Below are 72,089 nucleotides of genomic sequence, written 5' to 3' on the forward strand. Positions count from 1 at the left end.
ACCCTCCACCAGTGCTCCTCATCTCACCCTAGCTCCCCCTCCACACCATGACCTCTTCCTCGGATTCCCTCACTGTCACCCAGGGCACAAGTCCTAAAAAAAGAAGTATGGGGACGCTGACGTCACAACAGGAAGTAATGTCACGAAAGTGGCTTGCACCATCAGACTCATTGCCTCCCCTCGCTCACCCCTTAGATGCCATTGCATCAGAGAAGCCAGCGCGTGAGCAGCGTTCTGAATGAGCTCCAATCTCGCCCCAGAGAGGCCAAAGAGTAAATGTGTGGCTCCATTTGCTCCAGTAATCGAGCTCCCGTTAAAATAAGTGAGGGGACACCGTCCACCCGCCTGGTACCCCGACTCGAGCCCTGCAGTCACCCTCCACCAGTGCCCCTCATCGCTCCACAGCCCCTCCAACTACCTCCTCCTCAGATTCCCTCACTGCCACCCTCCACCAGTGCCCCTCATCGCTCCGTAGCCCCTCTCTCATATGCATTTGTTGTTTAGCGCTACTCATATCAGTGTAGTGTAGTGTGTCAGCACTTTACACCACAAACACATTATACAGAGACAATCAATCATACAAGTATGTAAATCAGTCTACAGGGAATGTCACATAAGCCAATGAGGATTACAAGGTGTAGGAATCACATGTCATCCATACTGGTGGGCAGTATATTTTGAGAGGATTTGGTCTGGGGAAACACAACCTTAGGATTTAAAAGAGTATTCCATGGGGATCAGCTTTACTGATAAAAATGTATCTCTGCTCAAACATACTCATTTTAGCAACATTAGAATGATGAAAGACTGAGGAAGCTCTAACTATATCACAAAACAAAAAAAACGATACCATTCATGTTTGTATGCAGCTCTTTGATGACAGTTCATTGGTCACTGTCCTATGTTAGGATTGTAACTTCTGAACTGCAAGTAACACAAGGATCTCTGTGACAAAGGCAGTAACCCACTGAGCTATCCACATAAAATACAGTTCATCTGCACTTAAAAACTACCAACAGACAAACGATTGCTCTCCAGCAGGATCATTAATCACTAGCGTTATCTGGGCATTCTGAATTGCGTTGTCATATTGTGTCCTGCATCGGCCATGAGAAGGATAAAAACTGTTTAAATGACGTGCACAGAAGTATGTGTCCTGCTGGGCCTGCACATATTTTTAAAAGAAAAAAAATAGTAACACATTCTCTTACCTACTAGTCGAACTCTGTGTCACAGCCTGATGCGATAAGCAGCTGCAGGGGTCAGGAAAGGGGAATAGGAATAAACAAACTTATTTTCTCCGACAGTCCGACTCCGACCTGTGCAGCACAGAATTGGGTCCTCACGAGTGCGTAGTGGTGAAGCGCGTGACGCGTCACCACTACGTAACGTTCTCATCGCGAGGCCCTGGAGCAGGCTGGGTGACCAATACGAAGTCCTGGCTCTAGTCTTGCCGAACCGGAACCGACCGACGTCATAATGGCAAGGCAGCACTGCAGCAGGCGCTGACGCACTGGCGCACCACAAACAAGTAGGTCTGCTGGTCAGGTGCGTGCAGTGCGCAGCGCGCTCACCGCGCTGCTTGAAGACAAGTTTAACTTTTTAACTGGGCCGCCGGCCGCGCGCGCCGTTGCGGCCGCGGCGGACTTTATAATTTATTTAGTGACAGTCAAATCTGTCCCTAAATAAATTATAAAGGCCGCCGCAGCCGCAACGGGCCACCAGTGCTGAGCGGCCGCCCTAAAAATAGTGCCGCCTGGGGCGGTCCGCCCCCACCGCCCCCCCCTAGCTACGCGCCTGATTCCTCATCAGTGATAGCACCCAAGTCTGCCTCCCAACTAGCACGCAATTTCAGCATAGGATCGGGCTGGTTGTTGATAAGTTTCTTGTACGTTAGGGAGACAGCCTTGCTGTCCATTGGGTCCAGCAACAACCTGTCCTCCAGAGGAGAGGATTCTGGGAGGGAGGTGTCTGTAGGAAGGGCGCAGTCTATGGCTTGGCTAATCTGAAGATACCGGAAGTGCTCTGACGGTTCTAGCTGATATTTGAGTTGGAGTTCTGCAAATGAGGCCTTCTTGCTCTTAATCCACATACCCCTCACCGTGGAAATAGGTATCATGTCCCACTTATTGAAACCTGCACATGCACTGAGGCGTCCCAAGATGTCGGGCTCCCACAGGGGGGTAGCCTTTGTCTGGCGCCCACGCCATCCCATCCGCCGCTGGACCCCATGCCACATTTCAACTGTACGGGCCATTGGGCCGGTCAAACCTAGCTTCTTGGGGTTTGAATATAGCGCTCTTTTGTAGCCTCCCTTCCCCATTAACCGCAGATCAGTGCGGAAGCTGGGGTCTGCATGGTATCCAAACGCCCATTTGTTAATGGCTACTAATTGAGACGCCTGGTAATACAGGCACATGTCCGGCAACCCTATGCCTCCATCGTACCACCCCATAGTGAGTTTGTGTATTATCCCATAATAGATTTCTAACTGCTGCATCAATCTGCGAAAAGTAAGAATCGGGAACCTGGAAGGGGGCCTCCTTTCTTTCTTAGTCCCTCCCTTTCACCTGTCTTTTTATACCTCCCCTACTTCACTTTTATTCTTTCTACTGCCTCTTCTCTGCTCCCTAACTTCCATCACCCTCACTTTCTCAATTCTTCCCAAACTCCTTCCCTTTCTCTCTTCCACCTTCTGTCCCTTTCCTTGACTTTGTCTTTGCGTTGAGTGTTTAGCCTCCTATAACAAGGATCTATGGTTCCAGAGACATATTTCTTTTATAAATGTATGAAGCCTTTGTTTAACTTGCCAAATAAATATTGGGTATGACCTTATTAATGGGTGCAATGAATGCTTGGTTTTCCATCCACCTTCTATTCTCCCCATAGCTGCACCAATTTCAAGCCTACATATCAGGTACATGTATTTTTATCATAGTACTTTCCCATTTACCTAATCTCCCCACTCAATAATAAAATCAGTAACAGCACCATATATTTGCCTTTCGAACAAAAACATTTTTAAAGGCAAAACACTTCAGGAGCCTTTCCATAGCTTATATTACACAACTATTCACCAAACTACAACTGTTATGTTATGTTATGTTAAAGTGCATTTTTATAGCGCTCGGCTACTCTAAAAGAGTGTCCCGGCGCTTTCCACAGGCAGCTACAGAGTATAACAACATAACAAGAAGAACAGAACCCAAAAGAGAAAGAAAGAAGCCCACCTAAACAGAATGATTAAAAAGCCAAGTCTTCAAATTCTTCCTGAATTGAAGCAAGTTGGGAGTGCTGCGGAGTGCCAGTGGAAGCGAATTCCACAGCTGGGAGGCCTTGAGGCTGAAAGAACGTCCCCCAATGCGGGCCTTCCTCACGCGTGGGACCACAGCAGTGAAAAGGGATTCCGAACGCAGTGAGCGCGCAGGACGATAAAAAGCCAATCTTTTCTGCAGATATTACTACTGCAACTTACAACAGGAAACAAATTCTTATTAATCACATAGGCGAAACCTAATTAATTTACCAATGCTTGTTTCCTAAGTTCTCACTCATGGTGCCGTGCAGCACCCTAACCTCCCAAAATAAAAAAAAATAAAAAACAGGGCACAGATATAGGACATAAGGGAAGAGGCAGTCTGCACATTTAATTGGCACAGTCTGTGCTCATTTGTGCATGCCTGGGCATGTTAGCACATTAAAGTCAGATTTATTGGCTTTATTAACATCTGTGTTTTGTTTTAATTGTGTGGATTTCAAATGTTACTGAAAATGCATGCTGGGATGCTGTTCAGGTAGTGTAGCTTTCCCTTCCTGTTTTCATGTGGTAAACATACCTGATGTAAGCACATTACCTGGCAGCATCTAAATCTGTATAAGTCCCCAGGCGGAGTACTTGGAACCTGGCCTGGTGCCATACAGGTCACTGTTTACACCACCGAGCAGTGAGAGGTTGGCATAGTGGTCCTCATCAGCAGGGGAAGAGTTAATGCCATGGCAGAGAGAGAGAAAGGGAGAGAGAGAGCGAGAGAGAGCAAGCGAGAGAGAGTCTGTCTCTCTGCTCCGAAGCTGTGCTCAACCAGTGCGCCTGGACTCCTCTCAGAGGTGTGTGTGCTCGCCGGGGGAAGAGAGGTGTCTGCTGTGCAACGCACCATCATGGCAGGTGAGGCTTGGGGCTTCAAGGAGGAGTGAGAGGGGCACTTCTGGGCGCTGTATCGGACAGATCCGCGCCAAGGACTAAATGGGGGATTACCGTTGTATTGGTTTATAGTTTTACAGCCTTCAACGCGCCACGTGCCGACCCAGGGCGCTAGAACCCTAACAGATTGGTCGGCCACTATAGAACACGCAGAGGGTTACCGAAATGCAGCCAAGGAGAGAAAAACATCCTTATTTCTCTCTGAAATTGTCAATTTAAAAGTTCGCAATTAGAAGCACAAGTATTTATGTCCGTGTAGTGCTTAAACGTGTAGCTCTTGGAGCGGTTGGACTTTTCTTGTTTTCTATGCTAAATGTTTCGTTAAATTTGAGAGGTATGCGTCGGTCGAATTGTGATTAATTTATGGTTTACCTTGGGCCTCCCTTTCGCATTTTGTGCCACAAATGTCATTGCAGACATTCACAATAAGTCTGGCAACTTAACTGCGCCTTGCCTGACAGAGTTGTTTCTAGTGTCATCGACTGTGACATGATAGCCGATGAGTCTCTTGGAATACAGCGCTCTGGGGCATACATGTTTACAGATCATTTTTGAATGACATTGTGTTGGGGTTTGTGTGAGGGGCGAGCGGAGGGGATTGGCGCAAATTCATGATATAGTGTATTTTGTGATTTTCTTTGCCACAGCAACATAAACCTGTGCAGGTCTCCTCATTTCACATGCTAAAACGGCCCGCTCAGATGTTTATATTTTTGAGGCTAGTAAAATGAAGACCATTCAGGAGCGTAGCTATCAATGGTGCGGCAGGTGCAGTGTCACCGGGGCCCAGTGACTGGAAGGGCCCATGAAACCCTGACAGCCAGGTCTGGTGGCTTAGTGGACTAACGTGTCCACTGTAGGGACCTGTATTTGACCTGGTGGTCACAGGATCCCGGTGGGTTCACGCAGCCTTTCATCTTCCTGAGGTCGATAAAATGAGTACTATTGAGTTGGGTCACAATAAGCATCTGTTATTCAGTGCCAAGATGCCCACGGGTGTACGTGCGCTTTGCAAATACAAGTTATGTTATTTTATTGTTTCTACTTTTTGCACCTAACCCACAGTCCTGTGACCCATTTTCCCTGCTTGCCCTGGGGCCTGCGGCATCCTTCCAATGCTACTGGCACCATTGAGGTGCTGCTGTGGACAGGGTTGACATTTGTCTACCCTTCACAGAAAATGTCCAATTCTTTGGAAGCATGCCTTTCTTACCGACACAAGGTGGGCATCTGCTTTAGCACACAGACAGCACATTAGGATGAAAGAAAGGCGTCTCTCGGGTCTGGAACATTGGTTACCAAACAAAAGAGCAGCGCATGGTTTGTCCCGGTGTCTACTGCTCATGGAAATTGGGAACTGGATCATTTTCGCACAGTAAGAAACGGAGGTAGACCTTCCATTGCGCTGCGCTCTATCACTCACTGTAGAAACTCATGGGCAAAGCAGTTTAACAAAGGTATTACCATGCAGGAGGCTTCAGAGGGCGGACTTGGTTAACCCAGCCGAGTGCCTGGGTGCCCAAGAGTATCACACTGAAGTATGCAAAACAGTGATGGATGGAATGCTTGAATTAACCTTAGACACTGGTATTTGTTGAGGATGCACCCCAGCCAACCTATATTTTGCACACTATGCCACCTCCATTTTGATACAGCTATACGGAAATCAGTCTCAACCCTGCTCCAGTGGGTACAGTCCAGATCAGGCTGCCAGGCCCTCTATGAATCCGAACACAAGCATCCCAGGACCAGTTTCGCTCTCATTAGAGTTCATCAGCCAGATATAGCTTATACCCGTCTCACTTTGGGGGGACACACTCAAGTTTATACAAAAAAGTGATGAATTGAGTGCTTGAATTAATCTCCATCGCTGGTAATTTCTCGGAGTCGCAACTGGGGACAGGGATGCCACCTTAGTTTGTATCCAGCGATATGCAAACCAGTGTTGACCCTTCTCCAATAGAAACAGTTCAGCCCAAACTGCTAGGTCAGGTCCTGCATGAACCGCTAGACTGGCAACCAGTTTCACCCTGATTGGAACTTGTCAGTCTAGTGCAGTTTGGTTCCAATGGCATAGTGAGCACGGGACCCACATCTGGGCATACCCATTGTTGAATACTAGGGTACACAATGGTAGCGCACCAGGGTGTGCATCAGAAGAACAATGGACAGGAGCTACAACAACAAAGGGGTGGGGCGTGGATGTCATCAATCGAAAGTGAAGGCGGAGAGCACCTCAAAGCCTACCAATGGAGTAGTGGTTAAGGAAGCTTGTAAAGTGCTGTGATTCCAAGCCATTTTCCTCAGGAGGAAATACTTTTTCATACCCTGAGAAACCCCTACCAATGAAAAGCAATTAAAGGTCAGAAGAAATTGAGGGAGAACACTATTCAGTGATTTCTAAATTATTGTCAAGAAAATGTATTTGTAAAGAGATGCTGTATCTATATATCTATGAACCAGTGAAAGACTGTAATGTATACTAAAGGCAACTAGTAAAATGACTCCTTACTCTGAATATCAATATCTTTGAGATTCGGGGAATCAAATTATTTATTCACGACTGAGTCGTAGGCTCGATCTCCAGTCTTAAAGAAAAAGAACCCTCTTAACCACAACCTGGTTAGAGAGGCTGGTCTGCGTTAAAGGAGGGGGCGCTTGCTTTCCTCTCCCCTGGATCACTCGGTCCTGGTGCTGATTTCACAGCCCGATCTCAGTCCGCAGGCAGCACTGTCATTGGTAGCTGAGTGCTACCAATGAGAGCCTCCTCACCGGTGTTCCACCTCAGAGTTAGACGAATCATGGTCCAACCTGCCCCATCCCAACCCCCAGCATAATGCGCACTGCACAGCCACAGGCTCAAATCGCACATCAGACGGAGGACTTTCAGAGACCTGCAGCCTCTGTTGTGCGCTGCAGCAGCAGCAGCCCGAAGTTAAGGGGCCTTTCACTTACTGTCTCGCCTCCTCGCTCATAGCGCTTTATGGCCCCCAACCGACCTGCGTTAAAATCCTGGCAGCTGTGTAGCCTGTATGTCATAGTTTGCAGCCTCTGGCATTTATTGGGCAGTTCTGTGCAGTGCTGTAAAAAACAAAAAGCAGTGAAAATGAGGGTAACAATTAAAGCAAGCACTCAGGAAAACAGGAGAAAGAAAAATAGCAAAAGAAACGAGGCAAAATCATAAGAAAGCATTAAGAAAAATGGGGGAGAGGAAGGAGAAAACTGTAAAAAGCGGGGCAAAAACAAAAGAAAGAACTCAGAAAAAAGGGCGGAGTAGAAGGAGAGAGCAGAAAAGAAACGAGGGAAAAGCATAAAAAAGCTCTCTGCAAAATGGGGAAGAGGAAGGAAAAAGCAGTAAAAAAACAAGGCAAAAGCAGGAGAAAGCATTTAGAAAAATGGGGCATAGGAAGGGGAAAGTAGTAAAACTTATTGAGGCAAAAGAAGGAGAAAGCAGTGTGTTTATATTTTGTGCCACCATAGGGAGTTATATGATTATCTGGTGTGGTGGGGTTATACCTGGTAATGTGGGATTATACCTGGTGAATGATGTCGATGCCATCCAGTGCCTTATTCAATAAATAGTGCATTGGAGGTGAGTTATTTGACCTTCACAAATCTCATCTTCCCAATATAACTATGCATTATGCAAGGAAAGCTTGGTTCTTTCAGTAGACATTTAAAGGGATTTTTCAACTCCCTGCACCTCATCTACAACTCACGGTTTATTCAGTACAGCCCGGTGACGAGCAGAGTATTTAATGATCCCCATTTCTTTTTACAAATGGACATCCGCAAATTTTTTTCAAAACTAAAATTGAATGATTTAGAATCTGATATTAAGGAAGCAAGAAAGGAATCTAGACATTGTGAACAGGAGGCGGAAGAACCAAGCACAAGCAGGTCAGCAGGTCCAGTTTCAGTTCCAACAGAATCTAGCCATGATGTTGATGCTCCTGTAAATGACATTGGATTGTATTTTAATTCATCAAAAAACTAACAGATGATTTTAAATACAATCTACTAATAAATACGTATACCCCACCAGAAAAGTATGACTTAAAGAAGGATTCAGGTGGACCACACTCTTTCGGTTATGTGTGGATTAATCAATATTCACAGTGGCTTAGCTACTCTCCACAACTGAAAGGTGCAGTTTTCACATATTGCACAGTTTTCTACAGCCACTTCATCATGGAACACAAGGAGCATTCATAACTACGCCTTTCACTAAATATAAAGATTTCCATGAAAGTGCACGCAACCATGTTTTATCGTCTTGGCATAACAACGGACAAGTGGATTTAACTCACATTTGGCGATCAGAATGAAACCAGAAACAAGTATTGTCTGCCAAATAGACAGCGCTGTGAAAAGGCAAGTTGAAGAAAATAAAAAAAAAGGAATTTATAATTTTATCCACTATCTTATTTTGTGGCCACGTGACATTGCTTTGCGTGGAGAAAAAAGTACAACTAGAAACGTGCAAAGACTCTACCAATTTCGCATTGAAGCAGTATTTGTAATCCTAAAGAACCATCTGGAAGATGCAGCAGGTTGAACATGAATTTATTACATTATATGAAGAAACATTAAGAGAGAGTCTAGTATCCTTAGTTAATATGTCAAATGGATTTTCAATCAATGGTGATGAAAGTGCTGACATGTCCGAAAAGAACAGATGTCACTTGGAGTACGTTTTGTAGACACAAGTAGCACCATAGCGGTCATCAGAGAAGAATTTATTGGAATGCTATCTCAATTGCAAATATGATTATGGATACATGTTCAAGATTTGGATTAAACTTGGAGAAACTCCATGGGCAAGGATAGGATGGATGCTCTACAATGGCTGGAAAGGAAAGTGGCGTTCAACCCATAATAAAGAGAAAATAGCATAAAGCTGCTCTTGCTCACTGTGCTGCATATAAACTTAATTTGGTTGTTAATGCCTTGAATGCTGTTCATGATATACGGAATTCTATTGGCACAGTGAAAGCCATCATCAAGTTTTTTTGTGAGAGTACAAAAAGAAGATCTCTTGTTCCCAATGTGGCATTGCTGAGTGAAACACAATGGAAATAATAATAATAATATTTCTAATCATTTCTGTTTGTAATAATAATAATTGGACAGCAAAATACAAGAGCATTAGAATTTTTAGTTCAAACTTTGAAGAGATTTTTAAGCAATTAAACTTACTTCAGCATCAGGGAAAACACATCAGGATGCACATCAATTGCAATGTTCCTCAAGCACAGTGAGCTATCTCTTTTGCTTGACCATAATTTTAGATAACTCATCAAGATTGGAGTCTGTAAACCAGGCTCTCCAAGCTGTTTAGCTTCATATCCTCAAGGTGTGTAATCACGTGCAAGACCTTCTGACTGTGTTCCGTGATCACAGACAAAAAGCAGAAGAGCAATTTAAGGAAATGTTTTCAAATGTTCAAACAATGGCAGAAAAATTGAACATCGAACTTTGTGTTCCCAGACGGTGTGGCTGGCAAGTATTTAGTTCTAATTTTAGTTCCTCTTCTAAGTAAGAATACTATTGCCAGTCTATCTATGTGCCATACTTGGATTCTATCATCACATCATTAGAAAGACGGTTTGGCAATAAAAACAAGACAAATTTGAATCTGTTCACACTTTACTCAAAACACATGGCAAATATGACACTTGAGCAATACAAATGCCATATTGCAAACATCAAAGAAATTTACGACATGGAAAACCTGGAAGCCGCAGCAGTCACATGGTTTGAGATCTGGTCAATGAAGGATGAGCAGTTTGACAATGGATTTCTGGATTTGCCAACCCACGCAGATTTATTTCCATCAGTCCAGCAAGCAATTCTCATTGCTCTCACATTACCAGTGACCACTTGCACAGTGGAAAGGTCTCTCAGCACATTCAGAAGGGTGAAAATCTGGTTGAGGCCGACACTGGCAGATGATCGCTTATCAGGTTTGTGCATGATGAGCATACATCGAACAACAGCTGATTGAAAAAATAATTGATAGATGTGCACAAGACTACAGCTGCTTACAGTTCCTTTTTGTAGATCATTACTAACCAGTGAACAAAAACTGTAAAACTACTCATTGAAAAATGTGATTGTTGAATTTGAGCAAGAGTGTAGATGTTTGCAGTTCCTAACCTGGTTGCAACCGTTATCCAGTGTAAGTTTATATGTTTTATTTTCCAATTTGAATGAGAACAGCTATTTTAAGTTAATATATTGAATTTTATTTATTTTAATATATTTAAGTTAATACATTTCCAAAATAAATACATGTGTCATATTTTTTAATTGCAATTCGTTTGTGTATGTTAACATCAAATGCAGATTCTAATTTTCTTTTTATAATTTAGTATAGTGCCTTGATCATGTGTGTATGAATGTGATGCATTCAATAGTGATGACATAAAAACAAATTAGAAATTGGTAATCAGACAATGACAGCTTGATCCTTCTATTAAGCTTTTGCACCAGGTTTCTCAACCCTTTGCATGTCTGCGCTTTTTCACCTTTGGCGCAGGAGCCGCTCCTGCCTGCACTTCTGCTTTTTTCTTTGCCAATTGTTAAAAGGTGTGACATCTACCACAGGCCACAAAAGAAAGAAATGACTGTGGCACAACAAACCTATGTTGTAAGAAAACATCTGTGGCCTGCCCCCTGCGCCAGATGGCTCCTCTTGCGCCCCAGTGTTCCTTGTGCCCCACCTGGCACACATCATGTCGACATTAAAAATGTTCACCCCTGAAAAAAATTCTGCAGACGTCCATGTTCAGAGATATAAAAATAAGACATGAAACAGAGGATTCTGGGAAGGAGTAGGAAGGTGAAAGTGATTCTAGGGACCTGACCTGCAGGTCTAGATACCTCTTCCAGGAAGAGTCTTCAGGTGCGGTTCTTTTTCTCTTGGCCACACAGGGCTTGCCTCCTTTTGCCACTGTGAGGTTCCTTCTCAACAATACAAAATGAATACAGGCACAATGAGCTAAATAAAATCTTAAATAGCAACAAAAAAAATTAAAGAGGCAGTTAGTAGTGCATGAAGAATACTCCAGTACTACTGATAGTTGTACACAACGTCCTCAAATATACCCTGATGGAGGTCTGAGGACCACGAGGGTTCTGCAGGACACTCTTTTGGAAACTCTGGTATATAGTGTGGCTGAGACTTTTCCGAAAAAAACGATTGGCACAAGAAAAATAGGAAAAAGAGGAACTTTTTATTAAATACAAGTGCTAAAATGTATTTGTGGACTGGAGTGGAGATGCCTGAAAAAGCATCCACAAAAAATAAAATTGTAAGGGAAACGCTTAGGCCAGATTTAGCTGTGGACAGTACCTCAACAACCTGCCTAAAAATGGCAGATATGCCTTCTGCCCACATTTGCTGTCACGTGCCACAGTAGTCAGGTGTATTATGGCAAAGCCACTGGGTCAGACCGTTTGGACCTTTAATGCCACCAGAAAGGGCACTAGAGTGGCTGCACATATAAGCATGCAGGTTGGTCACCATTTTTGCTAACATCACCTTCATCCACAACCTCTTGAGAAACCAGGGTGTCCATCAAAGACCCGCACGTAGGAGACATTTTTAATGTGGGTAATGGAAAGTTACCTCAGCTTTGTGGGTTTATATCCATACCCAAATTGTTGCCAGAAATTCCACCATGCTAAATTAGTACACCTGAAATACTGTGGCATCGTTTTGTCCCAAGGCGACTTCTCCACTGCTGATAAAGAACATTAAATTCCACAGTTTATCTTTCACAGGTGTGGTAGAGAAAGCACAACTGCCACACTAACAGCTGGGCCTCCAAATCACACAACTTATAATGCCCCAAAATACTTTGCTAACTTGATGAATAAATTACCTTTACTTCATGCAAATGCTGTTTCTTTATGGCAGTTTTTGAGATTATAGGGCCTCATCTACAAGAAAATGACACAGCGTGGTGCCGCAAGTGATTTAGCTGCACCGTGCTGCATCATTTTCAACGCACAGGGATGCCTCATATTAACAATAATACCACGTATCCCTGTGCTTTCCCATGCGCTGGCACCAGCGCAGCCCCCCCTTTTGTCATTTTTCAAGGGTGCCTGTGCTGCACGGATGATTGTTTTGTGCAGTAAGGGACACCAGGCTGCACAAAAACAATCAATCATTAATGGTATTTTCCTGTCTATGCATGCTGCAGAATGCAGCATGCAAAGAAAGAGGAAAAAACAAAGAGAAATACAAGCATATCCCCTCCTCATGCCATTCAGGATTCTGACGGATTCCCAGTTTTACAAAATGTTGTAAATCTGGGAATGAGTCTTGTTCCATGAATGTTGCGTGGGAACACCCACATCAACACCCATGGAATGCCCCTTTCAGGTATAATAATACGTGAAAGAGGCCCATATTTACAAGGCCATGAAAAGTCACGCAGGGTGGGCCCCATAACCTTCTAGCCAGCAAGATGGATGTAACTTGTTAGCTCTCCCCCACAGCCTTGCAGTGATGCTCTGCTCTGGTAGGTCTAGGTTTCTATTGCCCAGACTTGAAGCTGACATCACACTTGACTCACAGTGTGTCTGCTCTGGGTTATATGTGCTGTCACCTGATGTAGGGGGGTAAGATACAGAGAACGAGAGCTGATGTGTGCAGGAAAGATTGCCTGTCCTCAGACTGCTGACTAGTCAGGACTCTGCCCTATACTCCTACAACCATAGGAAGAGTGAAGTTGTGAGCTCAGCTCAGGGTGCCTTTACTATGACTGGAAGCAAATGGGAAGTCTCTCGGCTGACTCCAGGACCCACTGTCCAATGATACTGATTCTTGCACCTGCAAGTACACGGCCTCTGGGACACAATGGATTTTAAGATACAAGGGTGCTCTGAGGTGAGTTAGATGTTGGTACCCAGTAACTGTGGACAGGCCCTAAAGTACTCCATAGTGACTTTTGGACGCAACACAGGTACGGAGATCTCATTATCGCCCCCTCATGGACACCCATTTAAATAACTCCAGGAGCTCTGCCTGACCCAAGGCCTGCAGCAAAATAGCTCAGCAAAGAGCAGTAAGGATAGGGATAATCCACACGACAGACCTGACCACAAACTGAATGATTCGACTTTTGTTCTCTTGTGTTCCCGAAGCCTGACACCCTACCTGCATTGTCCGGATTCGGGTTCCGCGTCAGCTGCCTGTCTCCCTCCCGCCGCCGCCATTCCAACTCGGCCGCTGTTCGGAGGGGGACCACATCCCCCAGCATTCCCAGCGGCGGAAGAGGAAGCTGCTTCCTGTAGTCTCGCGCCTGGAGGCGCATAAATAACAGCTGGGCAATCGGCAGAGCGGGCGACTTTTGTTCTCTTGTGTTCCCGAAGCCTGACACCCTACCTGCGTTTTCCGTATTCTGGTTCCGCGTCAGCAGCCTGTCTCCCTCCCGCCGCCGCCATTCCAACGCGGCCACTGTTCGGAGGGGGACCACATCCCCCAGCATTCCCAGCGGCGGAAGAGGAAGCCGCTCCCTGTAGTCTCGCGCCTGGAGGTGCATAAATAACAGCTGGGCAATCGGCAGAGCGGGCGACTTTTGTTCTCTTGTGTTCCCGAAGCCTGACACCCTACCTGCATTTTCCAGATTCTGGTTCTGCGTCAGCTGCCTGTCTCCCTCCCGCCGCCGCCATTCCAACGCGGCCGCTGTTCGGAGGGGGACCACATCCCCCAGCATTCCCAGCGGCGGAAGAGGAAGCCGCTTCCTGTAGTCTCGCGCCTGGAGGCGCATAAATAACAGCTGGGCAATCGGCAGAGCGGGCGACTTTTGTTCTCTTGTGTTCCCGAAGCCTGACACCCTACCTGCATTTTCCGGATTCTGGTTCCGCGTCAGCTGCCTGTCTCCCTCCCGCCGCCGCCATTCCAACGCGGCCGCTGTTCGGAGGGGGACTACATCCCCCAGCATTCCCAGCGGCGGAAGAGGAAGCCGCTTCCTGTAGTCTCGTGCCTGGAGGCGCATAAATAACAGCTGGGCAATCGGCAGAGCGGGCGACTTTTGTTCTCTTGTGTTCCCGAAGCCTGACTCCCTACCTGCATTTTCCGGATTCTGGTTCCGCGTCAGCTGCCTGTCTCCCTCCCGCCGCCGCCATTCCAACGCGGCTGCTGTTCGGAGGGGGACCACATCCCCCAGCATTCCCAGCAGCGGAAGAGGAAGCCGCTTCCTGTAGACCCGCGCCTGGAGGCGCATAAATAACAGCTGGGCCTCCGCCTCGCGGGACCGCGCGTGGGTCCGCGCCGGGCTAAGCCCGGGCAAAGGGCGGGCCCTCTTTGGCCCTCAGAGGCACGAGGAGGCTGGGCCTTCCATTTTCTTCCCTCTGGTTCCGTGACTGTTTGTGATTGACGATCTTTCCGAGAAACACCAACAGTAAGCTGATTCGCTTGACATTTCTCAGTAATTGTTGGCTGTGATCATTTACCCTTTTAATTATCTGCTGACTGTTGATTTGTATAGTGATTTGTGTACAGATTGACTGTAGTATCCAAAATGACTCTCCCCGTTTCCAAAGTGCCATCGCTAGCGGGAGGAGCGTCAAATCGAGGGACATTAGATAATTTTGTGATTAGGGTATCTACTGGATTTGACAGGGATATTGCTCTCGACGAGCGGCGGGCTGAGAGACGTCACTCTGTCGAAGTGGCAAAATATAAATCTACTTCTCTGCTTTCTTCACAGCTAGCCATTCCTTCGCAACCTAGTACTCCTTGTGAAGCCGACACTTGCGATGTATCTTTCATTGATAACACACCTCTACTCTTCCGAAACACCACCCCTCCCTTTGACCTAAACAAAGATTCAATCACTAATCTATCTTCTTCCCTATCTGACGCAATATTTGAGTCAGATTCCTTAGTAGATGCATCCATACAGGTGGTGAAGAAAATCGTTGGTTCCCCTAAGACTCCTAAGACGTTAGGTCTTCAAGGCACACCACCAAAAAGAGGGGAAGTGGCCCAAAGAGAGACAAGGTTAAATTAATCAAGCCTTCTAAGTCTAAAACTTCCACATCTAAAACATCTTTATCATCTCCTAGGGCTACCTCTTCACATCCCCCAGTGGGTGAAATCCCAGATATCCATCTACTGGGAAATATTGAGAAAATGATTAGATCTTTCATTCTACCAATATCAGAAAGACTAAAAACAATTGCTTCCCACTTGGGGAACTTAGAACAAACAATTAAGGAGATCAAAGAGGAAATAGGGATCGATCAAAGTTTGCACCAACGTCTTCATTAACTACATCGGATTTAAATATTACCGACCAAAAAGGAGTAAATTCAACGATTCAAACAGTATCGAAGTCTAATAACTCAAACTCCTGTCCAAAATCTTCCTTAAGTGCGACATTTAGTGAAAAAGAGGTGGAGGTGGGTGAGAAAACATATCCCCAACAAATATCTAAAAATCGAACTGATATTGAAGATCCCGTAAGGACTCCTGTTCTTCCAATCCATAATGTGGATCTGCCTCCGGAGGCAGTGCCTCTTGTGGTGGTCCTTACGGGAGTTCCTCCCCTAAAGGCCGACAAAAAAGAAGATCATGGTCAGCTAAAAAATAAGGTTATATTCTGGCTTAGACAAAACCGCCCACTTCCCCCAGATATAAATGGAGAAATCCTACATGTTAGGCGTGTTCCTTGGCTGGGTCACAGGAAAAAAGATATTATGGGGGATATTATAATAATTAATTTTCGAGATAAAAGGGCAGTCAGATTTATACTAAATTGGTTTCCCTTGAATTCCTCCAACACTATCAAACCTTTTGATCTGCCCTATTTCTATCCCAGAGTAGCCCCGATAAAAGAGACTAACTTAAATTTATTATCTCACCAGCAGAATGATTGCATTAGACCCTTAATTCAACCTCAGGATGGTTACTCTAGGCCCCCATCTAATTATCAAGCTGACCATGACATCTGCTCATCTCAACATCTGGAGGATTATCCCAGCTCTTTTCGTTTAGGGAAGAGGAATTATTACAATCCCTCACGTCGCCATCAGAGCGACATCTGTGGGTTTTCACTCCAAAATCAGAATCAGAATCATTGTTTTGGATCACAGTTTCGCTCTCACATAGTTTCTTCTGTCCCTTCAACTCAATACCAGAATCATCACCCAAGGCTTACATTTCAGTATCAGGAACGTCCTTTCAGGTTTCATCCCACAACTCTGGACTATACTAGCTTTGTACCCTTCCATCAAGATGATCAACTCTTTCCCCTTCATAACCGCTATGCACCATTATTAGGTTTGGAAGGTGTGGATTGACTTAACTTCCGGGGAATAGAAGAAGAACCAGTTGATAGTCCTCTAAAGGTTTCTTTTACACGTAAAGAAGTAAATTCTAAAAAAATCCCGCATCCTTCTTATGCTCTTAACCCAAGATCGAAGCAGTCTCAGCTTATATCTACTGACTTATTAGTCAAGACTATAGACCTAAACCAGGTCGATTCGACCTCGGTTTTAGAGCTAGATTCAAATCTTAACCCCATGACTGAATCAGCGCTGGACGTGCAGAAATGTATAGGAGAGAAGAGTAATCTTCAAATTGAACTACTACTTTGGAATATAGCAGGCCAGCGATCGAAGGTTGGGAACGATATATGGAGGGAATTTAGTTCCAAATTCGACATCATAGCACTCCAAGAGACCTGGACCATTGATGTGGTACATATGGAAGGTTTTAAAACTTATTTCACTCCTGCTTTACCCTCTTCCTCAGGTAGACCTAAAGGAGGTTTAACAACTTACGTTTCAAACCTCCTTAACCTAAAGGAAGTAGTCGCCATAAATTTAGATTCTTAAACTGATTTTAAATATTAGGGACAACTTTCTTATAGTGAATTTTTATAATAATCTTTCTGATCCTGAGGCAATCACCGTGGTATCCCAGATCTGTTCCATATTACAAAATAGCATAAGGAAGTCCTTAAATGAACAGGTAATTGTTTGGGGTGGGGACTTTAACTTGGGACCATGTTCTACTACCAGAATTAGCAACATTTGTGGTATTCTGGATGAACTTGGTACTCCACACTTTAGACACTCCACCTTAGGTAATTACCTAAACGAAATTTTGTTTGAGCTGGACTTGTCCCAGGTAAATACCCTGAAAGATACGAATTTAACAATGGCTCCCACTTTTCATGGTAGAGGATGTTCAACCACAATAGATTACATTTTGGCTTCAAACAGCGTGAGGACTCAAGACGCAGAATTTAATAGACATATTATCCCGCTAAGTGACCACTATCCCCTCAGTATCTCCCTCTCACTGACCACCAAATTGAAGCGCGGATTGGGCTCCCTCTTATCACAAAATAATTTGGTATTAGGCAGACTAAATGGTTACTCCCTCAATTGGGGGAAAGTAGACCCTATGGAGATAACAAAGCAAGTGGTTGTGAAGGCTAATTCTTCCATTATGAAATGTCTTAACTTAGAGACCCCCTACATAGTAGTTATATTAAGTTTTGAATTGATTGTTAAAGCAATCAACGAGGCATTGTGGGTAGAAGTAAAGCATAAACAAAAAAAGAAGGGCTGGTTCAATCATGACTGTACGGTCGCTTACTCTAATCTGAAGGCTGCACTAAGAAAATTGGTTAGGGTGCCATCTGAGAACTCAGCTTTAAGGAAAATCTATAACTCTGTACTAAAAACAAGGAAAAAGGAACTAAAAAACCAACTTTGGGATCAATTGCATCAAACCTGCTCCCAAAGTAATTCGGCTGCTTTTTGGCAAGTGGTTAAGTCTCCTCTTCTAAATGATAATGCTAACCAACCTAAATTAGATCTAGCTATACAAGAAAAGGAATGGGTTCTCTATTTTTCCAAGATTTTCTCAGTTGGCATGGAGTCAAATAATCACTCGGATCAAAAATTTCAGAATCCCAATTTTGAGAATGATCGGGGTAGTATCTATCCCATCAACATACAGTTTTCATTGGAGCAAATTACCCTCGCCCTGAATGCAAGCAAAAATGGAAAGGCACCGGGTCCAGATGGTGTACCTTAACCAGAGTCTTGAATGCTTCTTGTTATGTAGGTCTACTACCTTCTTGGTCGAAATCCGTACTGGTCTCTATTTTTAAAAAAGGCGATCGAGAGTCAGTAACCTGCTATCGTCCAATCTCTCTCTTAGACTCCCTGGGAAAGGCGGCGGGCCGAGTCATTTTAGAGCAATTACAAGTCTGGGCGGAGGATGGCAGGATTATTTCAGACCTGCAGTACGGGTTTCGCCAGGGCTTGGGGACCATTGAACAAGCCTTAAATCTCTCACTTTTAATAGACAAATATGTTTATATCAAAGGAGGAGATCTTTATATGGTCTATGTGGACTTATCAGCCGCATTCGACTGTGTTTCCCATTCTAAGCTTTGGGCCTTATTGGCTGATATGGGGGCTCCACCAAATTTGCTCAAGTTTATTAGGGAATTGTATGCCAATGCTACAGCAAGAGTACGCTATGGGATGGGGGGGGACTTGACGGAACCCTTTCCAGTAGAAAAAGGGGTTAGGCAAGGGTGTGTCCTGGCCCCTTTTTTGTTTACACTGTACACAAATGGTCTGGAGAAAGAGATGATTAAGGGATCCCAGGACCTCCCTATGGTGAACAAACGCCCTATACCAGCACTTTTTTATGCTGACGATACTGTGATTTTAGCCCGTACTCCCCGTGAACTACAAAAGAGCTTGAATAGATACTCCACATTTATGGCGGGCCTTGACCTCAAGATAAATGTTACCAAAATGTTTGTAATGAGGGCATGTCCTGGCCGAAAAAGTACCATCAAAATGAGGGGTATCTATTTGGTTAAAAAAAAAAATAGCCACCACAGAAAAATATCCTTATCTAGGCATTATTATGGATCATAAATTATCCTGGAAATCGGCTGTAGAAACGAGAAATCTTTTATTTTTAAAAACAACTACAGCCCTTATTAATTTCACCAGGAAGCTGGGAAATAGAGCTCCCGCGGAAATTATCACGATCTATAAAGCAAAATGTCTATCTGTGGTTTTGTATGGGGCGGGTCTTTGGGGTTTTGTGAACACAGACTGTATTCAGAAAGTGGAAAACTCGTTCTTGCGATACATCCTTGCAGTGCCAGGGAGTGCGGGTACTTTTGCCTGCCACTTAGAGTTGGGCCTTGTTCATGTGTCGGACCAAGCCAAAGTTGAACCACTCTTATTATGGCGTAAGATCTGGACCTCTGACAAGGCAACCCTTACTCAGTCCATTTTGTCTGACTGCCTTTCAATGGATAACGTTCATAGGTCTAGGTGGCTTTCGTATATTGCAAGTTTTCTCCATGATTTGGGCTGGGACACATATTACTATAATCCTTCCTCTATATGTGAGGTCACGAGGAAGACTCTAAAAAACAAAGCCCTCGCCCATCTGGAGGCACTAAGACTGACGAATGAAATCGTTAAACCTTCTGCCACCCATTCGTTATTAATTCAGTTGGTGCCCACACTACAGCCGTACCTCACTTTTAATACCACAAGCTATGAGCGTTACCTATTGGTAAGATTCAGAATGAATTTTTTCCACCGAATGGTCACATTCCCTGTACGTAACAATTGGGCTAAATATCTCCCTTTTTGTCCTTGCGACCAAATTTCCCAACAATCGACTTTGCATACCATCCTTTTTTGTAAATTTTATATGGATTTAAGGAAAAAATGGCTAATTCCGTTTTTGAGGCGAATTGGTCTTAGACAATGTCGCCCAGCTTTACTATTTTTACAGTTGCTGGAGGGGGAGTATTTGGTTTTTCTACTAGCAAATTATTTGAAATCTATTGTCAAATAAGTTCTTAGATTGATATGTCATTGTGGACATGCACTTGTTTGCTTTATTCGTCTTTTTAAACAGTTGTTCCTTTTTAATCTCATTTAACTTGTAGATAATTAGGTTTTTAGGAGTGGTATAATTGAATGATTGTATTGCTGTACGCTTTTATGATTTGAAATTATAATGGAAATAAAACATGAATTGAATTGAATTGAATGATTGACACCATGGGGCTGGAAGACCCTGGGCCGAGGCACTCGCGTGCTCTGCGTTCAATGGCATTGCTTGCAAACATACTTCTTCCTGTATGTTCCTGCTGTAAAATAATACTCATACATGTTTTAAATTTTTACATGCAGTGTTGTAGACCGGATTTGATCCTCCAGAAACTGTGGCAGTACAAGCTGTTTAAGGGGATTTCCGTACTCTCTGTCCCAATCAGTGCAGCCTCTCATCAGTCTCCATGTTCCCAATCGATGAATCCACTGACCACTGAGGTGTAGTTTCCCACCAGTTTCGACATCTTCTTTGGCATCCTTAACGTACTCTCCTACACCCACACCCTCTCTCCTGTCCGCACACCACAGAGATCTTCAACCTGCTCATTCAGCCAGTTCTCAGGGCTCACAACAGATCCCACATCCCCTGTTCTTGGCTCCATGTAGTCTTATAGGTGAAAGCCTTTCTTTGTGCTGGAGCTGGGCTTGGCTGGCACTGCTTTGTGACTAAGTCAGACTCAGTGACTCTGAGTCTCATTGAGAACGTGCCCACTCCATCCAATCATGTGCCACCACTGTGACCAACTGCTGAAGTGTAGTAAGCGTGGGAGACAAGGTCGCAGTGCAAACTTAACAACCTGTGTTACTTAAACAAAGGCCATAGCAAACGCCTGTTCCTTACCTAATACATAGACTGGCTTTGGGAGTGATAGCACCTTTATATCGGTGATATAGGCACTATACAGATGTTTTTGGATTACGTGGAACAGTGGCTGGCAAACATACAGGCACCCTTGCAAACAAATGGCTATATACCTCCCTCTCCAATGGTGGACACAGGGAGGTGTACATAAGCAAAGCATGGAATGATGTGCACTAGGTGACAGCCTGCAGTGCGTATCATTGGAGCACAGGCGAATGTGCACCAATGGAGTACAGGTCAATATCTAACATAGGATTACAAGCTGATGTGCTACAGGGTAGCACAAGGTGGTGCCCATCACAGATGTTATGGGTGATACTCTCCAGGGAGCAGTCAATGGTGCCTTCCATGGAACACATGGAGATGTGCAATAGATGTGAATAGCTGACATGCAGAAGGTGAACACAAAGTTTGTCTGCAATATCTCATATGCTACATGGTAGATTTTAGTAGCTCATCCAGTCCTCTTTTTGCTTTGAGTTCCAGGTCTTGTAAAATGAGGGCCAGATGCTTGAAACATGTGAGCCTCAGAGCATTTTGGAGCACAAAGAAGACATTTCCAGCCTTTCTCTGATTTGTTTTGAGTCATTTCTTCAAACGGCTATACATTTTTTGATAGTTCATACCATATTTTGAATTACAAATTTTGTACAGGTACTCATGCACACAAACCGCACACAAAGCCACAAATGCAGACATGCACATCTCACATACCTGCATGCCTGTTATGCACCCAACTGGCCTCAAGCCTTCTGAGAATCTTCAGCCTGTCCATGACATTTAGCTTGCGTTATTTTGCATGTTGGGGAATTTAAGCCTATACTTATAACAGTCAAATCAAAACTATATGTCCCAGAATACAAAGTTCTCTTTGTTAAACAGCCAGAATTGGCTCAACGTCTCACACACGCCGTGGCTCACCTGCAACGTTGCACTGAAGGGGGGGGGGGGGGGGGCAATACAAATATATAGCTTTCGTCTTTGTGAAGTTTATAATTCGACTTAATTTTGCTGTGCTCCTTTGAATTGCTCCAAGATTTTTTGGTGCCTACAGGTCTATAATTCAGTTAAAAAAAATGTGTTTCAAGAGCCATTATGTTGACCATTTCCCTTATTTTCATTTTGCTACTTCCGAAGGAATAAAATACATTTGACATTTTACAAGAATATTGATAAGTAGATAAAAAAAGAAAACACTGCACACGTGTTGTTTAACCATTTCAATAAGCATGGCTATAAAACAGGTTAATTAGCTTAAAACCGTAATAGGTCAAGGGATAGAAGATGCTGACTTGTTATCCTAAGACATTGAAGGCATGTAAGTTTGTATAGACTGCCTATTAAAAGCAGTGTCATCATTGGCAATATGTTTTTAAGGCAGAACAACTTTCCTACCAGCTTCACCAATAAAAACAGAAGATACCATATCAATGCAGTGCAAAGTCTGAGCTCCATTCATGCTGCATAATCCTTCTATATCTGTCTGGCTTGGCCAGTTACAAAGCCTACCATTGCAAATATCTCAACCTGGTACTTTATTTTCATATCTCCAAAATGTTTGGCATAAATGAATGCCACTAGCAGCATTCATACTAATGGCTGATTGTGTGCCTTGCAACTGGTATGTGACAGCTGTTACAAGTAAACAAAACCTCTAAAGAAACATTTAGCAATACAATAAAACAGAAGGTGAAGACACCCAGAACTATCACCCATTTACGTCTCAATATGGCTGTAAATAACTTACCTCCCCATGTGATTGCATCTTGGGGCATTGCTTTGAGGGGGAATTTTTATGTCAGTGTACATAAGAATGAAAAGGTTGTTTTTTAGAAATACCCTCAGGAGTTCTACGTATGGGTAGGATTTACATGCCTCTAAGGCTGCTGTCATCAAGAGTGTCGATGGTGTTTTAGGTCTCCATCTGAATTAATGCCATGATTACTTACCGGTAATCTTCATTACTCCGAGTATAGTCTTCCTCGCCACATGACTAACAAAGTAAGTGAGCTTCAGATCCACACCAGAACCCCCCAAAGCAAAAAAGTCAGCCTCCCATGCCTCCCATCCCTTCCCAATATGGCCGACCCATTACACCCATGACCTCTATAAGAGGCGGGCCGGCCCAACCCATCAGCCTGAAACTACCAAGCACAAACATGAAGCCGATAGCCAGACAGGGAGGGAGGGATGGGATCTCATGTGGCGAGGAAGACTATACTCGGAGTAACGAAGATTACCGGTAAGTAATCGGGGCATTACCTCCTCGTTAGTCTTCTTCGCTACATGACTAACAAAGTGAGCATATACCAAAGCCAAGCGGCTTCATGGAAACTCACAAGAAATCAACGGACCAGAATGGGAAACCCACGAGAGAGGGCAAACCCAACAGACCAAACGAGTGGAAAAAATCACCCAAGAGAGAGGCAACCACGAGCAGGAAGAACCAGCCCCGGACAGAAAAACACCGGAAGTGCTGAAAACCTGGACCCCGAAACAAGAAGTGCCACCAGAAAACTGCCCAACCAAAGGCCGAAGGAGGACAGAAAAGGCACGGAACCAGACCACATGGAACCAAAAGCTACAGAAAACAGGCACCAATCAGAAAGCAGCAAGCCGGTCCAAACACACCAAGACTGCCCAACGGACAGCCAAAAGCGAGAGGGGAGCAAAAGCCCAGACAAACACCGCAACACCGCACGGTAGACCACCAACCACGAGAGAGCCGAAACCACCACAGGAATGGGGCAGCGGAACCAGACCCAATCAAACAGACCGGCAGGAGCTGCAAGAATGGATAGGGGTGCAAAAGGAACCCAGCACGCCAACCGAACAACTAAAACACGGAACAAAGTCGCACAAAGGACCCCTCGGAAGGGACATGACACCAAGGAGAGAACCCAGGCCGGCACAAGGCAAAACAGACTCAGGAAGGCGCCGGAAACGACACCGAAGAAACCTGGCCACCAAGAGAATCCAACCGGTCAACAGCGAAAAGTGGAAAACCCATAAGACCGCTCACGGAGCCCGAAGAGCGGAAAAGACGAGGCCCAAGGCCAAGCCACCAGAACGGAAGCGAAGGACCAGAGGCCCCCCATGTAGAAGAAAGCACATAAAGCCCGGCAGGAAGGGGACGCAGCACGGAGGCGCGAGACCACCCGCACCGGGACCAAGCAAACCGTCCCAGGAACGTTCCAAAAACCAACAGTAACAGGAGCGCATAGGGAGGAGAAAAGCCACAGGCAGAAACACACCAAAGGTGAGAAGGACGGAAGAGCAGGGTGAAAACAAGCCCGAGCTATGTCAATACTCCCAGGGAGCCCCCGAGCCAGTAGGCCCCAGGATCCCAAAACCAGGGACAAAGAAGAAGAGGATACAAAATCCACACCGGAAGCGCAAGGCCCACCGCCCGGGAGAGGAGAACCGGGAATCCCAGCACCCCCAGACAATAACAGAACATGTGTATTCGTAAAACGCACGTTCACCCCTGACGGGGCAACTTGGTGCTGAATAACAGATGTTAGATTGGAACCCAACTCATTGGTACCCATATTATCGACCGCAGCTGGATGAAAAGCAGAGTGAACCCGCCGGGATCAGAACCTGTGACCCTGAGGCCAAACACAGGCACCTGTAGCGGGCGCATGAGTCCACTGAGCCCAAAAGCACTGCTGGAAACAAAAACCAGAAGGCAGGGGCAGGACACAAAACCCGCGCCAACCGAGGCACAACACGGACCATAGAGCAACAGCTCCCAAGTCCAACAACCGCAGCAGAAGACGCAAATGGAGAAGCACCCAGGCGAGCACCACCCAGAGGACAAACGCCCCTTCCAGGCCAGGACAAGAAGTTAGACAGAGCCTAACAAAAGACCCACCTCAACAACTGAGACAGAAAAGAACTGAAGCACTCATGGGGGCAGGGCCGTAGGCCCAGCAAGCCCCTGGTGACCTAGGCAGGAGAAAAACTGATGGGTTGTGCCGGCCCGCCTCTTATAGGGGTCATGGGTGTAATGGGTCGGCCATATTGGAAGGGATGGGAGACATGGGAGGCTGACTTTTTTGCTTTGGAGGGTTCTGGTGTGGAGCTGAAGCTCACCTACTTTGTTAGTCATGTGGCGAGGAAGACTAACGAGGAGGTAATGTGTGTATATCAGCAAAGAAACAGGAGAACAATTTAAGAGTTGCTTGTGTGTGTGATCATCCATTTGCCTGTGCATTGGTTCAGCAAGAGTGCCATGAGTTCTAATACAAGAATGTTAAATGAGTGTCCAAAACCGTAGGTGAGAAGAAAAGGGATGAGATTGAGTAAGATTCTGTGCCCCTTACACCTCAGGGCTTTTCTGCATCTGCTGCACCAACAGTCGGTATGAGGTGTGGAATTTATACAGTGTCTATGTGGTCACTCTGCCTACTCCCGGAAGTGCATGCCCAGTCGTAGGTAATGTTTCATCCTTTATTATGTGAGTACTGAACCAGCCTTTGGATGTTAACTGATGGGTCTCTACAAAAGATTTGAGTCCAATGAGGGATTTCCTCTTCTCCTTCTGCCATTGGTATGGCTCCAGGCTCCCTTTCCACATCTCCCCATCTTCTCTAACTCCTCTTTGAGCCCAGAGTTCAGGCATAGCGTGGCCCTCAAATAAACCATATAGCAATGGGTCCATGATATAGACTACAGTGCTTGTGCTCTCTCTTATTGTGCCAATCACTGTGCTCGTGAACCAGGTGGTGCCTGTGGTTTTAGGCGCAATTGCCCTTCCCCAAGTGACTCATCTAAAGTTCCCGCACGTCAACCCACCACCTCCGCAATGCAAAATAACATATTGCTGGGACGTGCCTGGAGCTGGGACCATTGCCCTCCAGGGCTGTGGCGTCAGAACTCACAGCGTCCGCCTCCTCTCTGGGACCACTGAACCTGAAGTCACTGCTTGTAGAGCGTTCGTCCTCCTCTTCGTGTTTGGGGCCTTCAATCCTCGGCATTTCTCCCTCTGCCCCCACGGTACTCATATCCTCGTTGTCTCATCTCTTCCTCACATCCTGACAGTCTTCGTCTAGCATCGTCACACCTGTTGTACACCTTTAAGGATCTTCCTACTCCGTAGCACCGCTCAACACCTCGAAACCCTGCTGTCCTCTTTTTGTGACGAGGATGTGCTTGGGAGACCATGTGACGTCTCCCCAAGCGGCTGGAATGGTCTAGCTCTTCTCACCTGGGTCAAAGGCGTCAACCATCTTGAAAGTCCCGAGGAACGGCTGCCGACTGACCACAATTTCCTTGTCAAAGGCATGGAATGCTTCAGAAATCCACCTGCCCTGTATAAAAATGTACCTGTCCAATTTGTTGCTTTGTAGTGAGGTGGAAAATTATGACAATGTTCTCATTACATCTAAGCAGATATAATATCTTCTCTGGTTAAGCCAGGGCTGATGTTATGTCAGGGTTTGGGTTCTAGGCTCTGATTATGCCACCTTGCTGATTATACCAGACTCTGAACAGACCACAACTCTGTTTATGTTAGAAGTTGCCACATTTTCTACTTTTGACTTATTGGTAGCCTTTAAAACGTGTTTCCACCTCAGAATACGAGAAAGTGCCAGTGAATAGATTAATCCTTTATGTTAACAACAGAAAAAGCATGGTCTTCCTTTTCCACCTTTCCACACCTCAGACGCTATATTGCAACATTCCACAAGGATTCATCATGTCCACTCTCTTATTCAGCATCTACCTGGCATCCTTACAAGACCTAATTACATAATTTAACCTTACATGCTACAACTATGATGATGATACACAAATATCTTTATACTGGATCGGCAAGAAGATCTCCACAGATCTACACCTGACACAGCGAAGACAAAGACCATGACCTGTGGACGATGGTACCAACTTAAACCCATAGCCATATGGCCCAGTGAACTAGAGGTCCCACTAAATATGTCAAGGGAGAGGAGGAACCTATGGCTAATCATTGACTCAGATCTATACCTATCTCCATAAGAGTGATTTCTGCACAATAAAAATATTTTGATTTTGATGCCTCTTCCCATAGCTTGGATACCAACAAAACTACAAGCCAAAACTCACGATGGGGACTTCCAAATCCAACTATGTAAGTAGTCTGTGCCTTGGAGCACCCTGTTTCATCATATGCGAACCTCAAGAAATACAGAACGCAGCAGCCAGACTTCTGTTCCGCCTCCACCCCAGAAAACACGTCATTTTATCCTACAAGCACTCCACTTTTTACCAGTACTATGTTGATCAATGTCTAAGACTGTCTGCTTCATCCACAGAGCTTCCCAAGGAAAAGGACCACTGTACCTGCAAGATAAAAAACAATGCAGGCAGAACAGGACATTGCATTCTAGACTTGAGCTTTGTTATTTCCATAACAACGTACATTAAGAAACCATAGGAGGATCTCCTTTCTCAGTTCAAGCAGTCAAACTCTGGAACTCCTTACTTGCAAAAATGCACTGCGTTCAGGAACATTTCAAGTTCAGATGAAAAGGGAAAACCTGGCCATTCGCAAGTTAAACATTTTGGCATAAAGCAGAACACCACACAATCTATGCTAACAAATCCTTGGAGGAACCATCTTTCTTGGTTAATTAATTGCATAATAAAGTGCTTCCTGAGACCAGGAATCTCCTTACAATCCCCACATTCAAAATGAAGAAACTAGGGGGCTCCAGATTTTCTGTGCTTGATCCCCGCAACTGAAACTCCCTTCTTCTTGAGTTCAGATCCACCCCAGCTATATGAGATTCGGCAACTCCTGAAGACTTGACTCTTCAGTCAAGCCTATGATTAATTGCCTGAGCAGTGTGTTTGCTTCTGTTACCCAGCCCCAAGAAAGCAATCCGGTGTACATGCGCTATATAGCAATCAGTAACATAATAGGAAAGTTCCCTTACCACCTCTGATACTCCATCATTCATTCAGCGATCCTGCAGCCGATTGTAACGCAATATAGGCTACTAATGATAAACATAGGACGCTTGGCTCTCCATACCTTACTAGGACAGAGCTACTACAGATTGTGTCTATAATCTGATATGCTATCAGCCCACAAAGTCAGCCATCCCCACTTACCTACCATCCAGACAAGCATGCAATAACTTAATATATCTGCTATTCTCTGCTGGCAAGTGGAGGACTCTAACATAGTCTTCCCTGCAAGTTCTTGCCAAATACATTCAATGACCCCCTCTTGACATCTACTGACATTCACAAAGGATGACTGGAATCCAGTCAATCCTGGTAGATCTCTGTCTCCTCCATCCCAATCATGGCTGCCCAGGTGCATAACACCCCAGAATGGATTACACATACAGTGACTTGCAAGTGGGCTGTACAAGCAAAACAAACAAAGGGGACCTCTGGTACCAGCACACTATAAACTATAGACTGAACTTCCATCTTTCACATATCTTCATTTATCACACAGCTAAGTGCTGCATACCAGTACACAATAGCTGTACCCCGGTTATCAGATGCAACATGGAAACACCTACCACATAGGATCAAAAACAAAGACAAACACATGGTACAAAGGTCAACACACACTCAGGGCTCTATTATGGGCTGGAAACCGCTGCCAGGGCCGATACATCTCGATACATCTTGGAAAGGTTAAGTGGAGGGAGGACATAGGAATATTAGCATTAGCTGAAGTATGGGATGGTACTGACATTAAACTCTTCTCACAATTGCAATCAGAATTCCTACTAGGTGCTCCTACCTAGTTAAATATGCACAATTTAGACTCACTATATGGTCTCACATCAGCAGAGAGGCAAAGATCCTCGAAGAAGCGCCATTGGAAGGGTGACCCTAGATGGAAAGATTACTCTGAAGGCGATCTCTCTAATATTTAATACACCAAAGAACAACACACAAATAGAGCAAACTGATCTGAAATCACTTTGGGAGACTGACATAGGCACACTGGAGGACGAATGATGGAAACGGGTGCCTATGCACCCCAAGGAAGTCTTAGTTTGCCCGGGATTCTGACTGGTATAGTTGAAATCTTTCACAAGATGTTACACCACAGCCGACCTGCATAAATTCAGAAGGACAGTGATACTTGTCTGAGGGGTTACGGAGAGGGAGATACATACGTGCACACAATATGGCAGCGGCATTCAATAAGGCAATACTGGCCAAGGGTCCTGTAGAATCTTGGAATATAAAACTGGGCCTTGCACTACATCTAAACCTGGGCACCATTATCCTGGAGACCTGTGGCTGACAAACAATGAGTAGATAATAAAATCTGTATTTACATATTGGCCTTATATAAGCTAAAAGGTATAGTGCGTCAGCCCACAACCCCTCCCCATTACAGAATGGAAAAACAACACTGACTGGTGCATGGAAGGGGAAAAGTCAGTATACACAGGCAAGGCTGCCCAAATAAACTACACAATATTTGGGATGCATGGATAGAACACAATAGGTTAGCAATAGAGTGAAAGAGATACAAATGCTAACTGTTGAGCAAAACAGTTAATGTCACTGTACCCTAGTTCTCTTTTTCAGCTAATTGTGAGCATATACCCAGCGCTAGATTAATTACTGCCTACATTTTACAAGATGAACTTTGCAACACAATATAGGCCCTATTCTCAAAGCTATATTTAAATGTAAGCTTGGCTTATACCTGAAAAAAGTTGGCTTTCGACTCATAAATTGATATGCATGCCTGAAGATGTTCTTGTGAGCAAATCTACTCACTGGGGCTAGAAACAGGAGTAATGTAGTAGTTACAGGGCTGGAATTCCCTGCGAGTTGGTGCACACACAAAAAATCTTATGTTTAGGGGCATTCATCAACTCCTCTCCAATCCATTCCCATGCTGGAATGGGTTGGAAATTTACTACTGACAAGATGAGGACTAAAATGTTTGCCAAGATGGACAGGACCAATCCTCCAAAAAATAAGGTGGTGGTGTAGACAACATAGTTTTACATGAAAGGAAATATCTTCGCACTGGATCAAACGGAAAATGGTCTTACAAATTAATTTGCACTTTATAGTCTTTCACTTGTGGTTTCTATGCCTACGTGTAAACTCTTGTGAATTTCATAAAGTATAAATCTGAATCAGCGCACGGTCATAGACCTTTTGTGACTTTCTTTAAGAACAGGTTCCTAATGTATTTTTTACAAATTGCCCTTTAATGTTTTACATTATTTCTCCATTCTATATATTTTTTAAATACTGGCAAGCAAGAAGCTTGTTTTTTTAAATAAGGCCTTAGAATTATGGTATATATGGCATCTGTTATGTGTGAGAAAGGCCGGTGTCTCGGCCGAAACGCATCACATTGGCTGTTTTACTGGAATAAACATCATGGTTTGATCCTCTGCTGTGTCGGAGCCTGTTTTATTTTGAATGAGTAATGGATGGAATATATATATATATAAATATAAATATGTTCCAACAAATTTCCCGAGAGCTCAGGGACGCACACAACAGGAAATGTCACCATCCGGTTTACTTTTCAAAAAGAAAACTTGCATGTACAATCCAGAATAATTCATTCAGCCTGACGCGTTTCAAGGCAAAAAACCTCTTCCTCATAGGCAGCTTTGAATGTCTTGCAGAAAGCTCTGATTAAATAGTTAATTACCTAAATGCTTGACCCCCCAGTGGGCCTTGATGAGTGCAATTTTCAATTACTGCATTCTGGGACTTGTGGTCCCATTCAGAGCCAAATTCAACTTTTAGTAAGTCCTGCGTGCACATTCATTTCTTTAAAGCACATGTATATCCCTCAGTGGGCCCCAGATTGGTATGCAAGTTATATACAATTTTTCTTCCTTTATTTCAAAGAAAAAAACAAAGGTAAACTTTGGTTCTAGTTAGGAAAACTTTACTTATTCTTTCTATAGAAACTAAACTTGAAATACACAAATATTACAGATTATAAGGTTATACCTTAAATTTATACATCCCTCATCACTACAAACCAAATTAATTTACACAAAAATGTAAAATTGTAAACATAAACTTATTCCTTTAATTTATAATTTACGCAAAGCCTTCAAATTATTAAAGCTTGTGCATCTTCATACACAGTGTATTCAACTCAATAGCCTTACTACATGAACTATAACTCAATATTTCTCCATGCGGTGCTTATGAAACTTTGGGCCTGATTCACAAAGGTGAACTTACAACTTTGTGTAAGATTATGATTGTTTTCTATTTGGAAAGGGATTTCCGAGTAACATCTTTACAAGTGCGGAGTCTCTGCACATAAAAAGACCTATCTTTTTATGTGTGAAGACTCCACACTCATAAAGATAATACTTATAAATCCCTTTGTGAATAGCAAACAATTGTAAACTTAAACAAAAGTGTAAGTTTGCCTTTGTGATTAAGGCCCTTTTATATTATATTACTTATACTAGTTAAAATATTAGTATTTACAATAATAAGTATGACATCAGACATCACATCTTTTGTGAGAATACAGTGCATGGTGACTCTGCATGGCAGAGTGGCTCTGTCATTAAACTTAGAATTCCGAGAGATAAGAATTCCTCAGATTTTCGGTTGGTTTTGTCACCTTTGATGATTCTTAACAAAACCTTGCAGACCTGTTATTGGTGATTAGTTAAGGGGGGTGCAAAGAAAAAAGGGTTTTTCCACCAGTGCATTTTCCATTGACTTTTTAGACAGACGTAGCAGCAAAATGGCTGCACTGGGTAAGATGAAATTTGGCAGGAACATAGATTATGGTGTGGAGAAGATACTCTCTGTTATTTGATCTGAACTTGTTCAGTTGTTTTGAAGCAATAAGGGATTACAATGTAGTGATATATTTGGCTGCTGTATATTGCAGTACCACCGAATTATTCCGCAGTACATGGCAATGATGAAACACAATATTATTGGTTGATCAACGCCCTTGCAAAAAGAAAGACAGCCATATTGTTTAGACCAAACTTTCTTTTTGTTCTGTGTTTTTAAGTGAAATATAGCTTACTGCTCTTTTTGTAATGCATATGAAGAAATGAGGCAGTTTAGAAAAGTCTGTAGAGTTAAGGAAAATTATTTTTATTGATCCGCATATCTTTAAGAAAAGTTAACGATGTACTGCAGTACTTTTGTGAAATTATTTAGAAAGTACAGCAGTATCTTTTGAAATCTAAAACAAAAAATTATATAAGACAAAAGACACCCTGCGACATGCCGCTCCACTCCACTCTATGCCACGCCATTTCACTTTATGCCTTTCCACTCTACGTCACTCAACACGACACTGAGACACTCTGTCATGACACTCTATGCCACTCCATGCCACTCTACTCTATGCCACTCCACTCTATGACACACCACTCCACTCTATCAAATGCCACTCCACTTTACAACACCCCACTCCACTCTACAGGAAGCCAATCCACTCTTGGCTCCACCACTCTAAGACACTCTATGACATGCCACTGTATGACAAGCCACTCCTCACTACTCTACAAACTGCCACTCCTCTCTATGCCACTCCACTCCACTCTTTGCCACTTCATACCACTCTACTCTATGACACGCCACACCACTCTATGACACGCCACTTCACTCCACACAATGACAGGCCACTTCATCTTACGATAGGCCACTTCATTCTATCACATGCCACTCCACTCTATGCCACTCTATGCCCCTCCACTTGCAGATACTCTATGACATGCCACTGCATGACGTGCCACTAAACTCTACTCTATAACCTGTCACTCCACTCCACTCTATGCCACTCCACTCTAGGTTACTCCACTCTATGCCTCTCCACTCTATGACATGCCACTCCACTCTATGCCACTCCACTCTACACCACTCAACCCTATGCCACAAGACTCTATGTCAGACACTCTATATCACAACACTCTACGACACTCCACTCTATGCCACTCTACAACATGCCGCTCTCCTAAACGACACATCATCCACTCTACAACACGCCACTCCACTCTACAAAATGCCACTCTGCTCTCAGCCATGCCACCCCACTCTAAGACACTCTACAACATGCTACTGTACGACACACCACTCCACTCTACTCTACGACACGTCACTCCACTCTACGCCACTTCACTATATTTTATGACACGGCACTCCACTATACACCACACTAAACCACTCCACTCTATGCCACTTCACTCTGCATCACTCCACTCTACACCATGACATTCTACGCAACTCCCGCTATGCCACTCCATGCCATTTTGCTTCACTCTACTATATGACATACTGCTCCACTCTACTTCATGCAACTTCATTGTACACCACTCTCTGCCACTCCACTCCATGCCACTCCATTGTATGACCCATGACTCCTCTCTATGCCACTCCACTGCACGAAATTCCAAGCCACTCTATGACATACCACTCTATGCCCCTCCACTCTACACCCCCCCACTCTGACACTTTATGTCATGCCACTGTATGACACGTCACTCCACTCTACTCTATGACACGCTGCTCTACTCTACACTACTCCACTCTACAATATGCCACTCCACTCAAGGACACTCCAATCCACTCTACAACACTCCCCACCATTCCACTGTCCCACATGCCCCCCCACTCTATGCTACTCAACTCAACTCAACTCCACTCTATGATATGCTCTTCACTCAGTTCCACTCCAGTCTACATGACACCACTCCACTCTACGCCAATCAACTCTGTCCCACTACACTATTCGCCCGATACTCTACACCACAAAACTCTATGCCACTCCACCCACAACAAGCCACTCCACTCTATGACATGCCACTTCACTCTACGCTACAACGCTTCACTTTACCCTATGATACTGCATGCCACTCCACTCTACAACATGCCACTCCACAATATGACACACCACTTCACTCTATGACATGCAACACTACTTTTCAACATGCTACTCTACTCTCCGGCATGCCCCTCCACTATAAGACACTCTACGAAATGCCAGTCTATGACACGCCACCCCGCTCTACTCTACAAAACTTCACTCTACTCAATGAAACTCCACGCCACTCCCCTCTATAACACTCCACTCTACTCTATAACATTCCACTCCACAATATGACACGCCACTACACTCTACGACATGCCACTCCACTCTACGACACACCACTCTAAGACACTCTATGACATGCCAGTGTATGACCCACAACTCTACTCTTTTCTAAGGCAGGCTACTCCACTCTACACTACTCCACTCTACTCTACAAAACCCACTCCACTCTACGACACGCCGCTCCATTCTACGGCACTCCACTTCACTCTACACCACTCCACTGTATGGCATGCCACTCCACTATATGCCACTCCATTCTATGACATTCTATTTGTTTAGTTTTAAAAATAACTTTTTTTTCTTCCTTTAAAAAAAATATTTTTTATTTTTACAAGGTCAACATGACCACCAATAAAAAAAGTCTTAACAGTAAACCGGAGGGAAGCAATGGAAAACAAAAAAACTAAGGCTGTTGGGGAGGACACTGGTGACCCATGACAGCCTCATGATGGAAGGTCATATCTCACTCTCCCATAACATTGACAGTATGGCAGAGAAGGCAGTATGTCGCAGGACTGCCATATTGCTCCATAATTTCTCTTTTCTGCCTCAACAAATATATTGGCACTATGGTACAAGGAGCAGGTACTGATGGAGGGGCAGATGCACCATGTACTGGTTGAGGTGCTAATGGGGCACAAGAAGTAGGAGGTGCAAATTGAGGGACAGATGCAGTGGGGGGGGGGTGGAGGTGCTGATGACGCAGAAGATATTGAAGGTGGTGCTGTAGCCGAAGAAGTGGCCACTGCCGATCTTCCTGGTTATGTCTCCTCGATCTCCTTCTGGCACCTTTTTTCTGCACGCTCCAACCTGGTGGAATGTATTGCTTGTAGGTGTTTTCTCATTCACGTGGTACCAAATGAGTACTGTTTCACATTCTCATGGGAAATAACTTTGGGGCATATCATCAAGGCGGCGATATGAAATTATCGCCGCTTTTGCATCCGTTTTCAGGTGAAAAGCGGCGATAATTTCATCGCCTTATCAGCAAAGACACGCTATCGCGTGTTTTGCTGACTTAGCGCCCGTCACAACAACGCCCACCTTTGCATCTCTAATGAGATGCAAAGTGGCCATTCCGTCCCAAAATAACTGGAGAAATGTCGTTAACCGACATTTCTCTAATTATCAATGGGCACGCTAAAAAGCATAGCGATGAGAAAAGTAGCGCTAACCGTGGTTATCGCTACTTTCCTTATGCCTCCTTTTAGGTTGACTTAACCATGATTTCCAATGGAAGGTGGATATCATGGTTAAGTCTGCCCTGCCCTATCAGCAAGGTATCACCAAACGTTTTGCGATTATCGCTGGATTTCCCGTGATAATCCCACATTTGACAGCTTGCGCCTGGAATTTTATCGCTTTTGAGATAAGCGTTGCTGATAGCACGTTATCTCAGCGATAAAATTCAGCACTAGCCGGCGATAATTATCCTCGCGCTAAGCGCGCTGAGCGATAATTATCGCCGGCCCTTGCTGATATGCCCCTTTGTTGTATAGATTGCCGGTTTGGAGTTCTCCTTTTCCCCTCCAAGTGGCAATGTGTACAAATCCCATACAATGGAATCCTTCAGTTTCATGCTCTGCTTCACCGCTTGTGCTCCTCCTCTTGCATCCTCTGCTCCACCTCCTGTTCCACTTTTTCCAGCAGGAAGGATTGTCTTCTTGGGCCGTTACACTTGTCCAAAAACTACAAGCTGGCTTCTCACCAGAACATTTTCGCTGTTGCAAGCAGCAGCACGTTCACATTTGAAGATATCAAATGGAAAGAGAATAAGGGGTACACACTTCCTGCTTCCTACAATTGTAGAGTTCTAAGCCAATTAAATGCTGTTTAACAAAAGATACACTACTGCAGTAGTAGCTTGATACTTTTGCGGTACCCATATGGTTCACAAACACAGGCTACAGTTACAATAGAAACACATATACGATTAAAAAATGTAAGGAGTCCTAAAACCCTAAATCCATATTTTTAAATACAAAATAATTATTTGGTGTAAATATCTTTTTTTAAATGTACAGAGGTACAGCAGTATTTTTGAGGAGGCGCAAGTGAAAGCAAATTGATCACGGAAACAAAGCTAACATTTATATATATAATGAACTTTGACCTACCGCAAAAGTACAGTGGTAACAAAAAAATAAAAATGTAATATTGTAATAAAGAACATTATAATGTTTTAAAAAATCAAACATACAAATTCAATGAAAAAAACCTAAGGTTTAAGATTAGTAATAGTCAGGAAAACGTAATTTATTATTTCTAAGGAAAAACAACTTAGACTAAACAAACCTTAGACAATCAAAACGTATACTTATAACTTTATAGTTATATCTTAAAGTTATAATTTGCACCCCACCCAAAATGTATTAGAAGTAGCCATACACAGTGTTGTCAACTAGCTAGCACCACTAAGTTAACTATCACTTGGCCCAATACCATACACAGTGTTTCCGTAAATAATTTCAATTCAGATGTTATGGGTCTTGTTATAAATGCTTATAGTTAACATGCTATATGTGATGTCATATAAAAGGGCATAATAAGAAGTGCATGGGATGGCATCAAGTTATAGTTAAACAAGAGCAAACAAAGGGAGCAAACACAAGGATAAAATGATTGCTATTGGGTCAAGTGTGTAGTGTTCTGAGGCAACCAAGGTGCCAACTCTTGAGATTGGCTGTCAAAGTGCTTAAGTAAATGCTGACTGGCAAAAAGTGAAAGAATGAATTAATTAATTATCACTTCATTGTCTTGATTAATTAAAATCGTCACCAACAATATGCCACAAGAGATATCTCAGCACATGATAAAATAATCGAATACAACAATTATCAGTAATACATATGACCACTTCCTTTTGCAATTTTCAGTACTTTTAATATTTTGCAAGATATGCACAACCAATATCTGTGAATATAAGGATACAGGCGATCATTCTCTGATCGCTACTGTTACAGTACAAATTATATGGCTAATCTACAAGTTTTAGCTCCAAATTAATGGAATAAGTTTTAAAAGATGTTTGTTAATACTAGCAAGCATTGGCAAACCCAATAGGTCTTGTCTATGTGAGAGCTATTGGCTTTGCCAATGTCTTTTAGCCATGTTGTACAGCAGCATGGCTGCTGTTCAGCATTGCTAAATGTTAGGGATATATTAGAGAGTGGCATAGAGAGGAGAGTGGAGTACAGTGGCATGGAGCGGAGTGGCATGGCATAGAGTAGTGTAGAGTGAAGTGGAATGGAGTGATGTAGAGTTGAGTGCTGTAGAGTGGAATGGCGCACAGTGGAGTAGAATAGAGTAGAGAGGCATAGAATAGAGTGGTGTAGAATAGAGTGGAGTAAAGTGGCATAGACTGGACTGCCATCAAATGTGGTTGTTTACAGTGGCGTAGGTTAGAGTGGTGTGTAGGGATGTAGAGTGAAATTGAGTGGCGTAGAGTAGAGTGACGTAGAGTGGAGTGGTGTTGAGTAAAGTGGCATAGAGTGGAGTGGTGTAGAGTGCCATTGTGTGCAGTGGAGTAGCAGATAGTCGTGTAGAATGGAGTGGCATAGACTGGAGTGGAGTGGCATATAGTGGTGTAGAGAAGAATGGAATAGATTATATTGGTGTAGCATAACATAGTGTAGAATGGTGTAGAGTGGTGTAGATTAAAGTGGGAGTGGGGTAGAGTGGATTGGAGATGATTTCTATGAAGTAGAGTAGGCTAAAGGGGCTTAGAGTAGATTGGAGTGGTGTACAGTGGCATAGAATAGAGAGGCAGAGGAGAGTGACATGGTGTGGAATAGAGTGGCATAGAACAGATTGGCATGGAGTAGAAGGCCGTAGAGTGGAGTGGCGTAAAATGCCATAAAGTGGGTAGAGTGCAATTGTGTGGAGTAGCGGAGTATAGAAGTGTGGTCTAGAGTAGAGTGGTATAGAATGGAGTAGCGTGGAGTACAGTGGAGTGGCCTAGAGTACAGTGGCGTATCAATCAATCAATCAATCAGCATTTGCATAGCGCGGCACTGTCACCCCTAGGGGTATCTGTGCACTGTGGATGCAACATCTCTGTCAAAGAGCCAGATCAGAAACTAATAGCAGGAGGAAACAATAATGGGCAGAAACATGTAGAAAGAGGAAAAATAAAGGACAGAAATGAGCAGAAAGAGGAAAAATTACGGGCAGATACGAGCAGAAGGAGGAAAAGTTAAGGCCAGAAAGTGGCCAAAAAAAAGGATAGGAACAAGCAAAAAAATGCAAATTAACAGGCAGAAGGAACAGAGAGAAGCAAAAATAGAGAGCAAAAGTAGGCAGAAAAATGAGCAGCCAGAAGGCAGAAAACCTGCAGAGAAGCCACAAACCAAAGACAGCAGAGGGTAGCCTACTGTGAGCGGGAGCTAGTACAAGGACCTGCTCCTCGTGCGTAGAGTAGAGTGGAGTGGCATGGAATGGCATAGAGTGGGGTCGCTTAGAGTAGAGTGGCGTTGAGTAGAATGAAGTGGCATATAGTGAAGTGGCTCAGAGTAGAGTGTCATAGATTGGAATGGCATAGAGTAGAGGGCCATAGAGTGGAGTGGAGTACAGTGGAGTGCAGTAGAGTGGCATAGAGTAGAGTACCATAGAGAGGAGTGGTGTAGAGTAGAGTCGAGTGGAATAGGGTAGAGTGGCATAGAGTGGAGTAGAGTGACGTAGAGGAGAGTGGCTTAGAGGAGAGTAGCTTAGCGTGGAGTGGTGTTGCGTGCCATTGTGTGGAGTGGAGTGGCATAGAATGGTGTAGAATGGCATAGAGTAGAGTGGAGTGATGTAGAGTAGAGTGGAATAGCCTAGAGTGGAGTGGCATAGAGTGAAGTGGAGGGGCATATAGTGGAGTGGCAGAGAGTGGAGTGAAGTAGCCTATTGTAGAGTGGAGTGGTGTACAGTGGTGTGGCCGAGTGGAGTGGTGTAGAGTGGTACGGAGTGGAGTGGCATAGAGTGGAGTAGCATAGAGTAGAGAGGCATACAGTAGTAGTACAGTTGTGGGTGTAAGTAACGAAAGCATCAATAGAGACAGCAGATAGGATGAAAGCAACATAATTAAAAGAAACTGTATGCCTGTGTTAAAAGGAGCAAAGCACATTGTATGTCCAGGAATAAAACTGAAATGTTTCTAAAATAAAAAAATATTAGTGCTTTGAAAAAAGATGAGGAAGAACAAAGAGGAGGAAGAACATGTATTGGGTCCATGCTTTAGGTTAGCTTAGCTTAGCTTAGCTAACACAAGACAGGAAGGGAAACCTACGGGAGCTAGGAAATCAGAAGACTGCAAATTGACAACTGATAGTATACTGTGGGCGAGTCATAAGCCCACTGAATTGCAAACAATACGTATCGCAACACATCGCATTCGCTGTGTAGGCCATTCCTAAAATAACTGTACACATACAAAGCAAATGTTGAAATGCATACCAGAATTTAATTGAGCTCCAATCTGTCTTAACCCTAAACTCAAACACTGGGCAAGTTATGGCCACTAATTTAATAAACTCAGGTGATGGTAGGTTTAATCAATAGCCATAAAAGATAAGCACAAATAAAAAGGTTGACAAAAATTTAGCCCATAGATTTGTATAGTCAGATTCACTGTTGAAATGCTTTAACATAATTGCTTTTTAAGAGCCTGCCAGTACAGATTATGTAACTGCAGAATATATTTAAGAAAAGCACCCATGCCACATAATCTTTGTTTTTGAAAATTAAATTACAACCTGATGCTACACCATGCACCAGGGCAGGACTGGGTTCGCAAACCAGCCCTGGCAATTAGGTCTGACCGGCAGGGTGGGGGTCGGCGGGGGGTCGTCAGGCTGCAAAACTGGCCCCCACTAACAAAAACGGCCCCCACCGGTCCAAAATTGTCCCCAACCCTACCGGCCCACTGGGGAAATGCCCGGTGCCTGCTATGGCCAGTCCGGACCTGCCGTGCACAGGATGGGGGAAGATTTAATATTACACAGAAATCACAGAATTTAGCGACAATTTAGTCATGGTAAAAACATCCCACAATAGGTTGGACGACTATATTTCAATGCTAGCATCAGTTTAGTTGATATAAAAGCTAGGACTGTCCCGAAATACAATCTAGATAAATATATTTTTTTATTTTTTTATTTCATCAACATCGTGAAATATACAAATAGATAGTTCATGAGGCCTTTCCAAAAAGAAAGAAAAAAGAGAATGATAAATACCATACCATATTACATAATGAGGATTCCTTAAAAAGATAATAAAACAGTGTCTTAACCCTTTCGATGCGCATGACGGAGCGGTTCCGTCATGCGTGGCGGTTGCGCTGTGTGCATGACGGAACTGCTCCGTCATAGCCCCGCCCGCACACAGAACCTTCAGCACAGCGCGGAAATCCACGCCGCGCAGAAGGGGTTAAGAGCAGCAGTTTGTTATGATACTAGATAGTAAAAACATAGTACCAGCGTTCCCCATAAAATAACTTCCAAGAAAAGAGGCGATGATTACCAAAACTATTACATAGTAATTTCACAATAGAGGTTAATAGACCAACAGTTAATTTAAAAAAAAAAGCGATCTGTTAGGATCCTAGATGTTAAAACCGTGAAAACAGCATTATGGAATTGGCTGGGATCTATTGTCGGGTCTTTCCTCCTTCCACCTATAAATCGTGGCCCAAATACATTTGCATAATCTTCTTGCTCTCCACCCCAATCTTTTGTACACCCCCTTTTCCAGGTTAAAGATAGCTAACAGCCTCCCTAGCCACTGCGAAAACATAGGAGCCAGCGGGTCATGCCACACCAAAGATATGCAGATTCTTGCAATGCAATCTAGATTCAAAGGTTCTGAAACAATTAGTTCATAAGTAAATTTATTTTAAGGTGTCATGCTATCTCTTGCTGTTCCCCTTTTCTTCAAAACAAACTCTTAAATAGTTGTATTGTGGCCTTCTTTCAATGACCAAATTTCGATTTTGCCATTCGGTTCATCTACCTATGACCAAAGTTCACCATTGATTTTTCTCAGTAGCCCTTTGTTTTGATTGTATAGGTGGAGAACTGCTAGCAATGTTCTTAACCCTAACAGTGTCTTACCAAGAAAGATGGTATCATCTGCATATTGCCTCAAGGATGCTTTAATGTTTGACGCAAATCTCTGTCTTCCAATATTAGCAGATAAAGATTTGCATCATAACCCATGTGTGGTGGCATCAGAATCCATGTACTACCCGTGGTACGCCCCCTTAATACAAAATTGTGAAATGTAGCACAAATTACAACTTTGCCTTCCTTTAGCAATACTTTCCAGCGCAAAACATATTTTGAGCTGAAAAGTGTATCCAAAAATGAATACTTTCCACCATGTTACTTAACTTTTGTGATGCAAACCCGGCGCAAAGTGTTGAGGAATCTGATCCATCATTTTTTGCTGTAGAAAAAGACCCCAATGCTCCCTTACACCAAGCCCAGAGATCGAGACATCTTTTCGTAATTGCCTCTTTGGCACTATTTCTTCTTTGGTAGCTTGATGCCCCCTCATCAATCCAACTTCCACCTCCTCATTTGTCAAAGCACAGGGATTCGCTGAAGAGGCTTCCAGCTCTGCCCTGAGGATGATATATTGGGATGTCTTAATGCATTACAGATGAGGATCTGCCTGAGAAGTGATGAGCTTTTTTCTGTTGTAGGAGGCAGTACAAGACAAAGTATAATGAGGTTTATATGTTGACGAGTCCAACAGCGGTCCATGCTGAACTGACCAACAGTTCAACACTACAGAATACTATAAAGTTAACTGCTTTACTTCTGTCTTTTTCCGAAGAGATCTGTCTGCACTGTCAAAGTTACCTGTCAATGGGGCTCCCTCATCACAAATCACATCATCTCAAAAAAAATATAAGAAACAGCTTGAATAAGAGTCTGAATCCAGCTGCAGCGGCTCAATTTCAAACTTTATCTCTATGGAGTAAGGGTGATGATGGTGATAGGATGACAGATAATTTTGCTGGGAAGGAGTAAGGGCTTTTGGCTCAGGTAAGCAGGGTGAATCAAATGGGCTGGTGGGAAATTCATTTCTCACCTCTGACACATCATCACTCTTTTACTTCCCAACCATTGTCTGGTTTTGAAGGGAATTAAAATCATACTGTAGTATTGTCTATCTTGCAATGTACAGCCGATATAAGGTTATATTTTATGAGCCATAGTCCTAAAAAATACATTTACTTGCACAATGTTTTCAACACCGGTCATTGTGTGCATGTAAGTGTATTTGTACACATGCCTACACGTGTCTGTGAGTGGATATGTATCTGCTTTTCCAAGTGTCTGGATGTGTCTACGTGTGTGTGTGTGTGTGTGTAAGTGCGTGTGTGCATGCACGCATGCATCTGGGCAATTGTGCACACATGCATCTGGGTAGTGGCTTTAATGTTTAAGCATAAAGGTGCCTTCATTTGTCCTTTCTGTAAATGAATTAAACTACAACACACAATATCATGACAGTCATTGCAACATAACATATTACATAAAATAAGCCAGACCTATTGGCTTTGTCAGTGCTTATTATTTCTTATCATTGTTCACAACCCTTTTCTATCTCTAAAATATGTTTGCATATCATGCCAGAGTAAAAAATATAATTAGGAGGAGCCTATTTCTTGTGTATTCAGATAATCTACATTTCCACATATCTTAAAATACGCGAATGGAGTAGGTATCAGCAGTCATTCCGATTCTGAAACTTTTTGGATATGGTGCCATACACGGCCTGTACTGTATGCGATGAGACTCCAAAACCAACTATGCTATATATAAACCAGAATTTCAACTAGATGTTTCCACCCTACCGAATATATCCATAACACAATCCACCAAACCAACCTATCTACCTAGATCGCTCGTGGTTCATCCCTGAAGGAGTCTAGCTCAACAGGTGTAAACACATCCTTTGTCTAGAGTCTGCCCTTTTTTATAAAAGCAAGCCTTAGTTCTGGTCCAGTGACAGTATAAACGCACTATATCGAATGCCTTTTATTTCATGACAAAAACATCCGATCCAAAACACAGGCTTGACGACTGCATCACAAAGTAAGTCTCGGTAAACTTATTCAGAATGAACAAACAGTAAATAAATATTTACTTTCGCAACTTAGTAGTAGGTGATTTAATGGGTGCAATATTTGTGTATGTTAATATTATCAACCTCAGTATAGTGTCATACAACCCCTGTGGCTGACCACTCTCTAAGGAAAACAAAAATACTATTCATTTATTAACGTTTCTTTAGCTATGCTCCAGAAGATAAATCATGTAATTTCAATTCTTCTAAATATCCTTCAGGGCCAAATTCATGCAATACCAAATAAATATAATGATGCAGCAATGACCCACAGTAAAATATTGCATTGCGTTGTATTGTTTTGGAACATTTATAAAGCACTTACTACCCCTATGTCAGCCACTGAAAGGCTTGAGTATGTGGGCAGCAAGGCCTCCCGTGTGAACTGTTGCTATGTCGTATATAATGACAACCAAGGTGCAGTTATCGGTTATCGAGATGAGGGGCTCCGTGCTAAGCATTGCGGTGGATGAAGAGGTGTGAGATGTTTGCGCACAGTTGGTGGTTTTCAGTGAGCTTGGAGTTTTTAGTAGCTGTGCAGGTCCCTTTATGGTATTTCCTATGATTGTAGTCCACTTTTTATTACTGCACAGGTTTGTCCATTCTGAGATACTTTGTGACAAAGTTTATGGTCATGAGCAAGTTGAAGGGTGAAATGGTGCAGAGATATGTGGGGATGGGCTTTGTTACTGTCATCCCATATCTAATTGTCATTGTGAGATATAAAGAAACGGTCATAATGTATTACTATGTGGGATCTGCAGTGGGGGACTTGATTAGAGTAGTACGATTGACCATAAGTATATGTTGCATTGCTGAAATAATTCCTTGCCTCTTCAGTTAGTGACGACTGGTTTATGTGATATTTTAATACTGTGTTCTGGACAAGGCCCGTAATAAACCTGTCTCATGTGCCTTATAAAATGATCAATCTGGTTTGAGCATATGGATTTAGTGGGTGTTTTGGTAAAGTGTGTAGTCTCTAATGCATCTCCACCCCTTCATGCAAAGGCATCCTTTCTGTGTGTTGTTCATTTGCTGCACTGTTTATTCTTATGATTATTTCTTCTTTATCTCATTCCAGATTTCTCCATTAAGGTGCTACTATCGCTCCTTTTCTCTCCTTTTTTGCTGAGCACATTGTCTGTGGACACCAGGGCTCCTGCAGGAGATCCACCTGACTTGGAGTCACAGAAATGCCCCACTGCCTGCATGTGCAGCTATGACTACAATGAAGAGCTGAATGTCTTCTGCAGCTCTCGAAACCTCTCACAAATTCCACACTACATGCCAAACCATGCCAGGTCTCTTTGGCTGGATGGCAACAACTTCACATCATTACAAGCTATGGTGTTCAGGAATCTCTCCAACTTGGACTTCCTTAATATTCAGAGTAGTCAGTTGAACACTGTGGAGCAGCATGCCTTCCATGGTTTGAAAGCTCTTGGCCATCTGCACCTAGAGAGGAACAACTTGAAATATCTGGCACCCCACGCTTTTCTCCACACGCCAAGCCTGGTCTCCCTCAGCCTAAATAACAACTATTTTAGCAAGATTGATGATGAACTGTTTTCTGGACTTTCAAACCTCTGGTATCTGAATCTGGGGTGGAACTTGGTGGCAGTCCTACCCGACATGTGTTTTCATGACTTACCCAATCTGAGAGAGCTCATTCTAGCTGGAAATCGCCTTGTTTATCTCCAGCCTCAACTCTTCTTTAGCCTTAGTGAGCTGAAGGAACTGGACTTAAGTGGAAATTCCCTGAGGGGCATCAAGACCAACATTTTCGGGAAGCTTCATAAGCTCCAAAAGCTCTATTTGAACCATAACCAGATCAGCACCATAGCACCAACAGCTTTTGTGGGCATGAGAGCCCTACGATGGCTCGATCTGTCACATAACCGCCTTGCCACAATCTATGAGGACACCTTTTTTGGTCTTCTGAGCCTTCACGTTTTGCGTATGTCCAACAATTCCCTGGTCAGCTTGAGACCCAGGATTTTCAAAGACTTGCAGGTTTTGGAAGAACTACAACTTGGGAACAACAAGGTGAAAGTTCTGATGGAGAGGGCTTTCGATGGGCTGGGTCACCTGGAGGTTCTAACGCTGAACAACAACCTAATACCTGAGATTAAGCCTGGGGCCTTTCTCGGACTTCACAGCATGGCCGTCATGAATCTCACAGGTAACTGCCTCAAGGTTGTACCTGAAAATGCCTTTAAGGGACTCACTAAGCTCCACAGTCTACATCTTGAAAACTGCTGTCTTAGTAGAATCAAGTCACACACCTTTCTTAGTCTAACTAGCCTCAGGAGGCTTTTCTTGCAACACAATAGCATCTCTGTCATTGAGGACCGAAGTTTTATTGATTTACAAGTGCTCTTGGAACTGGATCTGAGGAACAATGCTTTAACTCATCTCTCTGATCAGATTTATGTAGGGCTGAACAACTTGGAATATCTTCTTCTTTCTTCAAACCAGTTACAGACTATCTCTCCTGAGGCCTTCCAGCCCCTTCAACGCCTTGTTTGGCTTGACCTCTCTGGTAACAGCTTTGAGTCGCTCTCAGACAGCGTATTTCTACGTTTGCCACGCTTGAGATATCTCAATCTCCGGGACAACCAACTGAAAACATTCTCAGTTCGTTTTCTGTCCCCTGGTTCATTGTTGGAGCAGCTTTGGTTGGAGGGCAACAAGTGGCACTGTGACTGCTCACTAAAATTGCTGAGGGACTTCTCTCTGCAGAACTCCACTGTAGTCCCTCGTTTTGTGCAGTCTTTCACAGAAGGGGATGACTCCTTCACACCCATCTACACCTACAACAATATCAGCTGTGCTAGTCCACCTCCTTTGGTGGGCCTCGAATTGAGGGATCTGGGTGATGAACACTTCAGCCAATGTTAGTTATGCAGCTTTTTGCCAGTTTCTAAGAGTGCCAAGAGATCCCTGTGGGGCAGTGGGCTCTTCATAAATGCTGTTAGGCAATCAGTCATTGACATTGGAGTTGCATTGATTGCACATACTGGACAGCTTAAAACACACATTAGCCTTTGAAGGCAGAAAGGCACTGTATGTTAGCACAGGGCTAGAGAAATATAATACTGGAGGCTCTGACTTGAATCCTAGCCAGCTAGTTGAAAGAAAAAGTCAATACCAGTCTGGCAGCCTGTCTAGTGTTTAGTTTCTAAGGGGGTGTGGGCCTCTTAGAGGAGTCCAAGGGTCTAGGGGGACATTTTCACCTCAAATCAGTTCCCAGTGCCCCAAGGTGCAACTTGGTGGAACACCTTCTATGTACATAATCACCCTCTTAAAGAAGCAAATTAGATTTATCTGTCCTCTTGTGAAAGCTTGCAAAGTAGGATCACGTGGCCCTCATTTTTAAGGTATTTACCAAACTTTTCCTCTGTATGTAGCCATTGACTTATCCAACCACTTATGCCAGGGCCAGTGGCCCACATTGGAAACTCTCTCACTCCCTGTATAAGTGATCCACTGTATAAAACTGTATGTAAACATGCCTGGCTTCTGTCACATGCTATGCACAATCTCCGAAAATAGAAAGATCTTTATTCCCTAGCGTTCTTAGTCAGCACCTTTCACTACTGGCAAATTAATATGGTGGACAGCAACAAAAAGTCCATTCTGACCTTTCCATGCATGTCTTTCAGATAGGTTTCAGGTGTGGTCTCCTTCCTTTATCTATAACTTTGTATTTTAAACATGTTATTTATCATTCATAATTAAAACAATTATACCCCCAGGTCATCAGTATTATTATGGTTAGGCAAAGGCATGTTCACTTGTTTGTGAGAAAAAAGCTCCAAGATTAAGGATTGTCTGGCTGCGCAATGAGCTCTAGAACCCTGTCCCATTTTTGTCATATCACTCCTATTACCACCGGAGGACCACCAGGATTGGAGCTGGATCCAGTATTACCCCTCTATTCCTCATTTTTGGGACATTGCCACATCCTTCTGGAGAAAGATCATGTGGTCTAGAGGTGAAAGTTGCCGAACCAGGGGGTCCCAGTTCTTCTCACAGATCCGGCACTTCACTCAAAGTTGAGTGATTATGAGCAAATTGTTAATCTCCCTTTGTCTATGTAATGCACTTGTAAATATGTGTAATGTAATTGTAATCTAATTGTGTAAATCTCCCTCTTGATGTACACAATATTTATTGTGTCCCAGCTCCCATTACCACACGTCGCACCAATGATCACTGGCTAGATTTGCACTATATAAATACATATGCCCTTGGAAGTGGGCTGGTGTCTACTTTTTGGGACAAAAAGCATAGAGCATTAGTAGGTTTAACCTGCTGATGGCACCAGTATCGACATTCTGAACACCCCAAATAAAACTCATTATCTTAATGCAGCATTGATCCTTTGTACGTAGACTATGATCTTTTGGCTCGTGAAGCTGGGCTTGAGGAGCTGGCCAAAGCACACAGACCCTTTGGACTCAGTGATGGCCTTGTGGATTTGAGCAAACCTGGGCATTGTGCCCATTTTGGAAACTGGAGTGATTGTTTATCTGCTTGCAGGTTCTCTATGTAAAAGGAGACCATCACCAAAAAATGTGGAAACGTAAAAAGCTTCAATATCACATTTTGTAAACTTCGTAAATGCATGTTTTGGTTTAACGTACACACTTTCCCCACGCCATGCTATGTGTTTCAACACTTTGTCTCTGATATATGTACATACTTACCACAGCAGCCCTACTTCCTTGGTGGAGAGGGGGAGTGCAGCAAAAAAGCTACACAGAGGGACCCTTATCTTGTCAGCACTGACATCCTTCAAGTCTGTAAATGAGTGTTGAAGTGGGATTAACAATTCTGTTGCTCTTTTCTAGAAGATGAATGTTGGTAGCATAATATACAGTTGACAACTGACAATGTAGCAATAAAAATTCTATCATCACTCTATTATTTTCATTCACCGTTTTTCCCCTGAACACTTATTAACCAGCATCTAGAAGCTACCTAATGACAAAGACACTGCTTTGTTAAGGATTACTTTTTTTGCTGGCTTGAAGGCATGGCAAATATACTATTGCTCCTTTCTTTAGTTTTGCTACTAGTGAAATAATAAGAACAAAGTTGAAAAGCATACATATGCGAACCTTTTATATTTAAATGTTAAGATATAACAGTGATTTTATTGAGAAAGTCGATGTCAATATGAATACCAAACGATACAATCATGTATAAAAGCTAAATTGCATCTTTAAAGGCGAATTCGCCTGCTGTGAATTCCACATCAACCCCGACTCAAAAATACATGGTTAGGCAGGTCCTGAGACCCAGGCCCAAGGTTACTGATTGACAGATCACAGGTGGGGAAGCACGTAGCCAGCATACAAATGAGTAAACAGGAAATCCCAGATTGATCCCAAAGATTGGCACAGCGCCATCACAATGGTTCAAGGAGATTGCCGCCAATAAAGCACACATGGCTGGAGAGGTGCGCACATTTCCAAAACACCATCAAGTCACATGCCACATAAAGATGGGAACACTGTATGGATGGAGTGGCTGTATGGGTGAGTGAGTGGATGTGGGTATAGATATATGAATCAGTGAGTGGGTGTGTAAGTACAGGTATGGGTCTGGGAATAAGTTTGTGAATGGTTGTGTGGGAGTGGGTATATGAAAAGTTCTGTGGGAGTGGATGTGTTCGTGATTTTGTGGATGATGTCATCAGTGATGCCATTTGAGATGTCATCAGTGATGTCACTGACCATGTCATGAGTGATGTAAAATATGAGGTCATAAGCAGTGCATTGCGGGGGCAGGAGTTATAGTTAGCTTAGCTAACTATAACTGCTGAATTTCACTGGTTTTGTACAAGTGGAACCTGAGCCTACCTATAACGTTCCTATAACCTTTGTTTTTTTCAGTGAATTTCTAGGTTTTGAATACTATTTCCTAACTATAACATCCCTGTAACCTTTGTTTTTTTCCAGTGAATTTCTATGTTTTTTTAAGTAGCAAAGGTGTTTGCACAGTGGTAGGGAAAGGGGGCGGGCCTCTGACCAGCTCTTTAGAATCCCACTGTGTAGGAATTACAGGAAGTACTAGGAGGGCTTCTTGCCCCCCAAGGTCCCTTAGCATCCAAGAGGACTTCAATCCCTAACCAGTAGTGTGCCAGGAGATGCGTTTGCAGAGTGGTGGAGAATGGGCTCATGGCCTCTGAAGACCTCTTAGTAATCCTGCTGTGTGGGACTTATTGGAGGGAACAGGAGGGGCAGTTTTGTCCCAATATCCCATGAATAGGCACCCCGGGACATTGCAGGAGCCAGCCATAGGGGGTGGTTGTCCCCAGGGCCATTATTGGCAGCAGGAGGGGACAGCACGTGACCCCTCCATTGTGTGATTTAGCCCTGGGGAGGTGGTGGTCACTGGGGATGTATGGGGGTCGCATGGCCCTCGGCATTGTTTTGGGTAAAACCCCGGGGATGTGGATCTCCCAAAGGCTGCAGGGGGGGTTGTGCTTGACCCCCTACTTTGATAGATGAAGCCCCAGGGGCTTGGGGTGTCCACGCAGCCCCCGCATTGTTAATAGATGAAGCCCCAGTGATGTGGTGGGCCATGGGGCAAGGGGTCTAGGAGCCCCCACATTTACAAAACTTTAGTTGATAGTCCCCGATGCAGCAGGGGCGGCCGGTACGGCTTTCATTTTTTTTTAAAGAAGCCCCGAGTAGGTTGTGGTCCTCGGGGAAATATTGAGCCCCAGGAGGGGGCGCTCGTGCACCCCTCTCTATTATTAAAAAAACCTCAACCGGGACCTGGCCATTCCGGTGTGGATAATGAATGAATTGCTTCGTGTCTGTGAAAAATTCAGCCAGATCCTGCCAAATTTATTGTTGTTGCAAAAATGATTTTTTGGGCCCTGGGGTCCCAGTGAACCCCTCCCCCCAAGAGGGGGACGTGGTTCAACACACATCACAAATAGCACACTTTCCTACCCAATATCTAGGTTTCTGCCAAATTTGGTGTTATTCCATGCAGCGGTTCGGGCTGTAGTTGTGTTCAAAAAATGAAAAATCCCTATTGACTTAACATGGTGGAAATGCATTTTGGGACCCTCGTGTTTTCTGACCCCCGCTTGACAAAGCACCCTGAAACTTTCAAAACAGCACCTGAAACAAAAAGGGGACGTTTTGGGGAAATTTCATGACGATTCATAAAACGGCGCCAAAGTTATTGGCAAAACAAAAAACACTTTTCTTTGAAATCTTTGGTCCTAACTATACCTATCTACTAGCGACTGCCAATAGATAATATAGATATATATAGATATGGATGTGAGATACTTTGCTCTAGTTCTTAAAAGTACAACTAAGTGTAAGAAAATCCTATGAACTCTCTCCCAACTAAAGTACATTGTCAGGTCATAGCCGTTTACTGCATTTAGATTTCTTAAATACTGTGTCTGTTTTTAAGAATTTTTTAAAAATGTATAGTATATGTGACATACAAATGTAATGTTGGGTTTTATGATTTTTATGTTGACTCAAAAATCGAATAAAGCAAAATTTTGATTGATTTGATATGGCTATATATTATCTACTGGCGGTCGCCAGTAGATAGTTATAGTTAGGACCCTGTTTCCATAGGAAATCCGCAACATTCTATTTGGAATAACTTTGGCGCCGGTCGACGAATCCTCGCGAAATTTTCAAAATAGGTGGGGCGCTCCGCTCCGCTCCTACCCTGAAAGTCTCGGGGGGATTCGTCAAGCGGGGGCTGAGAAAAAAGGGGGGTCCCAAAACGCGTTTTTCCCATGCATTTTTCCATAGGACCTTTAGACACAGCTACAGCCCGAACGGCCGAACAGAGTTACTTGAAATTTGGCAGAGAGGTAGTCTACAGGTCAAGGAAGTGCCTTTTGTAGGTCTGGTGTAAATCTGTTCAGTATGTCCTGAGAAAATAGCATTTAAAAGCATATATATATGTGGGCGGAGCCTAACCACACATCTCATCCTGAGATCTGATTGGCTGTCAGCACTTCATCCAAGAAGTGTTGGCAGCCATCTTGGGACCAATATACATGATAGCACCTCATTAAAAAGCATTGCAGTTAATAGAAGGTTTTAAGACTTTAGTTACATTATAAATCATTTGTTGATGGTACCATACTCATTTTAGGAATTGTGGTATGTTCTAAGGTGATTTCACCATGTGAAAAAGCCTTCTGCTGGGATATCATGATTGAGAGAAAAATATTTTCTCATGCTTTTACCACAGAGGTTTGGAAGGTGATCTATAAGCTAAACTGAGAGCTTATTTTCTGTAAATTCACATTATCTTTCTCAGTCATGTGAGAATGAAGTCTGACATTCTCAGTAAAACATGTACATCCAACAAGGGCAGAGACTGTCAGTTGATTCCTTTGTGTTCTACTGCAGCTTCCCAGAGTGTTCCAAAGAACTACTAGAGCGCTAACAGTCCTACTTATGATAAACGTATGGCACACCTGAAGCCATCTTGCTTGGATTAAAGTGGTAACTCTTAAAACATTTAATTTAAAAAGGAACAAAATGAGGGGGTTCATTTTTCCATAAAAAGTATGATTAGTGCTGCAGAAAGAAAAATTAGGGCACATTTTGAGTGACTTCTCAAATCCTCTTCTATTTCATTAAAACATTCTGACATGCAGACTGAAACATGCACTTTCAATACCAGCAGCAGTTTTCCCTGGTGAGCAGTAGCTTTACTACAGTGATCTAATGAGCAAAAAGAGTGCTAACATTCTGAATTTATGGCAAATGTGTGACACATCTGAATGCCTTCTTGATGGAATCAAAGTAAAAAACTGAAAGTATTTCCTACTGAGGAGACTGCAGTAAATGAGGAAATTAGGAAACTTCATAACAAATAAGTCTCCCAAGATGGCCACCAGAGACAAAAGAGCCCAAATGTAGCCCAAATATCACCCAGATGTAGCCCAAGTATAGCCCAATGACAGAATGTCCCAGAATGTTCTTAAAAACAACTAGAGCGCTTACTGTCTTCATTATGACAAAAGTATGGCATACCTGAAGCCATCTTGATTGGAATAAACTGGTAACACTTAAAACATTTAATTTAAAAAGGAACACAATGAGGGGGTTCATTTTGCCATAGAAATTATGATTGATGCTGAAGAAAGAAAATGAGAGCACATTTTGAGTGACTTCTCAAATCCTCTTCTATTTCATTAAAAAATTCTGACATGCAGACTGAAACATGCACTTTTAATACCAGGAGCAGACTTCCATGGTGAACAGTAGTTTTACTACAGTGATCTAATGAGCAACTAGAGTGCTAACATTAAGAATTTATGGCAAATGTGTGACATATCTGAATACCTTCATGAGGGAATAAAAGTAAAAAACTGAAAGCATTTCCTACTGAGGAGACTGCAGTACATGAGGAAATTAGGAAACTTCATAACAAATAAATCTCCCAAGATGGCCACCGGAGACAAAAGAGCCCAAATGTAGCCCAAAATCACCCAGATGTAGCCCAAATATAGCCCAATGACAGAAGTGTGCAAAACACTTATTATTTTGTGTTTTTGCAGTGTTATATAGTGCAGACTTGTCAGGTATTGGAGTGCTTTACATGAGCATTGGTTACATCACACAAGAACAAATTCATTTTGGTTGTAGACATGGGGAGACTAAGTGATTTGACCAGAATCACAGAATGTCGAGCTGAAGCAGAAACTTCAACCTGGTTCCCCAGTTGCAAAGTCTGCAGTTCTGGAAGTAACACCACATCCTCTCCCCTAAGTGCAACATTTAATCAAGTGTTCAACTGGATAAAAAAACATAAAGATAACAAATAATTTAAAAGTGCTTTGTCGCTATTTGAAAACTCAGAAAATATGTCCTTATTTTAGTCTTTTAGAGCACTAACCATAATTTTGATGCCAATAAGACCCTCTCATATATGTAATTTCTAAAGGAAATGCTCTAGGTATTACAGTTTTGATTACATCAAGATCATGTCAGGCGTTCCACACTTTTGTAATAAATATAGAATGTTAGCAATCTAGTTGTTCATTAGGATACTGTTGAGAGGCAGAGGCCAGGGGCACGGACTCTGAAAATTGAAGGCAGGTAGGAGGGTGCAAAGGCAACAATTTAACCACACTGAGCAGGCAGGAAGGGCCATGGAAGCACAACAGACTATGGAGGGCAGTGGAAAGGGGGGCAGGGGCAACAAACCAACAATACAGGACTTGCAAGAGAGGCTGTTGGAGGGAAGATCTATTACGGGTCAAGGAAGCTAGGGGCGGTCCCCAGAGCCCCGGGAGCCACCACAGAACTGAGCAGGAGAGTGAGTCAGGGACAAAAGGGGCACCTTAATTTGAGCCGGGGTGCCTAGTAACGCTTGCTCCAAAAATGAAGAAAACAGACATATGAGACATGGAATTGGAGGCAGAATACAATGGCAGTTTAATGAGAAGATGCAACTTCAAAGAAACCGCAGAATAGAGACATAAAGTACAAAATACAGAATCCAGATAATCATACAGCTGTCATGATATTCTCTGTATCTCAATTAATGTACTGACAGAGAGAGAGAGAAAACACATCTTTAAATGCATCATGAGAAACAAGTTACACCAAGGAAAATGTTACCTAGGAACACTCACGTTTACTCTTAGAGCAAGCATTCCTGCAATTACAATACAAAATCTTTTAAATGCAAAAGTAAAGAGAACAATGGTTAAACATAACATGACATTTCATATAGGTAAAATAGAATAAGATACTTCAAGCAAAGCAGAGCAAGACATTTTAAGCAAAGGAAGACAAGAGCTCCCAGCTCTTGGGGAAAACCTGCACAGCCTGTTAACCTACATACAGACGGCGAGGTAGTCCGTCGATATCTGTGGGTGCTTCCTTTTTATATCATTTTGTGGGCTCCTTTGCACGCTACATCTACCTACGTATGCTACCCAAAAGCTTTGTCTGCAGATTTTACCAGACATTTCGTCATTTACCCACTTAATGCTGACAATGGACTGGGTGAAAAGGTCAGTCTCTCAGGCCAATCGCTTATCGTAAGTTCCATAGAGCAAGCAGAAAATAATGGGTATTGTACGGGAATTCAATATATTCATGTATAAAATCTCCTCAGTTCTCCTAACTTGACGCTCTGTGGTTGCCACTTCCTTAAAAGCGGGAAACCTGCCCAGGAAGCAAGTACCAGTCCAGGATGCAGCCTACTGTATGTCGACAGCTTCAGGGGGATGTTGAACTTTGATACTGAGCACGGAGCACTCGGGTAGGGTGGGGGCTACTAGTTTGGAGCAGAAGGCCTCGCAGACTTGCCTTCAGACTGCTATACACTAAAATTGCAGAGCTATGGTCAATTTAACAAAGAGGCCTACATATTGAACAGAAGGGCCTACACAGGGGTTTTATGCTGGCTGAGTGGTAAGGATGTCTCAGGATAATTATATAGCAACACAGGACCCGCTGGTCAATTTAATACGGCCTACAAATGCGGCTGGCAGGGCAAGGACAAGGGTCTCATACTTCAGGTGTGGACAGAACGGGCCAGGGGCCCCCTGTGATACAAAATCTACCCTCCTTCAAGGCTGTGGCAATGTAATAGACCATTGTGGGCAGAAGGAAGAGGCAATGGTAGTACAACCATACATGCCAACAGACCCGATTCAGCCAGGAAACGTCCAATGTTTTTAAGCTCAAATGGGCTTTATTTGATCTGTCTCCTGTCTACAATATCCTCTTTTTCAATGTAACTCAAAGGGGAAAATCAATACCCCAGTTTTTTTTCAAAATCTCCCTCTTACCAAGTTCAAAATGTTCGCAAGTATGGTACATTGGATCATGGAAGGAAATGGAATAGGGACATAGACTTGGATAACAGAGGACAGGAGGGACATGGAGAGGTGCACCAAACTGACCCTGCAGGGCAGGCATCAGGGTTTGCAGCAGCACAATACACCACACAGGGCATGCAGGACGGGAGTGCAGCACAAAAATCCATAGAAAGCAAGAGGGAGGGGACAGGACCATGCACATGGACAACAGAGAACAGAGGGGCAAGAGGCAATGGTAGCTAGCTGACCATAATGGACAGAGAGGAGAGAAATCTGCAGCATAACAGACCATAAAGGGCAGGGGGGACGGATCAGGGGCATTACAATGGAACAGACAAGCCAGGAGGGAGGGAGTAGGGGTCTGCACATGTAAACAGAGGGCTGGGGGCAAGGGGGCAGGGCAGGAGCAGCAAGATAGCCATGAAGGTCAGGCAGGATGGGCACTAGAAGCAAGACACACCATGAAGAGCAACAGTGAGACTGTGATGGCATACACACCGACCATGGAGGGAAGGTGGGAGGGGGTCAGGGGCAGCTAACTGACCACACAGGGAAGGTGGGAGGGGCCATGGCAGCACAGAAGACCATGCATGGCAAGTGGGAGGGTTAGTGGCAGCACAATGGCTATGATGGGCAAGAAGGAGGGTGCAGGGGCATGCACAAAGGACGATGGAGGATAGAAGGGAGGGTCAGGACCTGTGCACAGACAAGAAAGTTCAGGGGAAGGGACCTCACAACAGACCACACGGGGCAGGCAGGAGGAGCAGTTGCAGCACAACAGACCAGGGAGGGCAGAAGGGTGTGGCAGTACAATGGACCATGTAGGACAGGAGGAAGAGGATAGGGGCATGGCTTGTGGACAGGCAGGGTGGAGGTGGCAGGGACAGGTTACAGTCATCTGACAATGCTAGGCAGGTGGGAGGGGAGTGGCAGCTCAACAGAACACTCAGAGTAGATAGGAGTGGCAGGTCCATGGGACATGGTGGGCAAAAAGGATGGAGCAGGGGCATGCACAACGACATCGGAGGGCAGGGGGATGGAGAATAGGGGCAGCAAGCTGAGCACAGAGTTTAAGCAGGAGGTCAATGATGGGGCATAGAATTGGGCAATGGAGGGCAGGAGGAGTGGACTGGTAAATCATACTAAATTGAGGGCAGTGGCAGCACATCAGACCATGCATGGCAGGAGGGAGGAGGCTAGTCCATGGATTCACACAACAGAGGATAGGGAGGAGGGGGATGGGGCAGCAAGCTAACTGTTCAGAGAAGGCGGGTATTAGGAACTTTATTGTTTTTAAAACATTGTGTCTGTGCGAACTACTTAAAATATGAACAAGTATGCAGCATAATCTCACTTTTATTCAGGAAGAAGAGGACGTTTGTGACTGTGACTCCGGGCTCACTTGGTAGAAACACCCCCTGACCCTCCACCCCCTATCGCAAAATGTAATGCCCGTGAAAAGGGTAGGTGAACACAGTGTTATATAGAACATAGTCCTGAGAGCACGATTGAAAATGAAAACTAGATATAGTGTATGGTATAAACTATGCACCAAAAAGTGTGATATAAGATGAACCGGGCGTGAAATATAATATGCAATACATTGTGCGCAATGACAGATTCATTGGAGAGCGCGAGATAGCACAGGCACTAGCGCGTGCTATGCGATATGCGCCTTGGAATGTAATATGCACAGGGCAGTGTTGTGTAACCTAACTAGTCTCTAAAGTTGTAATATAAAATATGTGCTGGGGAGTGTAACGTTGCATATGCACTGTGACAAAGATATGGATCCCAGATTGTAATATGTATGGCATAGCACTGTGCGTTATAACATAGGCATCGAGGAAGGCACGTTAGATGGGGCAATATAACCCGTGCGAAGACAAGTGTGGTATGACATATTCACGGGGTGGTGTTACAGTGCACATGGGCTAGAGAGTGTCATAGCATATGCACTAGCTAGTGGAATACAACACAGAGGTGTGTGGCACTCGGCAGGCAATGGTGGGTGTAACACAGCATTGGGCTCTGTCAGGAGCGCGCTGTGACTCTCAAGTGATGTTCGTCCCCTTTCCAGAGAGTAAAATAAAAAGTATTACACATCCAGCAGTGGATGTGTGTTTTATTAACCGTGAGGGGGGTTTCTTGCATAGTTTTGGTCGAATTTTTGTTGAATCCCCTTTGAATGGCTTGGTGTGCATGTGTATTAAATGTGCCCGTCAATAGCTACCCATGTTTGTATAAATAAACGACAAGGGTGTCTGCCGGGATTAGGCACGGTAGGGCATCAGACATGTCAGAGCTTCACTAGTGGTGTAAATACATTCCACGTGGATTCATTGCATGCATAGTCGCCTTTTAATGAATATCACGCAAATCGTCATGGTGATAGGTACGTACGGTTTGTCCAGCATGTCCTAGGTGTGTCTATAAATATATATTTTTTTAAAATAATAAAAAACAGTGGCCGGCCCTGGGGATTGGGGTCAAAAAAATATAATTAGGAGACAGGCCCTGGGGGATGGGGTCATCAGGGCCAATACATTAGAATAAGAAGGGTACCCACACAGCCCCCCTTCTTAAAAAATTAAAATAAATAAAAGGCTGGCATCGTGCCGGAGGCCATGACCCCTCCGTGCAGCACTCTGCAAACGCGCCCCCAACAGGCATCTCCAGTATGCGCCAGGGAGCTGCGCTGCAGACAGGTGTTCTGAGGCCAAGCCCCTTTTTACACCTCTCTGCAACGCAGCTCTGTGGCGCTTACTGGAGGTACCTAGTGGTCTAGTTTGACCCTAGGGACCCTTAGGATTCAAGGGGACTTAATCTCTCAACTTAGAACAGCCACAGGGCGCGTTTACACAGTGATGAAGGGAGGGGACGGGGCCTGAGGTGACGTGTGCAAACACGCACTATGGCACGTTTTAAATTGGGGATATAATTTCCCTTCAATACTGAGGGCCCCTGGGGGCTAACTAGCCCACCAAGTGCTTCCAGTAAGCGCCACTGAGCTGCATTGCAGAGAGGTGGTCCAGGCCGTGCCACTTTTTACACTTCTCTGCAACGCAGCTCTGTGGCACTTACTGGTGGTACCTAGTGGGCTAGTTGGACCCTAGGGACCCTCAGGATTCAAATGAACTTAATCTCCCAACTAAAAATGGACACAGGGCGTGTTTACACAGTGGTGAAGGGAGGGGACGGGGCCTGAGTTAACGTGTGCAAAAACGCCCTGTGGCCTGTTTTAAAAGGTAGTTTTAATCCCCATGCCCTATAATATACTAGGGGCTTACAGAGGAGGTCATGCTAATCACAGGGGGACCCCAACGCATAATGTTCCCTAGTGTATGTAGGTGTTTTCACTGTATTCTAAGTGTCTTTTAACATAGCACTGGCTCTAGGACTGGTTAGTCAGACTCAGTTACCACCAGTATCCGTCTGAAAAAGTTGAGGGTACAGGATGATTTTGCAACAAGGCTTCTTTCTGCTCTTCTTTTTGTTCTTTCTGCACGTTGTCCTTCTTCCTGCACTTATCTTCGTATTTGAGGACATCTGTTGCTTCTTTCTGCACTTCTTTTGTTTCTTTCTGTGCATTTTTTCTTCTTTCTTCACATGTCCTATCTCTGTAGGCATAGTTAGAAATTAGCATTTAAAAAACCTTTGAAATTCACAGAAAAAACCATAGGTTTCAGGCACGTTATAGTTAGGAATTAGCATTTAAAAAACCTCAGAAATTCACTGAAAAAACCATAGGTTTCAGGGGTGTTATAGTTAGCTGGACTTTTCACTTGTACAAAACCATTGAAATTCCCCCGTTATAGTTAGTTCAGCTAACTATAACTCGCGCGCCCGCAATGCACTGCTGATGACGTCACATATTACATCACTCATGACATGGTCAGTGACATCACTCATGACATCACTGATGACATCTCAAATGACATCACTGATGACATCATCCTTGTGATAGAGTGGCAGACCACCTCTCACCCTAATATAACCTTTGATACACACATTCAAAAATAGAGACTAAAATTTTCAAAACAATGGACATACCAATACCAGTTACAACAACCTCTTCAGTAATTCTAAGATCCACATAAACATCCACTCATTCACCAACAGTCCTATACAGTCACTCATACATGTATTCACTCATCATATGTACTCATACACCTATACATCCTGTTACACAATGCCACTCATCCATAGAGTTACTCACACACATAGTCACTCATGCTAATAAAGAATCAAACATACATTTACTTGCATATACAGTTATACACACACCACCACACTTACTTCTACGGAAACTTACACATACTTAGTCTTTTAAACAATCACGTATAGAAACACATACTTATTCATACAGGAACTCTTTCAATCTCTCACTCTCACATATACTCACATATATACACCAATAGTCACATATACTAGTTTAAAACATATGTAGTTACTCATAAAGACACTATTGAGACAGTCATTCACTCACTAACACACCCATACACACACTCATCCACCCATACAGTCCTGCACACATGCTGTGTTCAACACATACAAACAGTGAGTCACTCATTCATGCACCTATGCACTACGTAATACCCCCCACCGAACCATGCAGACACTCAGACTGATACACAAAAAAACAACTAATAACCTATATAGACACCCATGTAGCTACTCACCAACCCATGCAGCCACTTATACACAAAGTGAGAGACTGATACAGATATTTACATATTTAAACATTACTCACTAAGCCATGTATTCACTATGATACACTTAATCAGTCAGTTACACAATCAATTTTTCAAAAACAAATCATCCATTTAGACACTTATATACCCATTTATTCTTCCATCGACCTTGAGATATACATATATAAAACATATTTAATTTTCAGAAAAACACATATTCTTTGGATGATGTAATCAGTGATGTCATCAGTGATGTCATTTGAGATGTCATCAGTGATGTCATGAGTGATGTCACTGACCATGTCATGAGTGATGTAAAATGTGACGTCATCAGCAGTGCATTGCGGGCGCGCGAGTTATAGTTAGCTGAACTAACTATAACGGGGGAATTTCAATGGTTTTGTACAAGTGAAAAGTCCAGCTAACTATAACACCCCTGAAACCTATGGTTTTTTCAGTGAATTTCTGAGGTTTTTTAAATGCTAATTCCTAACTATAACGTGCCTGAAACCTATGGTTTTTTCTGTGAATATATATATATATATTCACTGAAAAAACCATAGGTTTCACACACGTTATAGTTATGAATTAGCATTTAAAAAACCTTGCAAATTCACTTAAAAAACCATAGGTTTCACACATGTTATAGTTAGGTGGACATTTCACTCGTAAAAAACCAATGAAATTCCCCCGTTATAGTTAGTGCAGGCAACTATAACTCACGCGACCGCAATCCTCTGCTGATGACGTCAGATATTACATCACTGTATTTAGACACTTATTTACCCATGTCTTCTTCCATTAATCTTTAGCTATACATATATTACAAATATTTATTTTTCAGAAAGACACATATGTCATCAGTGATGTAATATCTGACGTCATCAGCAGAGGATTGCGGTCGCGTGAGTTATAGTTGCCTGCACTAACTATAACGGGGGATTTTCATTGGTTTTTTACGAGTGAAATGTCCAGCTAACTATAACATGTGTGAAACCTATGGTTTTTTAAGTGAATTTGCAAGGTTTTTTAAATGCTAATTCGTAACTATAACGTGTGTGAAATCAATGGTTTTTTCAGTGAATTTGTACGGTTTTTTAAATGCTAAGTTATGTTTTTATTATTTTTTTTTTTCAGGTTTTTCAAACAAAACAAATTTATTTATTTTTTTAAATCGCGAGGTGCGCGCACCCTGCGCGCACGGTGCGCTTCAGCGCACCATGCGCATTCTGTGGGAGCTCGGTGCGCTTCACACACCGAGCACCCACGGTTCGAAGTTCGTGCCGTGCGCGCAGGGTGCGCGCACCTCGCGATTTTTGTAAAAAAAATAAATTGTTTTTTTCTCCCCAGGGGGTCCTTCAGTGACACCCTGACAAAGGCTAGGGGGTCAGGAACTGTCCACTCTGCCCCCTTTTTACGTTCTCTACCTTTGTTTTTCACCCCCTCAGACTGCGAGAGACAAAATGGCGGCTGACACTTCCTGGTTTCGACCAATTCGAATGTTTACCCACATCTAACAACCAATCAGAATTGCGCTCGCGCACGGCAGGGTGCGTGCACAGTGCGCGCACGGTGCACGCGTATAGATATTGATATGCTTTTAAATGCTATTTTCTCAGGAAATACTGAACAGATTTACACCAGACCTGCAAAAGGCACTTCCTTGACCTTATGGCTACCTCTCTGCCAAATTTCAAGTAATTCTGTTCAGCCGTTCGGGCTGTAGCTGTGTCTAAAGGTCCAATGGAAAAATGCATGGGGAAAACGCGTTTTGGGACCCCCCTTTTTTCTCGGCCCCTACTTGACGAATCACCCCAAGACTTTCAGGGTAGGAGCTGAACGGAGCGCCCCATTAGTTTTGAAAATTTCGCGAGGATTTGTCAACCGGCGCCAAAGTTATTCAAAATAGAATTTTGAGATTTCCTATGGAAACTAGGTTGTAACTATAACTATCTACTGGCGACTGCCAGTAGATTATATATATATATATATAAATGTATAAATATATATATATATATATATATTATCTACTGGCGGTCGCCAGTAGATAGTTATAGTTAGGACCGTGTTTCCATAGGAAATCTCAAAATTCTATTTTGAATAACTTTGGCGCCGGTTGACGAATCTTGGCGAAATTTTCAACACTAATGAGGCGCTCCGCTCAGCTCCTACCCTGAAAGTCTCGGGGTGATTCGTCAAGCAGGGGCTGAGAAAAAAGGGGGTCCCAAAACGCGTTTTCCCCATGCATTTTCCCATAGGACCTTTAGTCGAAGGTACAGCCCGAACGGCTGAACAGAATTACTTGAAATTTGGCAAAGAGGTAATCCTCAGGTCAGGCATGTGCCTTTTGCATATATGGTGTCAATCTGTTCAGTAGTTCCTGAGAAAATCAAAAGCAAAATCACATATATATCTGGGCGGAGCCTAACCACACATCTCATCGTGAGATCTGATTGGCTGTCAGCACTTCATCCAAGAAGTGTTGGCAGCCATCTTGGGACCAATATACATGATAGCACCTCATTACAAAGCATTGCAGTTGATAGAAGGTTTTAAGACTTCAGTTACATTATAAATCATTTGTTGATGGTACCATACTCATTTTAGGAATTGTGGTGTGTTCTAAGGTGAATTTAACATGTGAAAAAGCCTTCTGCTGTGATATCATGAATCATGTTTGAGAGAAAACTATTTTCTCATGCTTTTCCCACAGAGGTTTGGAAGGTGATCTATAAGCTAACTGAGAGCATATTTTCTGTAAATTCACATTATCTTTCTCAGTCATGTGAGAATGAAGTCTGACATTCTCAGTAAAACATGTACATCCAACAAGGGCAGAGACTGTCAGTTGATTCCTTTGTGTTCTACTGCAGAGTCCCTGAGTGTTCTAAAGAACAACTAGAGCGCTAACAGTCCTACTTATGATAAACGTATGGCACACCTGAAGCCATCTTGATTGGAATAAAGTGGTAATTCTTAAAACATTTAATGTAAAAAGGAAAAAAACGAGGGGGTTCATTTTGCCATAGAAAGTATGATTAGTGCTGCAGAAAGAAAAATTAGGGCACATTTTGAGTGACTTCTCAAATCCTCTTCTATTTCATTAAAAAATTCTGACATGCAGACTGAAACATGCCCTTTCAATACCAGCAGCAGACTTCCCTGGTGAGCAGTAGCTTTACTACAGTGATCTAATAAGCAACTAGAGTGCTAACATTCTGAATTTATGGCAAATTTGTGACACATCTGAATGCCTTCTTGATGGAATTAAAGTAAAAAACTGAAATTATTTCCTACTGAGGAGACTGCAGTAAATGAGGAAATTAGGAAACATCATAACAAATAAGTCTCCCAAAATGGCCACCAGAGACAAAAGAGCCCAAATGTAGCCCAAATATCACCCGGATGTAGCCCAAGTATTGCCCAAAGACAGAATGTCCCAGAGTATTCTAACGAACAACTAGAGCGCTAACACTCTTACTTATGACAAAAGTATGGCACACCTGAAGCCATCTTGATTGGAATAAAGTGGTAACACTTAAAACATTTAATTTAAAAAGGAACAAAATGAGGGGGTTCATTTTGCCATAGAAATTATGATTAGTTCTGCAGAAAGAAAAATTAGGGCACATTTTGAGTGACTTCTCAAATCCTCTTCTATTTCATTAAAAAATTCTGATATGCAGACTGAAACATGCACTTTTAATACCAGCAGCAGACTTCCGTGGTGAGCAGTAGCTTTACTACAGTGATCTAATGAGCAACTAGAGTGCTAACATTCAGAATTTATGGCAAATGTGTGACATATCTGAATACCTTCTTGATGGAATCAAAGTAAAAAACTGAAAGCATTTCCTACTGAGGAGACTGCAGTAAATGAGGAAATTAGGAAACTTCATAACAAATAAATCTCCCAAGATGGCCACCAAACACAAAAGAGCCTAAATGCAGCACAAATATCACCCAGATGTAGCCCACATGTAGCCCAATGACAGAAGTGTGCAAAACACTTATTTTTTGTGTATTTGCAGTTTTATATAGTGCAGACTTGTCAGGTATTGGAATGCTTTACATGAGCATTGGTTACATCACACAAGATCAAATTCATTTTGTTTGTAGACATGGGGAGATTAAGTGATTTGACCACAATCACAGAATGTTGAGCTGAAGCAGAAACTCCAACCTGGTTCCCCAGTTGCATAGTCTGCAGCTCTGGAAGTAACACCACATCCTCTCGCCAAGGTGCAACATTTAATCAAGTGGTCAACTGGATAAAAAAACATAAAGATTACAAATAATTTAAAAGTTCTTTGTCGCTATTTGAAAACTCAGAAAATATGTCCTCATTTTAGTTTTTTAGAGCACTAACCATAATTTTGATGCAAATAAGACCCTCTCATATATGTAATTTCTAAAGGAAATACTCTAGGTATTACAGTTTTGATTACATCAAGATGACGTCAGGTGTTCCACACTTTTGTAATAAATATAGAATGTTAGCAATCTAGTTGTTCATTGGGATACTGTTGAGAGGCAGAGGCCAGGGGCACGGACTCTGAAAATTGAAGGCAGGTAGGAGAGTGCAGAGGGAACAATTTGACCGCACTGGGCAGGCAGGAAGGGCAGTGCCAGCACAACAGACTATGGAGGGCAGTGGAAAGGGGGGCAGGGGCAACAAACCAACAATACAGGACTGGCAAGAGAGGCTGTGGCAATATAATAGACCATTGTGGGCAGAAGGAAGAGGCAGTGGTAGTACAACCATACATGCCAACAGACCCGTTTCAGCCAGGAAACGTCCAATGTTTTTAAGCTCAAATGGGCTTTATTTGATCTGTCTCCTGTCTACAATTTCCTCTTTTTCAATGTAACTCAAAGGGGAAAATCAATTACCCAGTTTTTTTTCAAAATCTCCCTCTTACCAAGTTCAAAATGTTCGCAAGTATGGTACATTGAATCATGGTAGGCAGGAAGAATTGGGGTAGGGACATGGACTCGGATAACAGAGGACAGGAGGGACATGGAGAGGTGCACCAAACTGATCCTACAGGGCAGGCATCAGGGTTTGCAGCAGCACAATACACCACACAGCGCATGCGGGATGGGAGTGCAGCACAACAATCCATAGAAAGCAATAGGGAGGGGACAGGACCATGCACATGGACAACAGAGAACAGATGGGAAAGAGGCTATGGTAGCTAGCTGACCATAATGGACAGATAGGAGAGAAAGCTGCAGCATAACAGACCATAAAGGGCAGGAGGGACGGATCAGGGGCATTACAATGCCCCTGACAAGCCAGGAGGGAGGGAATGGGGGTCTGCACATGGAAACAGAGGGCTGGGGGCAAGGTGGCAGGGCAGGAGCAGCAAGATGACCATGGAGGTCAGGCAGGATGGGCACTAGAAACAAGACACACCATGGAGAGCAACAATGAGACTTTGGTGGCATACACACAGACCATGGAGGGAAGGTGGGAGGGGGTCAGGGGCAGCTAGATGACCACACAGGGAAGGTGGGAGGGGCCATGGCAGCACAGAAGACCATGCATGGCAAGCGGGAGGGTTAGTGGCAGCACAATGGCTATGATGGGCAAGAAGGAGGGTGCAGGGGCATGCACAAAGGACCATGGAGGATAGAAGGAAGGGTCAGGACCTGGGCACAGACAAGAGAGTTCAGGGGAAGGGGCCTCACAACAGACCGCGCCAGGCGGGCAGGAGGAGCAGTTGCAGCAAAACAGATCAGGGAGGGCAGAAGGGTGTGGCAGTAAAATGGACCATGGAGGTCAGGAGGAAGGGGATAGGGGCATGGCATGTGGACAGTCAGGGTGGAGGTGGCAGGGACAGGTTACAGTCATCTGACAATGCTAGGCAGGTGGGAGGGGAGTGGCAGCTCAACAGAACACTCAGAGTAGATAGGAGTGGCAGGTCCATGGAACATAGTGGGCAAAAAGGATGGAGCAGGGGCATGCACAAAGACATCGGAGGGCAGGGGGAAGGAGAATAGGTGCAGCAAGCTAAGCACAGAGGCTAAGCAGGAGGTCAATGATGGGCCATAGAATTGGGCAATGGAGAGCAGGAGGAGTGGACTGGTACATCATGCTAAATGGAGGGCAGTGGCAGCACATCAGACCATGCATGGCAGGAGGGAGGAGGCTAGTCCATGGATTCAGACAACAGAGGATAGGGAGGAGGTGGATGGGGCAGCAAGCTAACTGTTCAGAGAAGGTGGGTATTAGGAACTTTATTGTTTTAAAATGTGTGTCTGTGTGAACTACTTAAAATATGAACAAGTATGCAGCATAATCTCACTTTTATTCAGGAAGAAGAGGACGTTTGTGACTGTGACTCCGGGCTCACTTGGCAGAAACACCCCCTGACCCTCCACCCCATCACAAAATGTAATGCCCGTGAAAAGGGTAGGTGGACGCAGTGTTATATAGAACATAGTCCTGAGAGCACGATTGAAAATGAAAACTAGATGTAGTATATGGTATAAACTATGCACCAAAAAGTGTGATATAAGATTAACCGGGGCGTGAAATATAATATGCAATACATTGTGCGCAATGACAGATTCATTGGAGAGCGCGAGATAGCACAGGCACTAGCACGTGCTATGCGATATGCGCCTTGGAGTGTATATTAAATGTTTGTATAAATGAACGACAAGGGTGTCTACTTGGAGAGTACCCACCGACGGGGGCGCCGGGATTAGGCACAGTAGGGCGTCAGACACGTTAGAGCTTCACTAGCGGTGTAAATACATTCCATGTGGATTCATTCTATGCATAGTCGCCTTTTAATGAATATCACGCAAATCGTCATGGTGATAGGTACATACGGTTTGTCCAGCATGTCCTAGGTGTTTCTATAAATATATATATTTTTAAAATATTAAAAAACAAAGGCCGGCCCTGGGGGATGGGGTCCCCGAAGCCATAAGTGGCCTGAGGAGGGGGGCAACGCAGCCCCCTCCTAAAGAATTTAAATTAAAAAAAGGCCATGACCCGGGGGTTGGGGTCCCCGGGGCCGATTAAGGACTTGGGAGGGCCAAATGTATTTTTTTCAACAAAAAAAATTAGGGTGCAGGCCCTGGGGGATAAGGTCCCCAGGGCCAGTAAATGAGAAAAAGAAGGGGGGCCACACAGCCCTCCTCCTTAAAAAAATAAAATAAATAAAAGACCGACATCGCGCTGGAGGCCAAGCCCCCTCCTTGCAGCACTCTGCAAACGCGCCCCCTGGCCAGTTGTAAGTTGGGGAATTAATTCCCCTTCAATACTGAGGGTCCCTGAGGGCCAACTAGACCAACAGGTATCTCCAGTGTGCGCCAGGGAGCTGCGTTGCAGACAGGTGTTCTGAGGCCACGCCCCTTTTTACACCTCTATGCAACACAGCTCTGTGGCGCTTACTGGAGGTACCTAGTGGGCTAGTTTGACCCTAGGGACCCTTAGGATTCAAGTGGACTTAATCTCTCAACTTAGAACGGCCACATGGCGCGTTTACACAGTGGTGATGGGAGGGGACGGGGCCTGAGGTGACGTGTGCAAACACGCCCTGTGGCACGTTTTAAGTTGGGGAAATAATTCCCTTTCAATCCTGAGGGACCCTGGGGGCCAACTAGCCCACCAGGTGCTTCCAGTAAGTGCCACTGCTCTGCGTTGCAGAGAGGTAGTGCAGGCCGTGCCCCTTTTTACACCTCTCTGCAATGGCGCTTATTGGACATTCCTAGTGGGCTATTTTGCCCCTAGGGGTCCTCAGGATTCAAGGGGACTTAATCTCCCAACTTAAAAAATGGCCACAGGGCATGTTTACACAGTGGGGAAGTAAGGGGACGGGGCCTGAGGTGACGTGTGCAAACACGCCCTATGGCGCGTTTTAAGTTGGGGAAAAAATTCCCCTTCAATCCTGCGGGCCCCTGGGGGCTAACTAGCCCACCAGGTGCTTCCAGTAAGCGCCACTGAGCTGCGTTGCAGAGAGGTGGTCCGTGCCACTTTTTACATCTCTCTGCAATGCAGCTCTGTGGCGCATACTGGAGGTACCTAGTGGGCTAGTTGGACCCTAGGGACCCTCAGGATTCAAATGAAATTAATCTCCCAACTAAAAACGGCCACAGGGCGTGTTTACACAGTGGTGAAGGGAGGGGACGGGGCCTGAGTTAACGTTTGCAAACAAGCCCTGTGGCGCGTTTTAAGTTGGTTAAATAATTCCCCTTCAATCCTGAGGGACCCTGGGGCCAACTAGCCCACCAGGTGCTTCCAGTAAGCACCACTCCGCTGCGTTGCAGAGAGGTGGTCTAGGCCGTGCCCCGTTTTACATCTCTCTGCAACGCAACTCTGTGGCGCTTACTGGAGGTACCTAGTGGTCTAGTTGGACCCTAGGGACCCTCAGGATTCAAGGGGACTTAATCTCCCAACTTAAAACAGCCACAGGGCGTGTTTACACAGTGGGGAAGTGAGGGGACGGGGCCTGAGGTGACATGTGCAAACACGCCCTGTGGCGCGTTTTAAGAGGTGGTTTTAATCCCCTGCCCTATTATATACTAGGGGCTTACAGAGGAGGTCATGCTGATCACAGGGGGACCCCAACGCATAGTGTTCCTTAGTGTATGTAGGTGTTTTCACTGTATTCTGAGTGTCTTTTAACATAGCACTGGCTCTAGGACTGGTTAGTCAGACTCAGTTACCACCAGTATCCGTCTGAAAAAGTTGAGGGTACAGGATGATTTTGCAACAAGGCTTCTTTCTTCTCTTCTGTTTGTTCTTTCTGCACGTTATCCTTCTTCCTGCACTTTTCTTCGTCTTTGAGGACTTCTGTTGCTTCTTTCTGCATTTCTTTTTTTTCTTTCAGTGCGTTTTTTCTTCTTTCTTCACATGTCCTATCTCTGTAGGCATAGTTAGAAATTAGCATTTAAAAAACCTTTGAAATTCACTGAAAAAACCATAGGTTTCAGGCACGTTATAGTTAGGAATTAGCATTTAAAAAACCTTAGAAATTCACTGGAAAAAACATAGGTTTTAGGGGCGTTATAGCTAGCTGGACTTTTCACTCGTACAAAACCATTGAAATTCCCGTTATAGTTAGTTCAGCTAACTATAACTCGCGCGCCCGCAATGCACTGCTGATGACGTCACATATTACATCACTCATGACATGGTCAGTGACATCACTCATGACATCACTGATGACATCTCAAATGACATCACTAATGACATCACTGATGACATCATCCTTGTGATAGAGAGGCAGACCTCCTCTTCCCCTAATATAACCTTTGATACACACATTCAAAAATAGAAACTACAATGTTCAAAACAATGGACATACCAATACCAGTTACAACAACCTATTCAGTAATTCTAAGATCCACATACACATCCACTCATTCACCAACAGTCCTATACAGTCACTCATACATGTACTCACTCATCATATGTACTCACACACCTATACATCCTGTTACACAACGCCACTCATCCATAGAGTTACTCACACACAGAGTCACTCATGCTAATAAAGAATCAAACATCCATTTACTTGCATATACAGTTATACACACACCACCACACTTACTTATACAGAAACTTACACATACTTAGTCTTTTAAACAATCACTTATAGAAACACATACTTATTCATACAGAAACTCTTTCAATCTCTCACTCTCACATATACTCACTTATATACACCAATAGACACATATACTAGTTTCAAACATATGTAGTTACTCATAAAGACACTATTGAGACAGTCTATCACTCACTAACACACCCATGCACACACTCATCCACCCATACAGTTCTGCACACATGCTGTCTTCAACACATACAAACAGTGAGTCACTCATACATGCACCTATGCACTACGTAATACCCCCCCACCGAACCATACAGACACTCAGACACTCATACTGATACTCAAAAAACCAACTAATAACCTATATAGACACTCATGTAGCTACTCACCAACCCATGCAGCCACTTATACACAAAGTGAGAGACTGATACAGATATTTACACATTTAAACATTACTCACTAAGCCATGTATTCACTAAGATACACTTAATCAGTCAGTTATACAATCAATTTTTCAAAAACAAATCATCCATTTAGACACTTATATACCAATTTATTCTTCCATCGACCTTGAGATATACATATATAAAACATATGTAATTTTCAGAAAAACACACATTCACTGGATGATGTCATCAGTGATGTCATTTGAGATGTCATCAGTGATGTCATGAGTGATGTCACTGACCATGTCATGAGTGATGTAATATGTGACGTCATCAGCAGTGCATTGCGGGCGTGCGAGTTATAGTTAGCTGAACTAACTATAACGGGAATTTCAATGGTTTTGTACGAGTGAAAAGTCCAGCTAACTATAACGCCCCTGAAACCTATGTTTTTTTCAGTGAATATATATATATATATATATATTCACTGAAAAACCCATAGGTTTCAGGGGCGTTATAGTTAGTTGGACATTTCACTCGTACAAACCCATAGAGATCCCCCCGTTATAGTTAGTTCAGCTAACTATAACTTGCGCCCCCGCAATGCACTGCTGATGACGTCACATATTGCATCACTCATGACATGGTCAGTGACATCACTGATGACATCTCAAATGACATCACTGATGACATCACTGATGACATCATCCAGTGACTGTGTGTTTCTGTAAAGTTTAAATATGTTTAATATATATAGGGAAAGGCGTATTGAAGAATGAGTGGGTGTATAAGTGTCTGAATGGATGATTTAGCAGGTGCGTGACTGACTATAAGTGAGTGATTAAACGTATCTTACTGAAAGCATGGGTTAGTGACTAAACTGTGTGAATGTCTGTATCCGTCTGTCTGTTGGTGTGTAAGCGGCTGCATGGGTTTGTGAATAGCTACATGAGTGTCTATATGAGTTTATTGATTGGTTGTATGAGTATCTGTATGGGTGCCTGAGTGTTTGTGTGGGTGGGGTGTGTGTGACTCTGTGCATAGATGTGTGAGTGGGTGATTCACTGGGTGCATGGTTTCAAGAGTGCATTTGTGATGGACTGTATGGGTGGGTGAGTGTGTGTATGGGTGTGTTAGTGAGTGAATGTATATCTCAGTGGTACATGTGTGAGTAACTACATATGTGAAAGGCAGTATATATGTGTGTTAGAGTATATAAATGGCTATAAGTGAGAGTGTGTGATTGTGAGAGTGGCTGTATGGACGAGTGTGTGCTTGTATCAGTGATTGTATGAGAGCATAAGAATGTGCTAGTATTTGTATGAGTAAGTGAGCTGGTATGTGTATAACTGTATAGGTGAGTAAATGGGAGTGTGATTAATTATTTGCATGACTGACTAGGTGTGTGAGTACCTATATGGATGAGTAGCAGTGTGTGGGTGTCTATGTAGGTGTATGAGTGCATATGATAGTCCTGTACTGAGTGACCGTAAGTATGAGTGAGTGAGTGGATGTGTGTGTAGACCTAAGAATCAGTGAGTGGGTATGTAGTTATTGGTGTTGGAGTGTCTATGGTTTTGAGAATGGCAGTCTGTAATTTAGAGTGGGTGTATCAAAAGTTATATTATGGTGTGAGAAGATGCATGAAATTATCACATGGATGAGGTCATCACTGATGTCATCAGTGATGTCATTTGAGATGTCATCAGTGATGTCATCAGTGATGTCACTGGACATGTCATGAGTGATGTAATATGTGACATCATCAGCAGTGCATTGTGGGGTGCGAGTTATAGTTAGCTGAACTAACTATAACGGGGGAATTTCTATGGTTTTGTACAAGTGAAATGTCCAACTAACTATAACGTCCCTGAAACCTATAGTTTTTTCATTGAATTTCTAAGGTTTTTTAAATGCTAATTTCTAACTCTAACGTGCATGAAACCTATGGTTTTTTTCAGTGAATTTCAAAGGCTTTTTAAATGCTAATTTCTAACTATAACATGCCTGAAACCTATGGTTTTTTTCAGTGAATTTCAAAGGTTTTTTAAATGCTAATTTCTAACTATAACGTGCCTGAAACCTATGTTTTTTTAAGTGAATTTCTGAGGTTTTTTAAATGCTAGTTTCTAACTATGCCTACAGAGGTAGGACATGTGAAGAAAGAAGATAAAACGCACAGAAAGAAGCAAAAGAAATGCAGAAAGAAGCAACAGAAGTCCACAGAGATGAAGAAAAGTGCAGGAAGAAGCAAGACATGTGCAGAAAGAACCAACAGAGGAGCAGAAAGAGGCCTTGTTGCAAAATCATCCTGTGCCCACAACTTTTTCAGATGGGTACTGGTGGTAACTGACTCTGACTAACCAGACCTAGAGCCAGTACTATGCTAAAAGACACTTAGAATACAGTG

General features: G+C 43.5%; 1 protein-coding gene across 1 annotated transcript; it reads left to right on the top strand.

Moving 5' to 3' along the window:
* Positions 1 to 4,012: 4,012 nt before the first annotated feature.
* Positions 4,013 to 48,105, top strand: IGFALS (insulin like growth factor binding protein acid labile subunit). The gene is made up of 2 exons (XM_085628350.1): positions 4,013 to 4,162; positions 44,258 to 48,105. Exons 1-2 carry the CDS (start codon positions 4,156 to 4,158, stop codon positions 46,075 to 46,077), a joined length of 1,827 nt encoding a protein of 608 aa, XP_085484476.1. The 5' UTR covers positions 4,013 to 4,155; the 3' UTR covers positions 46,078 to 48,105.
* Positions 48,106 to 72,089: the final 23,984 nt, after the last annotated feature.

The sequence above is a fragment of the Triturus cristatus genome, chromosome 10 (assembly GCF_964204655.1).
Source record: "Triturus cristatus chromosome 10, aTriCri1.1, whole genome shotgun sequence".
NCBI classification, from domain to species: domain Eukaryota; kingdom Metazoa; phylum Chordata; class Amphibia; order Caudata; family Salamandridae; genus Triturus; species Triturus cristatus.